This window comes from Phaethon aethereus (assembly GCF_964289735.1).
Source record: "Phaethon aethereus genome assembly, chromosome: W".
Classification (NCBI taxonomy): Eukaryota; Metazoa; Chordata; class Aves; order Phaethontiformes; family Phaethontidae; genus Phaethon; species Phaethon aethereus.
The window spans coordinates 24,469,037-24,541,125 of record NC_138581.1 but is presented as its reverse complement, the minus strand read 5'-3'; the positions used below and the strand labels follow the sequence as shown (position 1 = coordinate 24,541,125).

At 47.8% G+C, this 72,089-nt stretch overlaps 2 pseudogenes across 2 annotated transcripts; one reads left to right on the top strand and one right to left on the bottom strand.

Moving 5' to 3' along the window:
* Window positions 1-21,973: 21,973 nt before the first annotated feature.
* Window positions 21,974-44,022, bottom strand: LOC309415267 (sigma non-opioid intracellular receptor 1-like; annotated as a pseudogene). The gene is made up of 3 exons: window positions 43,824-44,022; window positions 28,500-28,793; window positions 21,974-22,135 (listed from the first exon to the last, which is right to left on the bottom strand). The product of its transcript is annotated as a sigma non-opioid intracellular receptor 1-like (transcript).
* A 90-nt stretch (window positions 44,023-44,112) lies between these two features.
* On the top strand, window positions 44,113-47,750 carry LOC309415145 (galactose-1-phosphate uridylyltransferase-like; annotated as a pseudogene). The gene is made up of 10 exons: window positions 44,113-44,263; window positions 44,458-44,616; window positions 44,693-44,767; window positions 44,900-44,948; window positions 45,185-45,303; window positions 45,492-45,548; window positions 46,537-46,659; window positions 46,805-46,934; window positions 47,412-47,504; window positions 47,587-47,750. The product of its transcript is annotated as a galactose-1-phosphate uridylyltransferase-like (transcript).
* The last annotated feature ends 24,339 nt before the right edge of the window (window positions 47,751-72,089 follow it).

The window sequence follows — 72,089 nt, the reverse complement described above, 5'->3', positions numbered from 1 at the left end:
CTGTAAGTAAAGCTAAACTCAAGATTTCAATTAGTTCTTTCTCATTTACTTTTAATTGTATCCTCTCAGGGGTGAATTTAATTTCCGCTTGTAGTTTTTCTAATAAATCCCTCCCAATGAGAGATTTGGGTGCTTGGGGCATGTACAAAAATTGATGCATCCCTATTGATTTGCCCAATTTAAAGGATAGTGGCTTCATGAATGATACCTTCTGTCGTTGACCTGTTGCCCTGACCACGTTTATAGATCGTCATGGGTCTATTTCTTCCAATTGCATATTTAACACAGAAAAGGTTGCTCCAGTATCCACCAAAAATTCAAGGTCATGTGATCCATTCCCCAGCTTCATTATAACCAGAGGACCCCCTGGGGATTGATTCTCCAGTTTCCCCTAATCTTCTTCTAATTCTGCAACCATTGCCCTTTCTTTTCTCCCTTTCTGTGGGCAATCTTGCTTCCAGTGTCCCTCCTTTTTGCATATTGCACATTGATTAATGCCCAGCCTGATTTGGAAGCATTGATTCTGTGAGTTCTTTCGAAGTGGAAAGGGTTTTGCACCCTCTCTTTCTTCTCTAAGGGCCGCTATAGTAGCGGTAGAAATGAGTTTCCCTAGCTTCCGCCTTTCGATCCCATCCCTATTTCAGAATACACGTCACGCTTCTTCCAGTAACTTTTCTATATCATGCTGTTCCTCTGCTTTCAGCCTCTGGAGCTTTCTTTGGATATCATCCGAAGACTGTCCTAGGAACAGGGAAACTAGCTGCATTTTTCCTTGGTCTCCGGACGGATCCAAGGTGGTATATTTTTGCATTGCTTCCCGAAGTCGATTGAGGAACTCAGTAGGGCTTTCCATAGGGTTTTGTTTAATAGCAAATAGAGCCCCAATTCACTGTTTTCGGTATCCCATTTTGCAACCTGAATGCCACGCATTCCCGGTATTGTCGCAAAAGTTGGTAATGGTCTGCATTGTTATAATCCCACCGAGGTTTTGATTGTGGGAAATAGTTATCTATATTCTCCCCATCCCTTATTTTAGTTCTTCCGTAGTCCCTAGTAGTTTTAAGGACCAATTCCTTTTCTGTATCTGTTAATGCGTCTAACATCAAATCCACATCTTCCCAGTCTATGTCTAATGCTTTCACAAATGCCTTAAATCGTTTTGTTACCCCTGCCCGATCGTCCTGATATCCTTTAGCTACTAATTTCCAGGTATCTAAATCTCCCATAGGGAGGTGTACCTTGAGTTTTATGGGACCCACTGGTCCTGCAGACTCTCTCAAAGGTGCCTGAATTACTGGTTCCCGTAGCGATGCAGTCCTAGATTTGAGGTCTCATGCTCTGGTTTTAGGAGGTGAACTAGAAGGGTGTTTAAATTCATGCCTTCGTTGTTCAGTATCAAGTTCTATTTTCCTCCCTCTTCCTCTTAGTGAAGGGAGGGACTTAAAGGGGCCGCTTCGGGTTCTTCTAATGGAAGTGGTGACCCTGCCTGTTCTTGATCTTGTTGTCCCCTTCCCCATGTACCTACAGGGGTTACAAAATCCTCCACTCTATCTTCATCCTCTTTATATTTTAGGCACCTTTGTCCTATTGAACAAGATGAACAACACCTCTTCATTTTACCCATTCCCGCTTTACAGTTATCTTTTTCCAGGGTCAACACGAAAAGGGTCGTGGGGAGTTAAGTTAATACCACACTCTTTTTGTATCTCAGGGTGGTCGTGGAGAACCAAAAACATGTCTGCGTAGATCACTTCGTCCCATTTACCCTCTCTTCTTAGAAATAACAGGAGTTGTAAAAGGGTATTATAATTTAGGGTCCCATTCGGTGGCCATTTCTCTCTATAGTCTAATTTGTACAGCGGCCACCATTGTGTGCAGTATTTAATGAGGGTCTTTTTGTCCACATTCCCTCCTGGGGGTCCCCCAATGTCTCTCCAGTGTGCTAGAATGCATCCTAAGGGGCTATGTTTTATTTGCTCTTTCCCCAGCTTATTTCCCATTGTTATTGTCACACGCTTTGCTCGGCTCTGGCCACTCTCATCGCCGAGAAATGGAACCACAGATTAGAGCTCCACACTCACTTTGTACTGCTGTATGGCTCAGGCATGTCTGTATTTCTCAGGCCTTTCACACCATTCGCTTCGTCTGTTGCTGACCATGTACCTCACGGGATAGTGGAACTGCAGCTCGAGACTCCGCACTCACTTTGTGTTAATAACACGTCTCGTTTATTTACACATTCACACACTTTTCACACAATACCAAGATAGTGTCTAAACGATATGAACTTTATCCCTGGGGTGATACCAACTGATTTCGGGGTATAATTCCCAGGACGGTTCCCACTCCTGAATTTGAATGGGAATCCGGTATCAAGCTTTACACCACTTTTTCCGGTTACCAATGTGAGATATAAACCATAACAGGCACATATTATAATTATTCCGAAAAATAGACCAAAGGAAGCACTTATATTCTAACTACTCCCACAATGGTCATCCAAAAATATTCAAAAGACATACCCCAATATTTACTCATCTAGGAAATACAAGGGACAGATGGAATAGGTTTAAAGCACTGCCAAAAATAGTAAATAACAAGACTTATCCCAATCGCAATTATAGCTCCTAATCCAAATTCAAGCCACATAAGTCAATATATCAGTGTCGTGGTTTAGCCCCAGCCGGCAACTAAGCACCATGGGGCTGTTAAAGGGTGAGCGAGTCTTGCTGATCACTCCTTGGCTCTCCAGCCCACGAATCAGCTCACGGATGGGGATCAGGGAGTCTCTGTTGGTGTGATATTGCCGCCGGTGCACTGTTGTGGTAGCGATCGGCACCTGTTGTTCTTTGACCCTCAGCAACCCCACAACAAAAGGGTCCTCTGAGAGACCAGGCAAGGTGGACAGCTGTTTAATTTCTTCCGTCTCCAAGGCAGCTATAGCAAAAGCCCACCGGTACCCTTTTGGGCCCTTGAAATACCCTCTCCTGAGGTAGTCTATGCCCAGGATGCACGGAGCCTCTGGGCCAGTCACAATGGGGTGCTTCTGCCACTCCTTCCCAGTTAGGCTCACTTTGGCCTCCAGTACAGTCAGCTGTTGGGATCTCCCTGTCACTCCAGAAATACAGATGGGTTCTGCCCCTATATGGCTTGATGGCATTAAGGTACATTGTGCACCGGTGTCCACTAAAGCCTTATATTCCTGTGGGTCTGATGTGCCAGGCCATCTAATCCACACAGTCCAATAAACTCGGTTGTCCCTCTCCTCCGCCTGGCTGGAGGCAGGGCCCCTCTAGTCCTGCTCATAGTACTCGTTACCCACTTCTTGTAAATAGGAATCAGAAGTCCCTTCAAGAGGATCAGAGGTGAGATTCTTTCTGGGAAACTGCCCACTGGAAAGTGGAGCGACGATTTTTCTGGAGGAACCTGAACCCCCCTTTGTAATTGTTTTCCCTTGCAGCTCGCGTACTCGTGCCTCTAGGGTCGAGGTAGGTTTTCCATCCCACCTCCTCATGTCCTCTCCGTAGTCACGCAATTGAAACCACAGGGTGGCTCGCGGTGTGTATCCTCTATATCTTCTCTCTTGAACAGAAGAGCGCTTACTCCTAATGGCTGAGACACTGGTCCTTACGGGTGGAGGGTAGGGCATATCCTCTTTGAATTGCCGGAACTCCCAGGACAGTTTCTCTACAGCAGAGACACAGGCCCGTAGGGAGGAAGAGAGACTTTCTTCGTATCGCTGGAGTTGGCCAGCCAATTCGTCCACCGTTGGTCTCTCTCCGTCTTTCCAGGCCATTACTGCTAATGAGTTGGCATATGATGATGGTGCACTCCGTACAAACTTCCGCCACATAGGTTGCGTGCAATTGACTTCATCTGGATCTTTGGATGATTGTCCATTGTCCAAGTCACCATAAATCACCTCCAGCACAGCTAGCTCCCTCAGGTACTGGATACCTTTCTCCATGGTGGTCCACTTGCCTGGGTGACATAGAACATTTTCCTTGAAGGGATACCTTTCCTTCACACCTGACAGGAGTCGTCTCCAGAGGCTGAGGACTCGTGCACCTTTTCCAATTGCTTTGTCAATGCCCCCTTCCCTAGAAAGGGATCCCAGCTGCTTGGCTTCCCTACCCTCCAATTCCAGGCTACTGGCCCCATTATCCCAGCATCAGAGCAGCCAGGTGACAATGTGCTCACCTGGACGATGGCTGAAATCCTTTCGCATATCTTGCAATTCACTCAGGGATAGAGATCGAGTAGTTACCGTCTCTTTTATGAGTTCTTCCTCTTCCTCCTCTTCAAGCGATGACCCGCTCTCTTCCCTCTTCAGTCCTTGTGATGGCCCTGCTTCAGAGCACTCTGCCTCCTCACTCTCTTCCTCTGCCTCCTTCTTAGCAGAATCTTCCTCCTCCCTTACTAAACGAGCTGACTTCCGCTTCCAAGATTTCTTCTTTTGTATAGGGGCAACTGATAACGGGATGGGCTGGTTCTCTGGTTCAGCTGCAACAGTCTGAGTAGCTACAGTGCCCGCCGTGGGGGTTGGAGTATTCACAGTGCCTGCCACAGGGGTTGGAGTAGTCACAGTGCCTGCCACATTGCCATCAGATCCAGAGAGCCTCTCTCCCCTTTGCATAGTGTTAAATAGAGCTCGGTAGGCATGGGCCAGGCCCCAGCACATTGCAATGATTTGTGTCTCCTTGGAGCTGCCAGGCCGACAGCATACTTCTTCCAAATATTCTGCTAGTTTATCAGGATTCTGCACTTGTTTGGGAGTGAAGTTCCAGAACACCGGAGGTGCCCACCGCCCTAGGCATTTGCCCATGCTGTTCCACAAACCCTGCCATTCATAACTATCCAGCCTTGGGGTAGGTCTCTGGGCGATATTCTTAAATTGCTTGCCAACCTTAGACAAAACCGAAACAATGTTCCCCAGAAGTAGCAATAGAGGTATTTTAACTACCCAAGGGTGTTCAAAATACTGAAAAATTATTGTGATGAAGGAGGAAACGTTATGATAGAAGGTAGCAAAGGTACCATTCTGCATTTCCTCCATAAAAAGCCTTTCAGAGGCAGAAGTATAATTGCTAATCGTCTCCACAAGATAGTAGCCAAAATACAGTAACGGCTTTAGTACAGAGCTCAGATGATACCACATTAAGCTCAAGGTCAGTGTTCTAAAAACAAATCTCGCAGGCGAGACATTACTAATCATCGCAGAGTACAGCAGCCCGCAGAAACCAACACCAATCCTTAACATGTACAACAAAGACGAGAGCATCATGCAAATCAAATAAACTGATATTGTGACCTGCAACCGTTATTATCTCAAGCCTCGTGCCCCACGTTGGGCGCCAAAAAGGACTGTCGTGGTTTAGCCCCAGCCGGCAACTAAGCACCACGCAGCCGCTCACTCACTCCCCCTCCCCCCGTGGGGCGGGGGAGAGAATTAGGAAAAAAAACCCTCGTGGGTTGAGATAAACAGTTTAATAGGACAGAAAGAGAGAAGGAAACAACAATGATAATACCAACAAAGGAATGTACAAGAACAAGTGATGCCCAATACAGCAATTGCTCACCACCTGGCGATTGACAGCCCGTCCCCGAGCAGTGATTTTCGCCCCCCGGCCAGCCCCAGTTTATGTACTGGGCATGACGTCGTATGGTAGGGAATATCTCTTTGGCCAGTCTGGGTCAGCTGTCCTGGCTGTGTCCCCTCCCAGCTCCCCGTGCACCCCCAGCCTTCTTGCTAGCAGGCCAGCACAAGAAGCAGGAATGTCCTTGACTGCTCAGCAACAACCCAAAACATCAGCACATTATCAACAGTTTCTCATCCCAAATCCAAAACATAGCCTCACACTAGCTTCTGTGAAGAAAACCAGCTCTATCCTGGCTGAAACCGCATCAACCCATGGTGGGACTCGAACCCACAATCTTTAGGGTACCTTTAATACTCGACCCAAGATGGGACTCGAACCCACAATCCTAGTCCTGTACCTCCTGCATATATGACTTACGGATTTTATACAATGTTAGGTACCTTACAAACCTTAAAGAATAATATTACCAGGGAAAGGCGCTTTTATTTGGCTTACCTTCTTCCAGGGACTTGTCTGCTCCTGCAATGATCCAGGGGCCCGTGGAGCCTCCGCGGAGTAAGGACTCCGGGGTGCCTTTGGAGAGTCCCTGGTCCCGAGGGTCTCGCAGCCCAACAGAGGGTCTCCCGACTGGCTCGCCAGAATGATTCAAAGGAACCGAGTCACAGATGGACTGTAAGCCAAAGCACCTTTATTTTCACTAGCAGGGAGAGCATAGGGTCCGCACCCTACAAAACACACCTCCGCCGAGGTAGAATTTCAGTCAGCTTATATAGCAATCTTATCAAACATTCCATATGTGAAATATGTTTATCTGATTCGTGTGATGAAGTATAATCTTCTGTACTTTCATGGATTTCTCCTGCACCATAAAAAGGGGTATTTTACAGGAGAAAGTTAAACTACTTTGCTGGTATATCAGCTCAAACCAGTTTGACCACTGACCGCATAGTATTGTGTAAAGAAAGTGCATGCATAAGGTTTGGGGTCATCCTGGGGGCACGCCGAGGAAGATTCGAGAAGACTCTAGCAGGAGAAGAGGGCATGCGCTGAAGAAGACACGCCTGTTCATTAATATGTATTAGAAGACACGCCTATTCATGAATATGTATTAGCGAACAGGATCACGCTGAGGAAGATTCGAGAAGATTCTAGAAGGAGAAGAGGGCATGTGCCGAAGAAGACACGCCTATTCATGAATATGTATTAACGGACAGGATATAAACCAGGAACAGGAACTGAACCGCGTGCGTCTTGGTGGAGCAGAGACTCCCGGCGCACCCAGCGCTGTTTGCTTGCCTCTATTCGCTTAATAAATTGTAAATTTGAATTGGAATCCTGTTTGGGACTAAATCATTTATAACAATTGGGGGCTCGTCCGGGATGGTCTTGGTTCCTGAATTCTGACTTGATCTAGGAGGGGCGCCCCACCTTTTGGTGGCTCCTGATCGGGTCGGGTCGGGACTAACGCCATCCTGAACCTGAATAGGGGCAAGCAAAGAATTTGATTTTTTATGAGCTCCCTTGCCGGCTGCAGCGGTTTATTTTGCCCGTAATTCTGCGCGCGAAGATCCGAACGAAGACGACGGAGTCGTAAGTATTTAAGGTGTATACCGTTCGGTTGGGTAGGATTCGGTTGCCTGTGTGTGTAAGAGTGTGACTGAGACGGAACCTAGTTCCGAAGCGATTGTGGAGGTCTTCTAACCGCGGTTCCAATCTCCCGCGAGGGACTTGGCCGGTGAAGGACCGAAGCGATTCTTAGAGGATTCGTGGGTGGGTGATAGGTCCTAAACCCCCTGCAAGACACTCTTACTGGTAGCCAAGGGCTGTAGGAATTGCCACAGTAAAAATTCCTAGATGGGTCAGACGAAATCGAGAACCCAGGACCAGAAGAAAGGGAGTGAATTACTAGAAATACCTCCGGAGAGTCCATTAGGAATAATGATTGAAAATTGGAATGATAGGGGCCCCAGAAAAGGAAAAAGTAAATTAAAACTAGTTCAATATTGTATGGTAGAATGGCCAAAAGAACCTTTGAGACCACATGTCTTTTGGCCTGTGTTTGGATCTTTTGAAGACTGGGTCTGCCAGGCCTTAAATATATATGTTAATTCAAAGGAACCTTTTTGTCAGGAGGAAAGTGATTATGCAGGATTATGGGACAGAACTTTACGTTCTTTTCCAGCCTCAATACTTACATTAAAAACAGATGAAAAGTTTGAGGAAGAAGAAGAGGGGAAAAGTGAAAAGGAAAAAGATGATAAATGGGAGCCACTGGATAACCTACCGCCTCCATATTCTAATAATCCATCTCCGGCGGCGGCTCCCCCTCCGGTGGCCGTAGTACCTCTACCTGTACCACCGTTGCCCCTATCTCCACCACCAACAGCACCGGAATTAGATCGACCTCCGGCTGCATGTACGAGAAGTAGGACTGCTGTATCTGAGGGAGCTTCTCTATATCCCTTACGAGAAGTACCCCTCGGAGGCAATCAGGGAGGCATCGGGTTTGTGGCAGTCCCATTAAATACCACAGACCTAAGAAATTTCAAGAAAGAAATGGGGACCCTATTAGATGATCCCCTCGGAGTAGCTGAAAAATTGGACCAATTCCTAGGCCCCAATACTTATACCTGGGAAGAAATACAGTCCATTTCAGGGATCCTATTCACTGTTGAGGAAAGGGGAATGATTAGACAAGCTGGAATGAGAATTTGGGAAAGACAGAATCAGGCAGGACCCCCGGGAGATCAGAAATGGCCAAATGTGGATCCCCACTGGGATCATCAACAACCCCAAGGAAGACAAAATATGAGGCATTTGAGAACGTTAATCATACAGGGAATAAGGGAAGCGGTTCCCCGAGGGCAAAACATTACTAAAGCATTTAATGAACAACAAGGGAAAGACGAATCTCCAACAGAATGGTTGGAGAGGTTGAGGAAAAACCTGCAAATGTATTCTGGACTTGATCCGAATACAGTGGCTGGGACCGCACTCCTTGAAACACAATTTGTAGCTAAATCCTGGGGGGATATAAGAAGGAAATTAGAAAAATTGGAAGACTGGCAAGAAAGAGGAGTAGAGGAGTTACTTAGAGAAGCCCAGAAAGTCCATGTTAGGAGGGACGAAGAAAAACAAAAAGCAAAAGCAAAAATTTTTGTAGCAGCAGTAAGGGAAAGTCAGAAAAATAAGACGACTCCTGGAGAGAAAAGGGAAAAAAGAATAGAGCAGACACCCCGGGGACAGCCTTATCGAGAAAGATTTACAATTCCCGTCTGTTACTACTGTAACAAGAGGGGACATGTTCAGAAGAACTGCCGTAAGCGGGAACAAGATGAGAAGATGTTCAAAGAAGACTAGGGGTGTCAGGGGCTCTATCTTCTGGGGACTTCAACATCAACAGAGCCCTTGATAAAATTATTAATTGGTCCCCATAAAGAGGAAGTTTTATTTTTAGTGGATACAGGGGCCGAAAAGTCAACCATTCAAAAACTTCCAAAAGGAATAGAAAAAGGGAAGAGTTACGTGTCAGTAGTAGGAGCAAAAGGAGAGCCTTTTAAAGTAAATATATTGAAAGATGTAGAAGTAGAAAAGGAAAAGAAAATTTGTCTTAATGATTTACTTTTGCTCCCTGAAGCGGAATACAATTTATTAGGAAGGGATTTGATTTTGAAGTTAAACTTGAGCATTCAGAGTCAAGGGGACAAATTGCAGATTAAATTATACCCTTTAACACAAGAGGATGAAGAAGCTATTAACCCCTCAGTGTGGTATAAGGAAGGGGAAACTGGAAAGATAAAAATGGACCCCATAAGCGTTCAAATAATAGATCCGCACCGCCCAATTAGAATCAAGCAATACCCTATACCTATGGAGGGTCGAAAAGGATTAAAACCTGTAGTTGACAGACTTTTGGAAAAAGGAACCCTAGAACCATGTATGTCACCTCATAACACGCCCATTCTTCCTGTAAAGAAACCGGATGGGTCATACAGGATGGTGCAGGACTTAAGAGCTGTAAATCAGCGAACAATCACTAAATTCCCTGTGGTGGCAAATCCTTACACTTTATTGAGTCATATATCTCCCAAACATACTTGGTATAGTGTAATAGATTTGAAAGATGCTTTTTGGGCCTGTCCTCTGGATGAGGGATCCAGAGATTATTTTGCTTTTGAGTGGGAGGACCCCGAAACAGGGCGAAAACAACAATTAAGATGGACTGTGTTACCACAAGGGTTTACAGAGTCACCAAATCTATTTGGACAAACTTTAGAAAAAATTCTACAAGATTTCACAATACCTAAGGAGGTAAAATTATTGCAATATGTGGACGATTTATTAGTAGCAGGAGAAACTGAAGAGGGGATCCGAAAAGCCACCATTAAATTGTTAAATTTTCTAGGGGAAAAGGGATTAAAGGTGTCCTGATCAAAGCTACAGTTTGCAGAACAAGAAGTAAAATACTTAGGACATTGGCTGAGTAAGGGAAGGAAGAAGTTAGATCCTGATAGGGTATCTGGGATTCTATCCTTAAGACCCCCACAAACTAAAACGGAAATTAGGCAAATACTGGGATTATTAGGATATTGCAGACCATGGCTTGAAAATTATAGTGATAAAGTAAAATTAAAAACCTTTCTATCTCTTTGTGAATACATCAAGCCAGACAGCATATGGAGTTCTTACTCAAGACTGGGCAGGAATCAAAAAACCCGTGGGTTATTGTTCTAAGTTACTTGATCCAGTAAGCAGAGGATGGCCTGCTTGTCTCCAAGCTTTGGTTGCTACAGCATTATTAATAGAAGAAGTTAGGAAGATTACCTTTAGTTCTCCTTTAAAAGTGTATACCCCACACAATGTCAGAACTGTTTTACAACAAAAAGCGGAAAAATGGTTAACGGACAGCCGAATCCTAAAGTATGAAGCAATACTAATAGACTCCCCTGACTTAGAACTGAGGGTGACTTCTGCTCAGAGTCCAGCACAATTTTTGTTTGGAGAACCATCAGAGGAATTACAACATAACTGTTTAGAGGTAATTGAGACCCAGACAAAGGTGAGACCAGATTTAAGAGATGCTGAGTTGGAAAATGGAGAAGCGCTGTTTATAGATGGCTCCTCCAGAGTGGTAGAAGGGAAGAGAAAATCAGGTTATGCAGTAATTAATAAGGACTTGGAACTTGTGGAATCAGGACCTCTGAGTCCATCATGGTCAGCTCAGGCTTGTGAGCTGTATGCCCTATGTAGGGCCCTGGAATTATTAAAAGGAAGAAGTGGGACTATATTTACAGATTCTAAATACGCATATGGGGTGGTCCACACTTTTGGAAAAATTTGGGAAGAAAGAGGTTTGATTAATACTCAAGGGAGGAATTTAATACATCAAGAATTAATAGTAAAGATTTTGAAGGCGTTAAGAGAACCAAAGGAGATAGCAGTGGTACATGTGAGGGGATACCAAAAGGGATTAGATTACCGAACTAGAGGAAATAACTTAGCAGATAAAGAGGCCCAGGAAGCAGCCTTGAGGGCTAAAGTTGCCAAAATTAATGTAATACAAACAAAGGAGGACACCAGCAAAGAAGAACGAGAGGAAAGAGAGAAGAAGTCTACGCCAGAAGAACAAACAAAATTGGAGAAAATAGGAGCTAAATTAGAACAAGGAAAATGGACACTGCCCGATGGGCGAGAAATGTTGCCAAAAGCCTACACCAGGCGAATATTAGAACGTTTGCATGCGCAAACACATTGGGGTACAAAAGCGTTAAGTGATCATTTTCTTAAACAATTTGGTGGTATTGGAATTTTTGAAATAGCAAAGCAAATTACACAAGGTTGCTTAACCTGTCAAAAGGTAAATAAGACAGTGTTTCGACAAACAGCCACGGGAGGGAGAAAAACAGCTTACAGACCTTTTGAGAAAGTACAAGTCGATTTCACTGAATTGCCTAAGGTAGGGAGGATAAAATATTTCTTGGTAATAGTAGATCATTTAACACAGTGGGTAGAAGCGTACCCTGTAGCACGAGCTACGGCACAGATGGTGGTAAAAATCTTATTGGAACATTTGATACCTAGATATGGGATAATCCAGTACATTGATTCTGACCAGGGCACACATTTTACTTCTAAAATAATAAAACTATTATGTCAATCATTAGGTATACAGTGGGAATACCACACTCCGTGGCACCCACAAAGCTCGGGGAAGGTAGAAAGAATGAATCAAACAATAAAACAACAATTGGCTAAATTATTGATTGAGACGCAAATGCCCTGGACGAAATGTTTACCATTGGCACTTCTAAACATAAGAACGAAACCATACAGTGAGACTGGATTATCGCCATATGAAATGTTATATGGCATGCCTTATTTTCAAGGAATGCCTCTGGGGAACAATGTAATTGAGGATCATAGTATCCAACAATATATAATTACCATTGGAAAAAGATTAAAAGAATTAAGAGAAATTGGGATGGTGGCCCAAACACCACCTTTAGGATTTGCAATTCATCAGCTAGAACCAGGAGATAAAATTCTGATAAAAACATGGAAAGAAAGAAACCTATCTCCCCTCTGGGAAGGACCATTCCTTGTTTTATTAACTACAGAAACAGCTGTGAGAACTGCTGAAAAAGGATGGACACATGTGTCACGAGTGAAAGGTCCAGTGAAGGAGTGGAAAGTCACATCTGACTGAATTGCTGTGGGAATTTTATTGCGGCTACTCCTGTAATAGAAACAGGAGTGAAACGTGAAATTCCCACAGTTGCTAAAAATCTATTTGTAAATCTTGCTGAAAACATTGCTAAGTCATTGAATATAACTGTTACATTTGTGGTGGAACAAATCAAGGTGAACGATGGCCATGGGAAGCTATGGAGAGAAATATAAGTAATCCCCCAAGTTTGGAAAACAATGGGAAAGGGTAATAGGAAACAACAATGGGTACTCCAAACGAGTATAATCGGAAGGAGTTGTTGGCAAAAGAAGAACAGGAAAAAGGAGCTGGAACTAGAATTTGTCCTTTGTGTAGAAGGTGGTGTGTATTTGTAAGATTAGTGTTGCAGGCTAACTGGCAGTTTTCTGCAGCCATAAAGCCTTGCAAATAAAGAGGATTGCCAGGCTCGGGCAAGTGCTCAGGTCTGGACAAACCACTGATCTATCAAAGCTCTGGCCTTCACAAGCAGTGCTCAATTAATTTGGGTACTAAGAAAGCACCCCCTTAAAGGAAAGAAGAGGGCAAGACCGGAGGGGAACTGGTGTTGCGGCTTAAAAAGGGTCTGCCAAGGGCTGCAACCCCTTTGGGCTGTGACTGCCGATCACTATGGCCCTGACCGGACCTCTTCTAGTTCTACTTGGGGTGAGTTCCTTGACTCTGACTACGGCAAATAACTGTAGTCAATATTGGAACAAGTCCAGCTGGGGTTTACCCCAGAAAAATGGAAAAAGTGAGGACCTTTTCTAATTGTACAGCCCGTACCTGTAATCAACAATAAAACCTAGTTTTTTCCTGTTACCCATAAATTAGGGAGAACGAATGGCCTCCTGAGAGACAAACTTGGAATGGAATAGGATTTTGGGGAGATTTTATGGGTGGTGATCGGCTTACTAAAATGGGGATAGTTGTATTGAGGATATGTGGGGGATTGTTACTAGATTAATCTACTCGGTTATACTCAATTGGAAATGAAAACACGAATCAATACTATAAAGAAGAAGATGGGCGATTGTGAAATATGTTTATCTGAATCGTGTGATGAAGTATAATCTTCTGTACTTTCATGGATTTCTCCTGCACCATAAAAAGGGGTATTTTACAGGAGAAAGTTAAACTACTTTGCTGGTATATCAGCTCAAACCAGTTTGACCACTGACCGCATAGTATTGTGTAAAGAAAGTGCATGCATAAGGTTTGGGGTCATCCTGGGGGCACGCCAAGGAAGATTCGAGAAGACTCTAGCAGGAGAAGAGGGCATGCGCCGAAGAAGACACGCCTGTTCATTAATATGTATTAGAAGACACGCCTATTCATGAATATGTATTAACGGACAGGATATAAACCAGGAACAGGAACTGAACCGCGTGCGTCTTGGTGGAGCAGAGACTCCCGGCACACCCAGCGCTGTTTGCTTGCCTCTATTCGCTTAATAAATTGTAAATTTGAATTGGAATCCTGTTTGGGACTAAATCATTTATAACACATACATCCTGAGGTTAATCTCTGTTAAGCAAGCGGTCTGGTTACAAAACTTTAGTGCTCTATTCTGTCTATTGTAACTAGTTTTGTGGTTTCCTAGATAGTAAGGCGTACGTGCCTAAAGGCAGCTGTCTCGGTATATATCATACCCCTGCAGAGGGGTAGGCCCCTGTCAAGTTAGAACATCTGGTTAAAACAAGAACTCACAGTATTTGCTAACTCATACTTATGCTAAGAGCGACCTGGTTGTGTCAAATAAACCTTTAAGCCATATTTGATTTCATTCCTTAATTCAACACCAGCCCCACCTGCTCCCCCATCCCAATAGCAGTGGCTTTGCTGAACCCCCTCACCTATCCTGGTTGGAATCCCCCCCAACAGTGGCTTGGCCTTCCTAACCTGTACAGCAGAGAGCTCGATCTTCCCCACCATCCTTGTGGCATCTCGGATCCCCATCCCCCGTAGCAGTGGTGTCCCCAGTGCCTATCGCAGGGCCTGGCCCTGCTGTTCCGCAGAGTGAGGTGTGTGCCAGGCCCCCTAGCACCGATGGTGGTCTGCTAGCATGCAGGGGGTGAGGGCCTCGTGGGAGGGCACATGCTTCCTAGGTACAGAGAGGGGTCATTGACCTGCCCTCTCTCCGTAGGGGATGGGGTACAAGATGTTGGCTCTGGGTAAAACAGGGCTCATGAGCCTACTGATACATTTATGTACTTTCTGGAAGGTTATTGATTACATGATTAGTTTAACTTTTAAAGATTTCTTTAGCCTAATAACTGTGTGATTATGTTTAACAACATACTCTCATAGTCCTTAGGCTATACTTGCCTCAAGGCTAACATTTCAGCTGTGTGTAAATAGTTAATCACAAGAAATGCATGCATGTAGAACTAAGAGGCCTCATGAAATTAAAACAAAGAAGAGTTAAGAGCAAGGACTGAGAAATTAATGAGTACAGAGAAGATATCTTAACCTTGAGAATAGAAACATCCTAGCAGGAGTGCTCAAACAAGGATGATAAGAAAGAATCGCTTGGCTGAACAACAGAAGGGGCAAACATCCAAGGAGAAGAAACTATCCTCAGGAGACCCGTGACCATAAAAGGGAAAAAGGAGTAGGGGGCTAACTCCCCAAATGACCACCCAAGACCCCCGCGCATGCATAGTGTAGTTTTACAATGCCAGCATTATGTAAATGTAGTAGATAGGCAGGGAGGCGGAGACTTCTCGGAAAATGTAATGAATATGTATAGTTTCTTACAATAAAAGAAGTGCTTATGAAACTCAAGACAGACACATTAGGCGGAATTATTCCCTGTGTCTCCAGTACTGCAATAAAGAATGCCTGCCTTCTAAAAATTCAAATTAAGTGTTAGAGGTTTTTCTTGCCGACTTTTTTGGTATCACTACAGTTAACAAAGCCTTAGTGCTGCATGCTTGGGCACCTTGGCCTTTCCATGGTGGGGAGGGGGGTGCCCTACACAGATTAGGCAGGCATTGTCAGGAAAGTGTAGTAGTGTAGACTGAATACAACCGTATGTTTGGGTTAATGTCTAGATAGTGGTGACACTGCTCGATTTAGGTCTGATTGATTACTTTGTATGCCTTACTAATCAACAACCTCCACAAGAGGGATTGATAAGAAGGACTTCAAGGAGACATTTTGTTACAAGGAAGATAACAAGGACAGAAGAATGCCACTGACAAGAAGTCAGCAAAATCCACAGTAAATGGGGTAAAGGTAAAGGCGGCAGGGGGAGATCACGACCACTGACTCGACTGAGGGTCTATGCAAATTGCCCCCCACACCTGCCAAAAGCATGCATGCTGATTTCACACTGAATCATTAAGGTTGGAAAAGACCTTTAAGATCATCAAGTCCAACCGTCAACCCAACACCACCATGCCCACCAAACCATGTCCCGAAGTGCCATGTCTACACGTTTTTTGCACACCTACAGTGATGGTGACTCAACCACCTCCCTGGGCAGCCTGTTCCAATGTTTGACCACTCTCTCAGTAAAGACATTTTTCCTAATATCCAGTCTAAACCTTCCCTGGCGCAACTTGAGGCCATTTCCTCTCGTTCTATTGCTGGTCACTTGGGAGAAGAGACGAACACCCACCTCACCACAACCCCCTTTCAGGTAGTTGTAGAGAGCAATAAGGTCTCCCTTATGGGGCAGGATCCTAGCAGGGAAGTTCAGAAGGACTTGGCTATCTGTGGGAACACCGCTTGTGACCGGACACCAACTGGATTTAACTCCGTTCACCACAACTCTCTGGGCTCAGCCATCCAGCCAGTTCTTTACCCAGCAAAGAGTACACCTGTCTAAGCCATGAGCCGCCAGTTTCTCCAGGAGAATGCTGTGGGAGACGCTGTCAAAGGCTTTACTAAAGTCCAGGTAGACAACATCCACAGCCTTTCCCTCATCCACTAGGCGGGTCACCTGGTCATAGAAGGAAATCAGGTTGGTCAAGCAGGACCTGCCTTTCAGGAACCCATGCTGGCTGGGCCTGATCCCTTGGTTGTCCTGCAGGTGCCCCGTGAGCGCCCTCAAGATGAACCGCTCCATAATCTTCCCCAGTACCGGGGTCAGGCTGACAGGCCTGTAGTTCCCTGGGTCCTCCTTCCGGCCCTTCTTGTAGATGGGCGTCACATTGGCAAGCCTCCAGTCTTCTGGGACCTCCCCTGTTAACCAGGACTGCTGATAAATGATGGAGAGTGGCTTGGCAAGCTCCTCTGCCAGCTCCCTCAGTACTCTTGGGTGGATCCCACCAGGCCCCATAGACTTGTGAGTGTCCAGGTGGCATAGCAGGTCCTTAACTGCTTCCTCCTGGATTATGAGGAGTACATTGTGCTCTCCATCCCCGTCTTCCAGCTCAGGGGGCTGAATACCCTGCGGATACCTGGACTGGCTATTAAAGACTGAGGCAAAGAAGGCATTAAGCACCTCATTCTTTTCTTCATCCTTGGTGACAATGTTCCCCCCCACATCCAATAAAGGATGGAGATTCTCCTTGGCTCTCTTTTTGTTGTTAATATATTTGTAAAAACATTTTTTGTTATCCTTTACGACCGTGGCCAGATTGAGCTCTAGCTGGGCTTTTGCCTTTCTAATTTTGTCGCTGCTTGACCTAATGAGATCCCTGTACTCTTTGTGAGTTGCCTGCCCCTTCTTCCAGAGGTGATAAACTCTCCTCTTTTCCCTGAGTCCCAGCAAAAGTTCCCTGTTCAGCCAGGCCGGTCGTCTTCCCCGTCAGCTCATCTTACGGCACATGGGGACCGCCTGCTCCTACGCCTTTAAGATTTCCTTCTTGAAGAACGTTCAGCCTTCCTGGACCCTTTTGCCCTTCAGGACTGTCTCTCAAGGGACTCTCTCAACCAGTGACCTGAACAGGCCAAAGTCTGCCCTCCGGAAGTCCATGGTAGCGGTTTTGCTGACCCCCCTCCTTACTTCACCAAGAACTGAGAATTCTATCATGTCGTGGTCGCTAAGCCCAAGACGGCCTCCGACCACCACATCTCCCACCCATCCTTCTCTGTTTGCAAACAGCAGGTCAAGCGAGGCACCTCCCCTGGTAGGCTCACTTACCAGCTGTGTCAGGAAGTTATCCTCCACACACTCCAGGAACCTCCTAGACTGTTTCCTCTCTGCTGTGTTGTACTTCCAGCAGATGTCTGGTAAATTTAAGTCCCCTACAAGAATAAGGGCTAGCAATTGTGAGACTTCTGCCAGTCGCTTGTAGAATGCTTCATCTGCCTCTTCATCCTGGCTGGGTGGTCTATAACAGACTCCCAGCAGGATATCTGCCTTGTTGGCCTTCCCCCTCATCCTTACCCATAAGCACTCGACCTTGTCATCACAACCGTTGATTTCTATACAGTCAAAACACTCCCTAACATTCAGAGCCACCCCACCGCCTCTTCTTCCTTGCCTATCCCTTCTGAAGAGCTTATAGCCATCCATTGCAGCACTCCAGTCATGAGAGTCATCCCGCCATGTTTCTGTGATGGCAACTACATCATAGTTATCCCACTGCACAATGGCTTCCAGCTCCTCCTGTTTGCTGCCCATGCTGCATGCATTGGTGTAGATGCACTTGAGCTGGGCTATCGATTTCACCCCCAACTCCAGCATGCCACCCCTAGGCTCATCTCTAGTGAGCCTGGTTTTATCCCCTTCCCCCTTCGAATCTAGTTTAAAGCCCTCTCAATGAGGCCTGCCAGCTCCTAAGCAAGAATCCTTTTCCCCCTTGGAGATAGTTGAACTCCATCTGCTGCTAGTAGGCCTGGTGCTGTGTAAACTTCCCCGTGGTCAAAAAAACCCAAAATTCTACTGATGGCACCAGCCTCTCAGCCACATGTTAACCAGGTGTTTTCCTATTCCTTTCTGTGTTCCTCCCTGCCACTGAAGGGATTGATGAAAACACTACCTGTGCTCCCGCTCCATCAACCAATCGCACCAGCACTCTGAAGTCACTTTTAATTGCTTTTAGACTTCTTTGTGCAGCCTCATCGTTGCCAACCTGCATGACCACACTGCTGAGATTGTTCACACTAATGTTATTTAGCAGTAATATTTCTGTAATAAAAGAAATCAATGGGCAAGAGAAAAGACCTGTCCAGAGCTTTGATTTTCTCATTTTAATGGCATATTTACTCCCACCAGCACGCCCATCAGATTTTCATTACATGGCCCCTGCTGTAAGTGGAGTGGTATTTATATGAGCTGCTGAGTTCCCGTGCGGGCCAGCGTGGGATTTCTCATCTTCCTTGACAGGGCCCCACTAAACCCCAGGGAATGGGCATGGCGTGCCCACACACATGCACATGACTCTCCTCCCTACACACATGCACATACAGAAATGTCCTACCCATATGTGCTCAAGCACTCACACGTATGCAATTGTTCTGACCATATGGACAGATGCCCAATTGTTCTACCTATATACACGTGTGTGCACACACATGTGCACACCCACCCACCTGTCCTGCCTACACCCACCTGCAAACTGTTCTACCTATATGCAAGCACACACCTATGCATGCCTAACTGCCCTGCCAAGACACACACAAAACCATCCTGTTTGCACCTGTACACACATGTGCATGCAATCTGCCTGCCTGTCACAGATGGAGTGCCCTTCACTCATGAGAGAGAAGCAGCAATATGTCTATTGATATATAACAGTGATTTAACAAAGTTTGATAGCAAATGTGACGGTGTTTTAACAAGATTTGATGGCAAGGTACACTGGATTATTTACTGCATAGAGGACAGGGTAAGTCAGACAAAACTGTCAGGGAGACCCTCCTGTTGAGTCATGAGGTTCAGAGAGGACCCCCTTGCTTTCTAAACTCCTACTCAGAGGAGCCTAGGTGCAGCTGGATCCAATCCTAGTCCCAGACTTGGTCAATGGTTTATGTCTAAAGGATTATATGTGCACAATCAACCTAAGATATAATCTTAGCAAAGCTTACAAAGTTTAGCAAGCTATCAGTCACTTACCGAGGATCTGTTGCGGCAAGGAATCTCTCAATATTGAGGAGGGATCACTTCAGCAGGTGTAACCTTGAGAGGCATCCCTACTCAAGGGGAGATCCTGTCTTGCAGCCCACTGCCATGCAGGAAAGCTCAAAGGGCTCTTGGGCTGCTCACTATTTATGGGGGTAAGATGATTGACTCATAGTCATATTTGCATAACGACCACAGGTTTTAGTTTCATTGACCAGCACTGTGGTTAGGTGGGTGCGTTGCTCAAATTAGCCCTTGGCTATTGTGGTGTTATCTATCTCCCGAATCCATTTTGAGCTGGATGCAGCCATCACAACCAGACGAATCCATTACGACTGCCACCGGTGGTCATCGCTTGAGCAGGGTTAAGGGAAATAAAAGTCGGATTGGGGGTAGGGGGGAGCACACCGTCACACTGCCAGCATGCACACACACACACACTATGGTGGGTTGACCCTGGCTGGATGCCAGGTGCCCACCAAAGCTGCTCTATCACTCCCCTTCTCAGCTGGACAGGGGAGAGAAATTATAACAAAAAGCTTGTGGGTCAAGATAAGGACAGGGAGAGATCATTCAGCAATTACCGTCACAGGCAAAACAGACTCGATGTGGGGAAATTAGTTTAATTTATTACCAATCAAATGAGAACTAAAACCAAATCTTAAAACACCTTCCCCCCCACCCTTCCCTTCTTCCTGGGCTCAACTTTACTCCCGATTTCATATTCTCACTCCTCTCTCTGGCTGCAATTGCTGTGCCCTTCCCCCCCCCCCCCCCTTAAATCTGTTATCCCAGAGGCGCTACCACCATTGCTGATTGGCTCAGCCTTGGCCAGCGGTAGGTCCGTCTTGAAGCCCGGCTGGCATTAGGCTCTATCAGACATAGGGGAAGTTTCTAGCAACTTGTCACAGAAGCCACCCCTGCAGCCCCACCCCCAACCTTGCCACACAAATGCAATACACATACAGACACAGAGCCTATAGATCCTGTGATTCCCTCCTGTGCCCTTCTCACACCAGGGGGTGTGTGTCTGTGTGTATGTGCACGTGCATCTGTGTAAACCTCTCAAGGACCACCAACCCACTAGGCATGGATCCATCCACCCCCAGGGCCAGACACCCAGCATCGGCACTGCCTCCGAAAAGGATGGAGCCCCCCCTGGACTCCCAGGTTCCCTGTGGAGGCAGGGCCCTGGCACCAGCCCAGGCTTTCAGCCCCCAGCAACTGCAGCAGAGAGAGGAGTAACAGCACCATCTCCCACCGGTCCCCGGGAGCTGAGATGGGCCTGATCCTGCCCAGCACCACACCCCCTGGCTCCCAGGACCCTGGGCAGGATGATGGTAGCTGCCAGCAGGACCCCTGCTGAGCCCAGAGCTGGCCACATCCAGCACTGTTCCCCATGGCAGGGACTTAGCGCGCTCCACAGACTCTCCTGGGGATCCAAGCAGGTGATATGAACAATTTTATTACTGACATCTCTTTTCAGGTGGCAAATTAAGAAGTAGCCTGTGTGTGGGGCTGCCAGTTGGCAGGACAGGGACAGTCCGGGTTGCGGGAGGAGGGACATGCTACAGGCCTGGTGGCCGGGGAGATATACATTAGTTTGGCAGCAGCACGGAGGCGAAAGCTCTCCACCAAGCAGTGAGCCCGCCTGGGTCTGGCCACAGGGCTGCGAGCAGGGTCCACAGCCAGGCTCAGCCAGGGAACTGCAGCACTCCCTTGGTGGCCAGGACCCCACACCGGGAGCTGAGCAGGGTGGCCATCCCTAGGGGGTCTCACAGCCAGGGGAAGTGTTTCGAGGGGTGAGATCCCGTCCTGAGCTAGTACAGAGGTTCGAGCACCCGCAGACACTAGGTATGTGCATAGACCAGAGGCCACACAGAATAGGCTCTCGATTAAGGCGACAGATGGTGGCTCTCCCCCTTGGGGGGGACTGCAGGGAAAGGGACCCTCTTCCAGCCCCAGCCATCCCCTGGGGCAGATGACACACAGGGGACCAGTGTCAGGGGACTCACTGCTGGGGGGTCCCAGTGCAGATCCCTCCCTGTGCCGGGGGATGCTGTGTGCTGCCAACTCATGTCAGCAGGGATGGAGCCACTGGAGATGCTGCCAGCTGGACACAGTGCCCTGCACTGCCCGCAGACCTAGCAGCCCGCCAGGGAGATAGGGAACCTCTCAGCCAATCTTTACAGTGGCCCAGCTCACCTTGTGCACCCTGCCCCGAGGGGCACAGTGCAGCCTGGCTCATGCCAGCATCCTCCTCCTGATGTCTCAGGAGCTGCAGAAATTTTGCAGAGCCCGGGGACAGCCAACCCCTCTCCCGCTGCACGCCGGGGGCACACAGCGGTGTTCGTACCCCACAAGGTGAATCCAGTCCCAGGGGACGGAAAAGTAGGACATAGCTCCGCTCAAAAGGGGGGACAGGCAGGTAGTAAAGAGAACCGGTGGTTTGCATTGCAGTGACCGCCACGGTCCCTCTGTCTTGGCACCCAGCTGGCCCATGGGGAAGGACAGAGCAATTGGGGGGAGGCACAGGGGGTATCCTGCTGCCTTTGCTAGAGCCTGGGCCTGGGGAGGAGGAGGAGGAAAGGGGAGAAAGGCTGGGAGGAGAGGAGACAGCTGTGCCCAGCAGGGCACCCCAGTGAGCCAGGCTCAGCAGACCAAGGTGCTGAAGAAGGCATTGGCTTCCAGGAGCAGGCCCTTGGCATAGACGTGCAGGGTGTAAAAGAGGGTGACAAAGTCCTTAGTGCTGAAGAGGGTGTCAGCCAGGGCGAAGGTGAGCATGGAGGGGATGAAGCCCCGGCCGTACTCTGCGGGAGAAGGATGGACTTCACAACTCTATGAGAGTTATATTCCGAAGCCGTTTATTGTCTTGTCTGACTCCAATATATATCATAATCTTTGTTTAGTCACTGCGCACACACTCATGATTGGTTACAACTTGTTACACACACTATTGCAATTGGCTATATACAAAATATCACGTGCTGTCCACGCGCCTCTCACACAGTCAGGATTCGCTGCTTGCAGTTGTTCCTGTTTTCCTCGCTTCTTCTTAGTTGTTTACCACAGCTCCTTCTCCTCAAGGCCGAGCCGTGCAGATATCCAGCTGTTTACCAGCTTCTCAGTGCCACAGCACCTTCTCCTTAAGGTCGAGCCGTGCAGGGTGATCCCAACATCTCCCCCTTTTAGTTTATCTATAAACAAAACCTGATGGATCATTTGCAACCCAAGGACTGTGAGGAAGATGGACCATCTGCACATTCTTGTATCGTCCTGTGCCGCGAACTCAGCCTAGCAGTCGGTAGGTGCCAGCTTTACGTGGGCGTCCCCACGGAGGCAACGGTGGCCTTGCCGTACACCGATCCCCCTGCTCTTCGGGAAATCCCGGTATTTCACATTCTTAGAGGAACGAGTTTCGACACACGTGGCCAGCGAGTGTCGGAACACGCCTCGGTTGCCACCTTTCAACACAGGGAGCCTATGGCGCATGTGCCCGCTGGCCAGACGTGCTGCACGCGCCACAGCCATCCCGTCTATTGGTTCGTAGGCTTTGTTCACACGGCATCTTACCATAATCCAGCAGTCACATATCAACTATGCTTAAATTAATAGCAGAATGTTACAAGGCAAACAATTCTAGCTGTACTACTCCTAGCGATAGAAGCTACTTCTAGTGATGGAAAAAGTGCTTGTATAAAGCTATGAAAACCAATATTATATCTTACCAAAGGATTTGTAGTTATAGAGCACTTTGCCTTAAAAGCTTTCCATGTTTGTCTAATGATACTGCTAATTTCAGTGTGATTAATTATTTGCAAATTAGGAACTAGGACGCCCATGGTACAGTCCCCTTACCAGTTCCCGGGCAGCTGTTTCCCAGCCCATTGATCTCCACACAGCCACCATAACCCTTCTGGCAGATTGAAAAGGGATTGCCCGGGGAGGAAAGAGACAGACAGAAGGTGTCCTGTCCTGTTTGGTTTGCTAATGTTACCCATACATTTTCTTTTGGCTGAGGTGGCATCCAGATTGCGATGACACCTGATAGTGTCAAGATGTGTCCGACAATGACGATGGTGACTGTTTCACCCATGGTTTTACCCATTTTGCGGGTACCCAACGAGTTCCAGAATCTGTAATGACACAAGCATAACCTTGTCCCCAGGTTAGCAGTTGAAAAGGTCCTTCCCACATATTCTTTTCCAGATTTTTAACTTTTACTTGCACATTTTGTGTTAACTCAAACAGACTTCCTGTCATTCCTTTTACATGTTTCTCCTTCTGCTAGATGCAAATAATTTAACACATATAAGGCTTTATTCAAACGTTCTTGGGGTGGTGTGGTAGCCTCTCCCCCTTTTTGTTTTTGCAATAAACACTTCAGGGAATGATTCATTCGTTCAACAATAGCTTGTCCAGTTGGGGAACGCGGTATTCCAGTAACATGCGTCACTCCCCATTGAGCAAAAAATCATTGGGTTGACTGGGCTACATAACAAGGACCATTATCGGTTTTAATTTGTAGGGGTATACCATGGGCTGCGAATGCAGCTCGCAAATGCTTTTGTACATGCCTACTAGTTTCTCCCGTTTGTGCAGTGGCCCAAACTACTGCAGAATAGCAATCAATTGAAACATGAACATATTTAAATCTTCCAAAGTCAGCAACATGTGTCACATCCATCTGCCATAGTTGTAGCGAATGCAATCCTCGGGGACTTACTGTAATCGCGATTCCTGGGCCTATTTGTTGACAATCAGCACAAGTCTGTATGATAGCTCTAGCGTCACCTGCACTTAGATTAAATTGTCTCGCTAAAACTTTGGCAGATTGATGGCAAAAGGCATGAGAGGCTTGTGCTTGACCTAAACGGTCCGGGGCAGGTCCAGCCCATACTGCGGCAGTCAGCCGATCAGCTCTTGCATTTCCTTCCACCAATTCCCCTGGAAGGTTGGTATGGCTGCGTATATGCATAATGTAATAAGAATGTCGTCTTTTCTGCAATAAAAACCAAAGCGTTCTAAATTGTTGATATAGCTGTTACTGCTGTACCTGTCTAAGGATTGAACCTTCCAATCTTTGGAGTACTCTAGCTACATATAAAGAATCAGTAATTATATTCACAGGTTCTTCAGACCATAATTTAAAGGCTTCAATTACTGCCTGTAGTTCTACCTTTTGAACTGATCCTGGCACGACAAGTACCCGTTCTTTCCATTCTCCGTGCTCTCGCCATACTATTGCTGCCTTGCCTGTCTTCCCACCACCATCCGTAAATACTGTAGCACCTTGAACTGGATATTGACTACACTTTGATTTTTCTTCTACTTCATGGGTGTTTGGTTTTTTTGTTTGTTTGTTTGTTTGTTTTGTGTGTGGGTTTTTTTTTTAAGGTAAACATTTTGTGTGATGGATAATGAATCTGAATGCCACCTTCAAATCCTGCTAATGCAGTTTGCAAGGGAACAGAGTGCTGCAAAGCCCAAGTCAAATATTCTTGTTGTAATGGTATTAAAATCGTTTTCGGGTCCTTTGCTGATATATCAATAATTCTGTTGTGCCCTTTCATAATCAAATTTGCAGAACACTCTGCTTTCCTGGTGATGGTTTTTCTCTGCTGCTGAGGCAAAAAGACCCACTCTAAAATTCTCAATGGGTCCGCTTTTGATTCTAGCTTTGTTATCCACTGTATTATAAGCACATAGGGATGTCGCTCATGATTGACTACTGCCAAAGTGATCCCTATCGAGGGGTCTATCCTAGAACTAAATGCTTGAGTTACCTTTTCAGAAATGTTTGCTACTGCTTCCCGGGCTTCCTTGGTCAATTGCCGAGGAGAGTTTAACCTGCTATCCCCTTGCAAGAGCTGAACCAAGGGCTCCATATCTTGGTTTGTGATCCCACAAATAGGTCGAATCCAGTTAACGTCTCCTACCAATTTTTGTACATCATTTAATGTTTTAATCTGAATTCTTAATTCAACCTTCTGGGGGGTCACCGACGTTTCAGTGACCATCCACCCCAAGTACCTCCAAGGCGCTTCAGCTTGTATCTTTTCCGGTGCCACTTGCAGCCCACTTTGCCTCAAAAGCTCAACGAGCTCCCTGATCATTTCTTCTGGATTTAATTGATCACCAGCCAACAATATGTCATCCATATAATGATAGATGAGATATTGAGGCCACCTTTTTCTGATTGGCTGTAAAGCCCAATTTACATAAATTTGACACATCGTGGGTGAATTTTTCATGCCTTGTGGCAATACTGTCCAATGATATCTTTGCATGGGTTGCGCCTTGTTTGTACTTGGGACTGAGAATGTAAAATGTTTGGCATCGTCTTTATGCAGAGGGATTGTAAAAAAGCAATCTTTGAGATCTATAATCAAAAGCTTCCAATACTTCAGTATCATACAGGGAGATGGTAGCCCTGGTTGCAAGGCTCCCATGTCCACTATAACCTTATTGACTTCTCGCGAGTCATGTAATAGTCTCCATTTTCCACTTTTCTTTGGAATCACAAAAACAGGTGTGTTCCAAGGACTAATGGTTGGTACAATATGGCCTTTTTCGTCAATGACTCCAGGGAGAACAAAAAGTCCCTGCTTTGTTGCTGAAGATCATCCTAATAACAAAGCACTCAACCCATATCCTAATGGTCCATTCGCGTTAGTCGGGACATCGTAAACCGACGTGTCCCATAAGGTAAATTCTACTGTTGTTTCCACATCCACTCCGGCGCTCCCTCTGGTTTGGGCGCTGAGGCTTGACAAGCAGCCTGGTGGTGCTTCCCCATTTGTGTCGTCGTGTGGGGTGCCTTCGTGCTCAGTCACCCGTTTCCCAATTTCATACCATCCCGATGATACTTTGAACAACATTCTGAGGCTTGATGACCAAATTTTTGACATCGACCACATGGTGCTCCTGCTGGGCCTATTCCTTGCTGAAAGGGTCCTTGTTGGAAGGATTTATGACCTGTCTCAATCTGCCTAGGTTTTTTCCTTGTGGCCTTGCGCTGAGCTCTAAAATGGCCTGTTTTTCCACAATTAAAACATTTTTTCTCCCCTTTTCCATTTATAAATGGCTTAATTGCTGCTGCGAAGGCACTTGCGAGTGTCTCTGCCTGATGTGTGGCAGAGCCTACTGTTGCAGGCTTCTACCATTTGTACTAACGTTGCTTCTTTTGGCAAAGCTAACAAAATTCTTTTACAATCTACATTGGCATTTTCTACCGCTAAATTCAACAACACTGCTAATTTTGTGTCTTCATTGGTATACACCTTATTCAAAGCGTCTCTCAGACGATCAACAAAAGACATATATGGTTCATCTCTCCCTTGTCTAATTTGAGTGTAAGATGGTTGCCTCTTTCCCTCCTCAGGGACTGTTCGCAACGCATTCAACGCTAGTCGCCCAACTAATTGCAAGGCTTCTAAGGGCAGCCGAGCTTGCAATCTAACATCCACAAACAGTCCCTGGCCTGTCATTTGTTCCATAGTAATGTTCTGAAGTGGATCGCCGTCTTGACGTTCCAGGTTTCTCAGGGCTTCTTGCATACAGAGTTTATACCATCTGTCTGCCCGCAATAACCTTTGGGTTGGTGTCAACAACATATCTATCATCTGCCGACAATCCCATGGTGTAAGAACCATTCCCGTGAATATGTTATCTAATAGAGCTTGCGTGAAAGGTGATTGCAAGCCATAATTTTGCACTGCCTTCCGCACTTTCTTAATCAAGTCCCAGTGAAATGGGTCCCAGCGATTGGGCCCGTGAGGCTGTACACTAACAGGAAATGCCATCGGTAACTCTGTTTCCTCGTCTTTCATCGCTCCTAAAAAAACGTCTTTCCACCGCTCTCTAGGGTTGCCTTTCATTCTAGGCTCTTGCCTCCCTATAGTCTCTACAGCAGGTTCTTCTTCGCCGCTGCTATCAGGCAATGGGGGCCGTAAAGGTGGCAGGGGCTCGGCTGAGGGCTTCAAAACTACGGCTTTCGATCGGTTAAGTCTGGGTGGTTTCGGGGGTGGTGAAGCCCGCCCCATCAATCTTTCACACGGGCACACAGGGGAACATTGAGTAGATTGTTCTGGGCAGCTTTGTCCCGTCTTGCCCTCACATATATCATTGTAGATCTGTTTCTCTGACTTATCTAATGCGGCCAGTTCACCCGGTGCATCTGGCACCTCAGGCGGTGCAGTCGGAGTCGCCGAAGGTCCTGGACCCTCTGGCTCGGTTAAGAAGGGATTGGTTGAAGGCAGTTTAACAGCCTCCTCCATATCAGCTGCAGCTTTTCTCTCTGCCTTCAAGGCTTTTAATGTGGTTAATATCAACTTCCACGCCGTCACTAACTCTGCAGCGGTTTTCTCAATATGCTCCCATAACATTTTTCCTATCTCCTCCCACGTCTCTGCCTTAAACGCCACAGACGGATCGGGGGGGTACCCTTTCTTTCGGCTCCAAATTAGAAGCCTTCTAAGTGTATATTCATCATATTTCAGTCCTCTCTTAGAGAGCATATGCAGCAGGAGTCTGACTATCGCCCCTTCTTCATGCGATGTGTTCTGCCCCATGCCGCCCCGGTTGCTCACCTCACCTCGCTGGGTGCTTCTGCGTTGCAACGTATTCCTTTTTCTTTTTCCTTGTGTCAGTCCCGCTGACTGCAATTCTTCCAACCGGGCTTCTCCCGTGGCGTCCTCTGCGCTCGACCGGTGTTCAACGATGAGATCCCAGAGATCGTATCACGTCGGGGTCACCAGTTGCGGGAGAAGGATGGACTTCACAACTCTATGAGAGTTATATTCCGAAGCCGTTTATTGTCTTGTCTGACTCCAATATTTATCATAATCTTTGTTTAGTCACTGCGCACACACTCATGATTGGTTACAACTTGTTACACACACTATTGCAATTGGCTATATACAAAATATCACGTGCTGTCCACGCGCCTCTCACACAGTCAGGATTCGCTGCTTGCAGTTGTTCCTGTTTTCCTCGCTTCTTCTTAGTTGTTTACCACAGCTCCTTCTCCTCAAGGCCGAGCCGTGCAGATATCCAGCTGTTTACCAGCTTCTCAGTGCCACAGCACCTTCTCCTTAAGGTCGAGCCGTGCAGATCAACACCACAGCTCCTTCTCCTTAAGGTCGAGCTGTGCAGGGTGATCCCAACAGTACTCCACCATCCAGGTGCCTGCGCTCCACTGCACCTGAACAAGCAGGGTAGAAAGAGCTCAGAGAAACTCCCCACCTGCTAGCCCTGTCCCCCTCTTAACCTGAGTGGCCCCCGGTGTCGACGGCTGTCCCGAAGAGCAGCACATACTCGGTGAGCGAGGCGTGCAGGAGGCACATGGAGCCCATCCACCTGCCTGCATTCACAAACACCCACTGCAGGTCCTCATCCGGCAGGATGTGGCCCGGGTGCTTCTTCCGCAGCTCCACAATGATCTTGGAGAAAGCCAGCTCATGGTCCAGCCCTGCAGCACCCAGGGTCGCCGTGAGTCCCTGGCATGGAGCAAGCCCTGCTGGCCCCCCCTTGAATCCCCTCCCCAACCACAAGGTCCTGGCACATCCTTTGAGGGGTCTCCCTAGGAGAGATGTCTCCTTTCTCCAGCCTTCCGGCCCCATGGCTGCAGACCCAGCCCCACTGCCTCTCCGGATGGGGATGGAGGATGTGCAGCACCGAGCGCTCCAGCCCTACAGCCCACCCCAGATGCTGGGCTATATGGTGGACCCAAACAAGGTGACAGTGGCCCTGCCTCGGTGACATGCACACCCTGCACCCTACGGAGCCAGCCCTCCCCTCCAGCCCTATTATTTGGGGGGTCGGTTCTGCCCTGACCCACCTGGGGCATGGTTCTTTGACCTGGCCCAGCCCCAGCACAGAGGGAGCCGCCTTAACCCCGGGTTCAGCCCCAACGGGGCTGGGTGATGCTGCTGCCCTAGTCCCCATTCTCCTTCATTCCAGTCCCATTACTGCCCCAGTCCCCATCCCAGTTCCCCAGTACCGATCCCTTCCCGATACCGGTCCTGCTGCCCCAGTCCCAGCCCCCCAGCCCCTCCCTGACCCCAGTCCCATTCCCCTCCGTGATCCCGGCCACCCTGTGATAAACTGTAAACTGTTTTGTTCATCAAACTTTGTGTCAGATGCCTGTGATAGGTGTTATACAATTAAGTACTGTGATCGCTAAAGTTTTCTTAAAGCATTAAAGTTTAGATGGTACAGAACATGCCCGGCAACAAGACAAAACAAGCCCGGCAACAAGACAAAACATGCCCTGAGGTAGAAGGGGAGGGGGGAGCGGAGTAGATTGCAATTGGAAGATTCGAAAGAAGGCGCGAGTGAAAACGGATTGTGATTGGAGAAACTGACAACCGACGAAAAGTATAAAGAGAGGACTGAAAGACTGTTAAGCGGTTGGCCGTTGGTGGAGCAGGAGACTCCCCGGCCGCCCCAGCGCTGTTTTGCTTACTTGTCGCTTGCTTTAATAAATCAAAAAATTTCTAATTGACTAGCCTCTGTCACTCAATTGGACAGGTAAATTTATAACAATTTGGTGCCATGACTCGGATAAAGGCAATCTGGCCTGAGGTCCTTGGCAGGGGGGGCGCCCCGCTGAATAAGCGGCCCTTGTCAGGGTGCTTCTACGCCAAATCCTTTACCGACGAACCCAAATTTGACAGTAAGCAAATAAAACCGGTAACCCCATAATATTTGTGCACGAAGACTGAACGAAGACGCAGGACGCGTGAGTATAGGCCGGTTAGCCGTTCGGTTGGAGTTGGGTATCCTGAAGCGTGCTTGTGTGAGACGTCCACGGGACTCAGTAGTCCACCGGGTGAAGTGAGTGCGGACCCTCAGTAGTGCGGTTCCCAAACCCCACGAGGGGCTGGGCCACGAACCAGGGGAAGCGAGTGTGTGAGTGAAAGAAGGCGCTTCGGAAGATGGGACAGAGGAAAAGCAAGCCCTCTGGTCCCATGGGTGGTTCTGAGGTTATACCACTGGATAGTCTGTTAGGCTTAATGATTAAAAATTGGGATGATTACCCCTCTAGGCGGGGTAAGAATAAAGTAATAATGATTCACTATTGCATGGAAGTTTGGGGTGGTAAACAAATTAGAGGAGACCACCTATATTGGCCTGTATTTGGGTCCTTTGAAGATTGGACACTCAAAGGAACCTTTTAGTTTGGAAGAAAGTGAATCTATATCCTTTAAATGAAAAGAAAGAAGAGGCTAGGAGAAAGAAACCGAGGGACGAGGAAGGGGTTCCTACCTCGCCCTCCCCCTTATATTCCACCACCCTCTCCTCCGCAGCCTTCGGCACCCCCCCTATCGGTGGCGCCAGGGTATGAGAATGACTCAGCTCCAAGTTCCCCTGAGGAAAATAGGGTAGTAACCCGTAGCCGAACTAGATGGAGAAAGGAGCAGGCAGAGGTATACCCCCTTAGAGAAATTGCGATGGGGGGACCTCAACCTGGCGTGGGATATGTATCCGTCCCACTTAACTCAGGGGATGTGAGAGAATTTAAAAAAGAAATGGGGGGTTTGTTGGAAGACCCCTTAGGGGTCTCGGAAAAATTAGACGGATAATAATTATACAGGGAATTAAAGAAGCCGTTCCTCGAGGCAACATCAAGGAGGTCCGGCAGCAGATATAAAGTGGCCAACCCAAAAACCTAATTGGAATAATCAGAACGAAGTTGATAGAGGCCACATGTCCGATTTACGAACAGCAAAAGAAAGATGAAACCCATACAGAATGGTTAGAAAGATTAAGGAAGAGTTTAAAAGATGGAGGACTGGCAGCAAAGGGGATTAGATGAGTTACTCCGGGAGGCGCAGAAGGTTTATGTCCGGAGAGAGGAAGAACAGCAGTACAGAGAGGTACTCCGCCCAGACGGAATAACCCATCGGGACCCTCTGGAAAGGAAAGTAGGGACCAGGGAAGGAAAAAGGAAACAAGAACCTGTTTTTATTGTGGGAAGATTGTAGAAAAAGGATGATGGATGAGAGAATGTTTAAAGAAGATTAGGGGGGTCAGGGGCTTTATTTGCTGGGGACCCGTGAGAAAACTGAGCCCTTGATAAAATTAAAAGTGGGTCCCCAGCAACAAGAGACAGAGTTCCTAGTGGACTCTGGAGCAGAAAGATCTACTGTTATAGTGTAATAGATTTAAAGGATGCCTTCTGGGCATGCCCCTTAAAGGAAGATTGCAGGGATTATTTTGCCTTTGAATGGGAAGACCCGGACACTCACAGAGAACAACAACTACGGTGGACAGTCTTACCTCAGGGGTTCATCGAGTCTCCAAATTTGTTTGGACAGGCATTAGAACAAATATTGCGGGGGTACGAACTAGAAGGGGGGGTTGACCCTTGTCCAGTATGTGGATGATTTACTGTTGGCCGGTGGCGACGAGGAGGCAGTTAGGAAGGAGAGTATCAGGTTACTAAATTTTTTTAAGCTTACAGGGATTAAAGGTGTCGAAATCAAAACTGCAATTTGTCGAAGAGGAAGTGAAATATTTAGGCTGAGTAAAGGAACTAAGAAATTAGACCCAGAAAGGGTACAGGGCATATTATCATTGCCGGCTCCAAAAACTAAGAGACAGATCAGACAATTGTTGGGCCTTTTGGGATATTGCAGACAATGGATTGAAGGCTACAGTAAGAACAAACTAAAATTAGACCAGATTTAGAGGAAGAAGAACTGGAAGATGGGGAAAAACTTTTTGTAGATGGATCTTCCCAGGTGGTGGAAGGGAAAAGAAAATCAGGATATGCGATAATTAATGGAAAAACATTCAAGGTAATGGAATCAGGGCCCCTAAGTCCCAGCTGGTCGGCCCAAGCATGTGAGTTCCAGATATGCCTTTGGAATAGTGCATACATTTGGAAAAATTTGGGAAGAAAGAGGCTTAATAAATTCCCAGGGAAAGGGGTTGATTCATCAGGAATTAATAGTTGAAATTTTGCAGGCTTTACAGGGACCAGTAGGAATAGCAGTGGTTCATTTAAAAGGACATCAATGGGGATTGACTCCGCTGACAAGGGGAAACAACTTAGCAGATCAAGAAGCAAAAAGAGCTGCTCTGATGATTTTTAAGGAGAAGAAAGTTCAGTTGCGGGGATGATTTGCTTGAGCCTCCCTGTTATGATTGTTGGAAGGATTTTGGGAGCGATGCGCTCCATTGTAGTTGTGATAATCCCAAGTATAAATTTTGTAGTGTGCATGGGAAAAAGTTTTACCTGTACAGCTTTACTGTACAGGAAAAAGACAAGTTAACTCGGATGGGAGCAAAGGAGATCGAATCAGGAAAGTGGGAACTTCCTGATGGGCGAGAAGTCATCTCAAAGACTATGGCTATAAGAATCATGCGCAAGTACCATGAAAACACCCATTGGGGGGTTCAAGCATTAGTAGACCAATTTGCTATAAAATATGCCTGTATTGGGGTATATAATATAGCAAAAAGAATAATTGGAAACTGCTTAACTTGTCAAAGGGTGAACAAGCACCAACTAAGAGAAAGGCCATTAGGAGGAAGAGAGTTAACCCATCGACCTTTTGCCAAAATTCAGTTAGACTTTATATAGATATTTGTTGGTACCATTTAACACACTTTGTACCAAACTACTGCTCGAAAATGTGATAGGACTCAACCCCGTACTGATGTGGGAATCTCCCCTTTTGACGTTTGTGGTGGAACAAATCAAGGTGAACGATGGCCATGGGAAGCTATGGAGAGAAATATAAGTAATCCCCAAGTTTGGAAAACAATGGGAAAGGGTAATAGGAAACAACAATGGGTACTCCAAACAAGTATAATCGGAAGGAGTTGTTGGCAAAAGAAGAACAGGAAAAAGGAGCTGGAACTAGAATTTGTCCTTTGTGTAGAAGGTGGTGTGTATTTGTAAGATTAGTGTTGCAGGCTAACTGGCAGTTTTCTGTAGCCATAAAGCCTTGCAAATAAAGAGGATCACCAGGCTCGGGCAAGTGCTCAGGTCTGGACAAACCACTGATCTATCAAAGCTCTGGCCTTCACAAGCAGTGCTCAATTAATTTGGGTACTAAGAAAACACCCCCTTAAAGGAAAGAAGAGGGCAAGACTGGAGGGGAACTGGTGTTGCGGCTTAAAACCGCCGATCACTATGGCCTTGACCGGACCTCTTCTAGTTCTACTTGGGGTGAGTTCCTTGACTCCAACTACGGCAAATAACTGTAGTCAATATTGGAACAAGTCCAGCTGGCGTTTACCCCAGAAAAATGGAAAAAGTGAGGACCTTTTCTAATTGTACAGCCCATACCTGTAATCAACAATAAAACCTAGTTTTTTCCTGTTACCCATAAATTAGGGAGAGCGACTAGGAGTCCAGGTGTATAACGAATGGCCTCCTGAGAGACAAACTTGGAATGGAATCAATCTAGGAGGATTTTGGGGAGATTTTATGGGTGGTGATTGGCTTACTAAAATCGGGATAGTTGTATTGGGGATATGATTTGGAGGTTCCACCGAGATCATCCCCAGGTTGAAAGTTTATTGATATACAACCTGGAGATAAAGTTCTTATCAGGTCATGGAAGGAGTCCTCATTAACTCCCCGCTGGGAAGGGCCTTATCTTGTTTTACTTACTACAGAAACCGCCATTCGGACTGCTGAAAGAGGGTGGACTCATGCCAGCCGAGTGAAAGGACCCATCTCTGAGGAGCAGTGGGAGAGTTCTGGAGATCCAGAAACTCTAAAACTAAAACTGCGGAAAAAAAGGGTTAATGAACTGGATTGATATTCTGCCCTAAAAAGGATTGTATTTGTTATTCTTTTGTTTGTATAAAATGCAATTTATGTAAAGAGAATTGGTGGGATCACTGCGAACAGTGTTATAAAAAGGAAAGAAAAGTAACTCAACAAGCTTTAAGGCTGTTGGTGGCCACTGGACGAATAATTAAGGGGACCCAAGCCTGGTGGGAAATTTTGGAATTTGTAGAACTACAGTGCCTAACATTCCTTGTATACAACCTCAAGTTAAAGCAAAAATTGGGAGGCCTATAAAAAGCGAAAAGAGAAACAAGAGCATTCTCCTGAAGAATACGTTTGCTGCCGAGAAGATGGTACACCTCGCTGCACTAGGCAAAAGTGTAGGCGAAGGAGGCAGAGACGTAAAGAAGTGGAGGCTGGAAAAGGGACGCTCAAGGGGGATGTATAACAACAATCAACATCACTCACCCCCGAGGCCCCAGGCTTTATTGCTTGAGGAAAAAGGAAAAAGGCACAAGGGACACAACCAAATTCTGCAGGCTAAAAAGGGAAGTTTCAATTAGAAATAAGAACCCACCAGTCCTCTTTAACATTGGGTACTTGTATTGATAAAAGCCAAGCATGAACCTTTGAGAGGAATATCGGAGGTGGAGGAGACCTTCATTTTAAGCCAGCAGGAGCTTAAGCGATTTGATGAACAAAATGGTGAAAAGAAAAAGGGGGGATTGTGATAAACTGTAAACTGTTTTGTTCATCAAACTTTGTGTCAGATGCCTGTGATAGGTGTTATACAATTAAGTCCTGTGATCGCTAAAGTTTTCTTAAAGCATTAAAGTTTAGATGTGTGATAAATGATTTAGTCCCAAACAGGATTCCAATTTAAGTTTACAATTTATTAAACGAATAGAGGCAAGCAAACAGCGCTGGGTGCGCCGGGAGTCTCCGCTCCACCAAGACGCACACCTTCACTTCTTACAATTCCTTCCTTTATACTTCTCTAGGCTTCGTTTCTCGCCTTTCTCCGCCTTTTTCTTGGAAGATGACTCTTTCTTTAAGTACGTCACCACTTCCCCGGTCTGCGCATGCTTCATCTTTTTCTAGGTGGTCGTCCGGTGGTCGTTGGGAGGAAGATGCTCCTCTTCGTCAGTGCACTCTACATGACCTCTCTGTTTGTGCAGGCGCTCCGTTATTCTACTTATATTATGCTACCTTATTTGGCTATACATTTTCTCGACATTTCTGCGGTTATTTACAACACTGGTTTGCACTAGTATATCAGGAACTAACTTACATATCAGGAGGCTACATAAGCTACACATATCAAGGGAGTTACCCAAACTATACTTATCAGGAAGTTACATAAAGACTACCACTCCCCTGTTTATGGTCATGCCCTACATATATTCCTTTATTTCAGTATAAATGACATTTGCTTCAAGCTTATATTCACTAGATTTTCTTTACACGAATCACTCATTCCTCACAATCCCCCGTTTTCTTTTTCACCACTGTGATTCGTGTAAAATTTATTTAAAGTTTGTTTGATGGGTATTAACTCGGGTTCCTCTATATGTTTTACCAACATTAAAACATGTTTTCTCTCACTCTGTGTTGGTTCTATTGGAGTGGCTGTAAATTTCATTCCATTAATCGCAGAAGCTACAGCTTGTGAAAGACAAGGAATTAGACATGGTATTATTAACATACCTCCAAACAATCCTAACAAAACGATAATGATTTTTGTTACCCAGTTTCCTGAGAATAAATTTTCCCACGTTGTCCATAGTCCTTGGACATTTATTCCATTCCACGTTTGGACTGGCACATGGGCTACTTTTTTCATTTCTCTTACTAATTCATTGATGGCTTTTCCTTCATCATCTATCTCCAAACAACAATTTGTGAGATTAAATTTTCCACAGACTCGTCCTTCCTGTGCTAGTAAATAGTCTAGCGCGAGTCTATTTTGATATAGGGCTGTACGCATTTTAGTATTTTGTTTAGCCACCAATCCTAGAGCATTACCCGTTTTATTTACAATTATTTCTACTACAGCTTGCAACCTGATTATTCTATTCAACATATAAATGGGGGTCCTATATCCCCAGCACCCATCTTCTGCCCATGTCGCTGGGTCATAATATGCTATTATTCTTTCAGGTGGCCACTCATTATCTTTCCACTTTCCTATTTGTAGCTCTCTTTTTTCCCTTCGGTTGTGAGTTTCTAATGCGTCTGTATATACCGGTACCCCTAGGTGTTCTCCTCGGTTTATAGGTAATAAGAAAAAGCTTGGCCGTATAGTTCCTAACACGCACGCTCCGGTCCAATTTTTTTGGTAATCGGGTATATGCAAATTTTCCACAGATCCAATATTGCCCTTCTGGACTTGACCACCCTTTATCAATAGTGGTTCCGTTGGTCCAATTCGCATGATTTTTACTTATTTCTTGGGCAGTGCCCCATTTATCCCACTTTTGGTAAGTACTATTCCAGTTATATCCCCCTTCACATACTAAATATCTGACTGGTTTACTCCCGCCGTCATTTTGCCAACAGCTTCTTCCTATTATGCTGGTTTGTAATATCCATTGTTGTTTCCTGACCTGAGCTGATATATTCCAAACATTAGGGTCTGATATGTTGCTCTCTTGGGCCTCCCAGGGCCAATTCTCTCCTGATTAGTTCCACCACATACATAACAATTAGTTACATTTAGTGACTTAGCAATGTTCTCAGCACGATTTACAAATAGATTTTTAGCCACTGTGGGAATTTCATATTTCATTCCTGTTTCCATTTCATGATAAAATGACTTAAATAACAGTCTATGCTGCACTGATTCTCTTTTCTTTCATTTCAATATTAATAACTACACCTGGGTCTTCTCCAGGTCCATATATCTTAAGTCCAATTTTGGTTATTTTTTTTTTTTCTGTTTCCAAATTTCTAAATTTATAAGGGTTAAATTTACTAAATTACAGGTACAGGTTGTACAATTATTGTCTGTTTGTACCCTTGTGATTGAAGCTTGTAAATCCCCACATTGGCTGTCATATCCCCAGCTTGCAGTATCCTAACATACACAAGACCATCCCCTTCTTCCACATAGGTGTGCTGACTGATATCTCACCGTTTGACTAGGTACATAAACAGGATTTATCTGACATTGACGTCCACCTCCACCTGGGCAAATATATTTTGGTTGATTACTATAGTACCATCTCCACTCTACACTCCCACAATTAATATCCAGATCATCATCTATAATATCGCATGCATCAATAATTACCGATACTGATGTGCTCAAATTGGCCATATCCTTACTTATTCCAATTAATCTTCCTACTTCCGAATTTGTTTTCATTTCTATCCACTATTGATAAGGAAGTTCCTTTGGATCGTAACAAACAGTATCATTTTCCACCGAGCATTTCTTATATTGTGTTCCATTGTATATACAACTCCCGTTCTGTTTCCCTTTGCACTCGTAATAGGTGTGGTATATTAATGTTTTATTACTTACTCGTCCGTGCCGGGTGGTTCTTATGCACTCGGTGCAATTTTGATTACCTGTCACCAGGCTGGTGAGTCCGAGTAAAATCAGGAGAGGTCCGGTAAGGGATCTCATGGTCGGAGGCATCAGCTACAAGGGGTGCTCGTCCTTGACTGGCCTTACTTGGTCGCGACTGAGAATCCCTACCCGGTCTTGCCCTCTCCCCCTTCTCAAGCGGACTTCTTTATTTCGATGACAGTAATAAATCTTACCCACCAGAAATCTCCTATAGGAGTAGTCTGTCCACACCGAATGCAGAGGAAACTTCAGCTTTGAATTTGAAAACGTCCCTGTTAGCCTCTGTGGGAAATGATATATTTGTTACACAGGTTACACCTAACCCTCAATAATCATACAACATGGTTTACATAGTGGACATAAACTTAGTCCTGCCCGATAATTGCTTAATGCTATAGTCTTTAATTCGTGATCATTTCTCATACGTTCATTCCCTTTTTAATGTTATTTTTGTGGTTCCAGGTTGTAAAATAACTTTCCAGTCTTTCATGGGTCCTTTTACTCGAGTCGCGTGTGTCCACCCCTTTTCCGCGGTCCGGATGGCAGTATCTGTAGTTAACAATACAACAAAGGGTCCTTCCCATGAAGGAACTAAAGTTTCTTCCTTCCAAGTTTTGATCAGTACCAGATCCCCTGGTTTGAATTGATGGATTGCAAACCCCAAAGGTAGGGTTTGTGCCATTATTCCTATATCTCTTAGTTCTTTCAACCTTTCTCCTAAAACGATAACATATTTCCGAATATTATAATCTTCCACTACATTGTTTCCCTTGGAGATAGGGCATGCCGTATAAAACCTAATATGGCGATAATCCAGTCTCACTGTGCGGTTTGGTCCTTATGTTAAGAAGGGCTAGCGGTAAACATTTAGTCCATGGCATCTGTGTTTCAACCATTAGCTTCGCTAGCTCTTGCTTTATTGTTTGGTTTATTCTTTCTACTACTCCCGAACTTTGAGGATGCCATGGGGTATGATATTCCCATTTAATACCTAATGATTGGCACAAGGATTTTATAATTTTAGAAGTAAAGCGAGTGCCTTGATCAGAATCAATATATTGTATTATCCCATACCTGGGGATTAGGTGTTCTAATAAAATTTTATCACCGTCTGAGCTGTCGCTCTTGCTACAGGATAGGCTTCGACCCATCGTGTTAAATGGTCTACTATAACTAACAAATATTTCAATCTTCCTATTCTTGGTAATTCGGTAAAGTCGACTTGAATCCTTTCAAACGGTCTATAAGCTAGTTTTCTTCCTCCCATGGCCATTTGTCGAAACACGGCCTTATTTACCCTTTGACAAGTTAAACACCCTTGTGTAATTTGCCTTGCTATTTCAAAAAATTCCAATACAGCCAAACTGTTTAAGGAAATGATCACTTAACACTTTTGTACCCCAATGTGTTTGCGCGTGTAAGCGTTCTAATACCTGCCTAGTGTAAGCTTTTGGCAACATCTCTCGCTCATCAGGTAATGTCCATTTCCCTTGTTCCACTCTAGCTCCTATTTTCTCTAATTTTGCTTGTTCCTCCAGCGTAAACTTTTTCTCCTTTTCCTCTTATCCTCTTCCACTAGTGTCCTCCCTTGTTTGTGTATGATTAATTTTAACAGTTTCAATCCTCAAGGCTGCTTCCTGAGCCTCCTTATCTGCTAAATTATTTCCTCTAATTCGATAATCTAATCCCTTTTGGTGTCCCCTCACATGCACCACGGCTATTTCCTTTGGTTCTCTTAACACTTTTAAAATTTTACTATCAACTCCTGATGTATTAAGTTCTTCCCTTGAGTGTTAATCAAGCCTCTTTCCTCCCAAATTTTTCCAAAAGTATGGACTACTCCATATGCATATTTGGAATCTGTGAATATGGCCCCTCTTCTTTCTTTTAATAATTCCAGGGCCCTACATAGGGCATAAAGCTCACAAGCCTGAGCTGACCATGATGGACTCAGAGGTCCTGATTCCACAAGTTCTAAGTCCTTGTCAATTTTTGCATATCCTGATTTTCTCTTCCCTTCTATTACTCGGGAGGATCCATCTACAAACAATTTTTCTCCTCCCTCTAATTCAATATGTCTAAGATTGAGCCTTACTTTTGTCTGGGATTCTATAACTTCTAAACAATTGTGTTATAGCGCTACTGCTTCTGAGGGTTCCCCAAACTGGAACTGAGCGGGGCTCTGGGCAGAGGTGACTCCTAATTCCAAATTAGGTGAATCTATCAAGATGGTTTCATATTTCAAAAGTCGACTATCTGTCAACCATTTCTCTGTCCTCTGTTGGAGGACATTCCTAACATTATGTGGCGTATATACCTTTAGAGGTGCACTAAAGGTAATTTTCCTAGCTTCCTCTATCAATAATGCCATAGCAACTAGGGCTTGGAGACATGCTGGCCACCCCCTGCTCACCGAATCTAACAATTTGGATAAATATCCCACCAGGTTTTTGTTTTTGTTTTTTTTATTTTTTTCATTCCCTTTTTAGTCTGTGGAGGTTTTAGGATTAAAATACCAGAAACCCGGTCAGGATCTGATTTCTTTTTTTTTCCTTTGCTTAACCAATGTCCCAAATATTTTACTTCTTGCTCTATAAATTGTAATTTCGAGCAGGACACTTTTAATCCCTTTTTCTCTAAAAAATTTAACAATCTAATGGTGGCTTTTCGGGTCTCCTCTTCAGTTTCTCCTGCTACCAGTAAATCATTCACATATTGTAATAATTTTCCCTCCTCGTGTACTGTAAAACCTTGTAAGATTTTCTTTAAGGTCTGTCCAAACAAATTTGGTGACTCTGTAAACCCTTGTGGTAGCACAGTCCACCTTAATTGTTGTTTTTCGTCCTGTTTCGGGGTCTTCCCATTCAAAGGTAAAATAATCTCTGGACCCCTTATCCAAAGGACAGGCCCAAAAGGCATCTTTCAAATCTATTACACTATACCAAATATGTTTAGGAGACAGGTGACTCAATAAAGTATAAGGATTTGCCACGACAGGGAATTTGGTGATTGTTCGCCGATTCACGGCTCTCAAATCCTGTACCATCCTATATGTACCATCTGATTTCTTTACAGGGAGTATCGGGGTATTATGGGGTGACATACACGGTTCCAAAGTCCCATTTTTTTAGTAATTTATCCACAATAGGTTTTAGACCTCTCCGGCCTTCTATAGATATAGGATATTGTTTAATTCTAATTGGCTTATGAGGGTCTGTTATTTGTACCTTGATGGGTTCCGTATCTAATCTCCCAACATCTCCTTCCTTATACCATACTTGGGGGTCAATTTTTTCCTCATCAAGTTGGGTTAAGGTACATAAGTTAATATATAACCGATCTCCTTGGTTCTGAATAGTTAGGTTTAGTTTTAAAATCAAGTCCCTCCCTAATAGGTTATATTCTGCTTCTGGTAATAAAAGTAAATCATTTAAACAAATTTTTGTCTCTGTCTCAATCTCTACTTCTTCTAAGATGGGGACTTTGAAGGGTTCTCCTTTTGCACTTATTACTGACATCTGGGCTTTTCCTTTTCCTACTCCTTTTGGGAGTTTCTGAATCATTGACCTTTCAGCTCCAGTATCGACTAAAAATAAAACTTCTTCTTTTTGGGGACCTACTAATAGTTTTATCAAGGGCTCTGTTGATGTTGAGGTCCCCAGAAGATATAGCCCCTGACACCCCTAATCCTCTTTGAACATTTTCTCATCCCGTTCCCGTTTACGGCAGTTTTTCTGAACATGTCCCTTTTTGTTACAATAGTAACAGATGGGAATTGTGGGTCTGTCTTGATGAGATTGTCCCTGGGGTGGCTGTTCTGGTCTCTTATCTTTTTTCTCTCCCAGCTGAGTCTTACTCCTCTGACTTTCCCTCACTGCTGCTACAAAAATTCTTGCCTCTGCTTTTTGTTTTTCTTCGTCCCTCCTGACATAAATCTTTTGAGCTTCTCTTAGTAATTCTTCCAACCCTCTCTCTTGCCAATCCTCTATCTCCACCCAGAGGTACTTCCCGTAAAGGATACAAAGACGCTCTGGGTGCTCAGTTTGGGATCCTTCCCTTAGAGTTGAATTCGACCCCAGGGCCGTAGGGGAAGTCGTCAAATTTGGTGACGGTATTTGACGGGTAGCTGGATTATACGAGGGAGGTAAGTGATCTAGGGGGTCCCAATCCTTCTTTTCCTTTTCCATGTGTTGCTCCCCTACGGTCTTATTTTTCCCTACTCCTGTTTTAAGATTAAAAATGCCCACACAGGCCTTTATCCATAAACTAGCATACTCGCTCTTCTCTTGGCAAAACGGTTCCTTAGAATTTACATACAGGTTTAGCGCCTGACAAACCCAATCCTCAAATGACCCAAATACAGGCAAAAAAACGTGGGGTCTCAAGGGGTTCTTTGGCCATTTTACCATACAATATTTAACTAATTTCTCTTTTGTCTTCCCTTTTCCAGGGCCCTTATTATTCCAATGTTTTAACATTATTCCTAATGGACTCTCCAGAGGTATTTTTAGTAATTCGCTCCCTTTCTTCTGGTCCTGGGTTCTCGATTTCGTCTGACCCATCTAGGAATTTTTACTGTGGCAATTCCTACAGCCCTTGGTTACCAATAAGAGCGTCTTGCAGGGGGTTTCAAACTTGTCACTCACCTACGGATCCTATAAAAATCGCTTCGGTCCTTCACCGGCCAAGTCCCTCGCGGGAGATTGGAACCGCGGTTAGAAGACCTCCACAATCGCTTCGGAACGAGGTTCCGTCTCAGTCACACTCTTACGCACACAGGCAACCGAATCCCACCCAACCGAACGGTATACACCTTAAATACTTACAACCCCGTCGTCTTCGTTCGGATCTTCGCACGCAGAATTACGGGCAAAATAAACTACTGCAGCCGGCAAGGGAGCTCATAAAAATTAAATTCTTTGCTTGCCCCTATTTGGGTTCAGGATGGTGTTAGTCCCGACCCGATCAGGAGCCACCAAATGGTGGGGCGCCCCTCCTAGATCAAGTCAGAATTCAGGAACCAAGACCATCCCGGACGAGCCCCCAATTGTGATAAATGATTTAGTCCCAAACAGGATTCCAATTTAAGTTTACAATTTATTAAACGAATAGAGGCAAGCAAACAGCGCTGGGTGCGCCGGGAGTCTCCGCTCCACCAAGACGCACACCTTCACTTCTTACAATTCCTTCCTTTATACTTCTCTAGGCTTCGTTTCTCGCCTTTCTCCGCCTTTTTCTTGGAAGATGACTCTTTAAGTACGTCACCACTTCCCCGGTCTGCGCATGCTTCATCTTTTTCTAGGTGGTCGTCCGGTGGTCGTTGGGAGGAAGATGCTCCTCTTCGTCAGTGCACTCTACATGACCTCTCTGTTTGTGCAGGCGCTCCGTTATTCTACTTATATTATGCTACCTTATTTGGCTATACATTTTCTCGACATTTCTGCGGTTATTTACAACACTGGTTTGCACTAGTATATCAGGAACTAACTTACATATCAGGAGGCTACATAAGCTACACATATCAAGGGAGTTACCCAAACTATACTTATCAGGAAGTTACATAAAGACTACCACTCCCCTGTTTATGGTCATGCCCTACATATATTCCTTTATTTCAATATAAATGACATTTGCTTCAAGCTTATATTCACTAGATTTTCTTTACACGAATCACTCATTCCTCACAGATGGTACAGAACATGCCCGGCAACAAGACAAAACATGCCCTGAGGTAGAAGGGGAGGGGGGAGCGGAGTAGATTGCAATTGGAAGATTCGAAAGAAGGCGCGAGTGAAAACGGATTGTGATTGGAGAAACTGACAACCGACGAAAAGTATAAAGAGAGGACTGAAAGACTGTTAAGCGGTCGGCCGTTGGTGGAGCAGGAGACTCCCCAGCCGCCCCAGCGCTGTTTTGCTTACTTGTCGCTTGCTTTAATAAATCAAAAAATTTCTAATTGACCAGCCTCTGTCACTCAATTGGACAGGTAAATTTATAACAACCCTGTACCAGAACCTCCTCGATTCTGCATCCACGGTATGGGTCCCTTCCCCAGGCCGCTGCCCGCCCCCCCCCCCCCCATCCCCGGTTCTGCTTCCCGCTCCCCGTCTCCATCCCCATCCCTCCTCGGTCCCGGTCCCCCTGCAGGCCCCGTCCCCACGGGCGGCGCGTACCCGCGTGGTGCCGGGCGAGCTGGGAGATCTCGGCGGGCGTGTAGGGTACCGCTTGGAGGCCAGCAGTCCCTGCAGCGCCAGCGCGACCAACGCCAGCCCGGCCCGCAGCGCCCGCCGCCCCCATGCCGCCCGCCACCGTCGCTCCGCCCCGCCAGCACCGGGACGGGGAACGGGACCGCTCCCGCCGCGGCCACGCCATACCCGGCCGCGGGCGGCCCTGCGCCGGCGGGGCGGAGCGGTGGCAGAGCGATGCTGGTGCTGTCGCCAGGGCTTTCGGGACGGCCGTAGCATGGAGCCGCCGGCGGGGAAGGAGGAAGTGGGTGGTGGTTGCTTCCGCGGACACGGCCGGGGCTGCCTCCCTCCGGACCCCCGGGAGAGCTCAGCCCAGCTGCGCCTCGAGAAGTCGAGGGCTGTGGGGACTCTTCCTGTCCGGGGGGGCGGTTGCAGCGGGGAACCCCCCCCCGGACTGGGACAGGGAGGAAAGGGTGAAGCTGGGCGGAGGCATAAAATGGGGTGTAGACCCTCTTGTAGGGTTACCCGAGGAGGGGGCATGGTGGGTTGGGGGTGCCTGGCCCGCGGGGGTTTGCCTCCTGCGTCCCTCCCTCCCTGACTCCCCGCTTCTCTCTCCCCACAGAGCACCAGCACGCTCGTTACAACCCGCTGCGGGATGACTGTGTGCTGGTGTTGGCCTACTGGGTGAAGTGCCCCTGGCAGGGGCAGCTGGAGAAGCCGCCCCGAGGACGTGTCCCACTGGGACCCCAAGAACCCCCTCTGCCCTGGGGCCAACGGCAAGGTACTGCCAGGGACCCAGGCATCCAGGCTCCCCCTGCTGCCCCATTCCCCCCCAACCCCATCTCTCATCCCAGCAGGTGAACCCTCTTTACGAGGGCACATTTGTCTTCCCAAATTACTTACCCGCGCTGCAGCTGATGCTCCCGAGCCTGGTAACTTCTGGGGGAAGAGTAGGCTGCTGGGAACCTCCAGGCTCAGGTACTGGGGTGGGGGGGGGCTGGAGCTGGAGGGGCATGGGTGCTGCCCTGGTCCTCTCTCCCTCCCTGCTCTCTGTCCTTCCCCAGGTGACAGCGATCACTCCTTGTTTCAAGTGACAGCAGCCTGGGGTGTGTGGTGAGTACCCCCATGGCTCCAGAAGGTCCAGGCTGTGATGTCAGCCGAGACCCGTTGGATGAAGCAGGACTGAGCCTGCACCCCTCCTTGCGGTGCCTGTTCTGTGCATGCCCCCTGTTTTGGGGGATTTTAGGGGTCTCATCCTTGTTCAGCTTTCCCTGTCCCTCTGTGACCCAGCAGGGCCACAGGGTTCCCTGAGGATGCCCCGCAGCCCCAGTCACGTGTCTCATCTGCAGCAAGGTGATATGCTTCCACCCCTAGTCGGACCTGACACTGCCCCTCATGTCCCTGGCGGAGATCTGGGCCGTGGGCGGATCTGTTGGCCGAGCTGGGTGCCTCCTACCCCTGGGTGCAGGTCTGGGGCTGGTGGGGTCTGCCCTTCTCTCCCTGCCACAGGGGACTTGGGTGGAGGTGGAAGGCTGGGGCTGGGTGTTCTGGCAGCACCCACAGTTGGGACCCTCCCAGCTGCGTGTGGGCCCCCCATCCCCACCTGTACCACCCCTGCCTGGGCGGGTCCTGCTGGCTGCACCTCTTCCTTTGCAGATCTTTGAGAACAAGGGAGCCATGATGGGTTGCTCCAACCCACACCCCTACTGCCAAGTGAGGCTGTCCCACCCGTGACCTGGCTTAACTGCGAGTCCCTGTGGGCGACCCTACAACAACAAACCCAGGCAGAAGATATGAACAGGAATCACCCCCCTGGTCCCAAAGCATTCTGCAGCAAGGATCCACCCCATACTTGTCCTGTCACCTCCCCTCCTGGGGACCATCCTTTGCGGCTGCCACATGTTGGACTCTCTGCCTGGTGGCAGCATGGCTGGGGCACCCCTGCAAATGGGGGGTACTGACACCCCATGTGGGGGTGGCATGACTGGATCCTCCCAGCTTGGCAGTGTTTGTGGGAGTGGCTGTGGTGTGAGCCCAGAGCACCCAGGGGATGGTGAGGCACTGCAGAGGGGATGTGTTCGTGTCTCTGGGCTGGGTGATGGGGCAGGGTGGCATGGCAGGGGGGTTGGGTAGGTAACCTGGCCCTGTGCCCTGATTTAAAGAAATCCAAACTTAAGAAATTCAAACTTAATAACATCAAAGAGTTATTAAGTTGACATCTTTATTACAGCACCAGACGCATGGGGGATATCTCCACCTAACATGTGTGCCTCATGTTACCAGCATCCAAATTAAATAGAGTACATACATTCATATTCATAATGATTATTTGCATAGTCATAATAATTCTGGGAAATGATTAACATATTCAAATGTCCTTAACGCATGCGCTGTTAAATGAGTCTGTGGTCTCTGGTGGTCGTTTACAGCACTTAGCCACCTTAACTTGTCTGTCCTTTAGATGAACTCTTTTCTCATTGGTCCCTTCCACCTGTCTTTTGCTTATCTCAACCTTGTGCTGGTTCTTGTCAGCTGTGTGGTGAAGATTAACCACAGGATAAAAGAATTCTTCCACGGTACAGTTATCTTACACAATCCTTATAGAAGAAAATTCAATGGAAACTCATATTTGATTGATTATGCATGTTAAAAACCTTTTCCTTGTCTCATACCTTTGTTTCAGCCCCAGTGTCCCTCCCAGATGTGCGCCAGCAGCTTCCTCCTGAATGAGGCGTGCCTGGAGGACCACACTCAGGGGCAACACCTGAGACAGCACAGAATGCCCATACTGCTGGAGTATGCTGAGCAGGAGATTTGCTGGAAGGTGAGGATGTGGCTGTCATCTCTTCCCCGGGTGCTGGATGTGTGCTGGGGTGGGCCGACCAGCTCCCAAAAGCAGGGCTCCTGGGAGCACTCATCCCCGGGGCATCCGGGCTGCATGTGTCCCCATTGAGCACAGTGTCCTGCAGGAGCTGCAGGTGGAGAATATGGACTGGCTGGTCATGGTGCTATACTGGGTCACCTGGCCCTTCCAGATCCTGCTGCTGCCTCGCTGCCATGTCCACCACCTCCAGGACCTCTGTGAGGGCGAGAGGGACACTGAGTGGCTCCACACTCTGACAGCCCCTGTCCCATGTCCGTTGGGCTTGGCCTTCATTAGGAGGCAGCTCTGCAGCAGCCTTGCTGGTGCCAGAGGGTCTGCGTTCCCCTGGGGTGCAGGGCTGCCAGGTTTGTCTTGGGCGGGACAGGCACCTCTGTTATGCTAGGGCAGGAGCTGTGCGTCCAGGCGCAGGCTGTACCAGTGGGGGGACTGTCATCCTTTCTGGGGTGATGAATCATGTGGTGCCCCATATTTTTGGGGTGCTGGCTGATTATGAATGGGGGTTCCTCCTGCCATGTTGCTCAGGCTGTCTGCATGGATTGGGGGGGGGGGGCTAGCCAGTGTATCACTCCTGCCTGTCACCGATGTCCACCCAGGAAGGGGTGCCAAGGGTAACCCTCCCCAGCTGGGTGTGCTGCCCGCCCTCAGTGGCGGCTGACCAGCTTGGGGTGCAACTCCCCAGCACTCCCCTGCAGGCCTGGCCTCCATCATGCAGAGGCTGCTCATCAAGTACGACAACCTCTTCGAAGTCTCCTTCCCCTATTCCATGCACTGGCATGGCGAGTGGGGTGACCAGGTGACCCTCAAGACCCTCTCATCTGCATCCTCATCCCCTCCTTGGGGCTCATGCAGTGGCTGCACCCCTGGCAGGAGCCCCCATGGGCCCCTATCTGGAGAAGGACTGTGGGCACTGGCAGCTCCATGCCCACTACTACCCCCCACTGCTCTGCTCCGCCATTATCTGCAAATTCATGGTGGGCTATGAAATGTTGGTGCAGGTGCAGTGGGGACCTCATAGAATCAGAATAGTTTGAGTTGGAAGGGACCTTTAAAGGTCATCTAGTCCAACCCCCCCGCAATGAGCAGGGACATCTTCAACTAGATCAGGTTGCTCAGAGCCTCATCCAACCTGAACTTGAATGTTTCCAGGGATGGGGCATCTACCATCTCTCTGGGCAACCTGTGCCAGGGTTTCACCACCCTCATTGTGAAAAATTTCTTCCTTGTATCTAGTCTAAACCTATCCTCTTTTAGGTTAAAAACATTACCCCTTGTACTATCACAACAGGCCCTGCTAAAAAAGTCTGTCCCCATCTTTCTTATAAGCCCCCTTTAAGTACTGGAAGGCTGCAATAAGGTCTCCCCGGAGCCTTCTCTTCTCCAGGCTGAACAACCCCAACTCTCAGCCTGTCCTCATAGGAGAGGTGTTCCATCCCTCTGATCATTTTTGTGGCCCTCCTCTGGACCCTCTCCAACAGGTCCATGTCTTTCCTGTGCTGAGGGCTCCAGAGCTGGATGCAGTACTCCAGGTGGGGTCTCACCAGAGCGGAGTGGAGGGGCAGAATCACCTCCCTCAACCTGCTGGCCACGCGTCTTTGGATGCAGCCCAGGGTACGGTTGGCCTTCTGGGCTGCGAGCGCACATTGCCGGCTCATGTCCAGCTTTTCATCCACCAGTACCCCCAAGTCCTTCTCGGCAGGGCTGCTCTCGATCTCTTCATCCCCCAGCCTGTACTGATACCGGGGGTTGCCCTGTCCCAGGTGCAGGACCCTGCACTTGGCCTTGTTGAACCTCATGAGGTTCACACAGGCCCATGCCTCGAGCTTGTCCAGGTCCCTCTGGATGGCATCCTGTCCTTTAGGCGTGTCAACCACACCACTCAGCTTGGTGTCGCCTGCAAACTTGCTGAGGGTGCACTCAATCCCACTGTCTATGTCACTGATGAAGATATTAAACAGTACTGGTACCAATACAGACCCCTGAGGGACACCACTCATCACAGATCTCCATCTGGACATTGAGCCCTTGACCGCTACCGTCTGGATGCGACTGTCTAACCGATTCCTCATCCACCCAACAATCCACCCATCAAATCCATATCTCCCCAATTTAGAGAGAAGGATGTTGTGGGGTACCGTGTCAAAGGCCTTACAGAAGTCCAGAGAGACAACATCGGTAGCTCTTGCCTTGTCCACTGATGTGGTCACTCCATCAGAGAAGGCCACTAGGTTGATCAGGCAGGACTTGCCCTTGGTGAAGCCATGCTGGCTGTCTTGGATCACCTCCCTGACCTCCATGTGCCTTAGCATAGCTTCTAGGAGGATCTGCTCCATGATCTTCCCAGGCACAGAGCTGAGGCTGACAGGTCGATAGTTCCCAGGGTCATCCTTGCTACCCTTTTAAAAAATGGGTGCAATGTTTCCCTTTTTCCAGCCTCCAGGGACTTCAGCTGACTGCCATGACTTTTCAAATATCACGGAGAGTGGCTTGGCAACTACATCAGCCAATTCCCTCAGAACTCTGGGATGCATCTCATCAGGTCCCATAGACTTGTGTATGTTCCGGTTCCTCAGGTGGTCTCGAACCTGATCTTCTCTTACAGTGGGAGGCACTTTGCTCCTCCAGTCCCCGTCTTGCAGTCCATCCACTCGAGAGGTGTGGGAAGAGAGACTGCCAGTGAAGACCAAGGCAAAGAAGTCATTCAGTATCTCAGCCTTCTCCGCATCTGTTGTTACCAGTCTGGCAGCCTTGCTCATCAAGGGGGGTATGTTGGGATCACTCTGCACGGCTCGACCTTAAGGAGAAGGAGCTGTGGGATTGAGAAGGTGGTAAACAGCTGGATATCTGCACGGCTCGGCCTTGAGGAGAAGGAGCTGTGGTAGACAGCTAAGAAGAAGCAAGGAAAACAGGGACACCTGCAAGCAGCAATCCTGACTCTGTGAGGGGCGCGTGGACAGCGCGTGATATCTTGTATATAGCCAATTACAATAATGTGTGTAACAAGCTGTAACCAATCATGAGTGTGTGCGCAGTGACTAAGCGAAAATTATGATATATATTGGAGTCAGACAAGACAATAAACGGCATTGACCTGATCATATTGGTCGTATGCGTCATGTCCGAGACTTCCGCATCAGGTGGCGCCCGAACAGGGACCCTCTCGTTGATGCTTCCCGGAGCAGCAGAGACAGCAAAGGGGGTGCGGAAGCCAGCCATAGCAGGCACTGCCCCGGTGCCTGGAAGTCGCTAGCGCAACTGAGGAAACTGTTGGAATCTCGCCCTGATCAGGTGAGCGGCTGGGGAGGAGATGGGGTCCACGCTAACAAAAGAGGAAGAAGCAGTGGTTAAGCTCCTCCAACTAATCCTCTCTAAGAGTGGTGTACAGTATGAGGAAGCCGGCCTAAAAAGATTATTGGTATGGGTGTGGCAAAAAGGACTAATCCCCTCAGTAAATGAGGCTTTTGAGATCCCGATTTGGGAAGGAATTGGTGCAGCACTGAGGAATGAAGTCAGCACAGGCAACAAAGACAGTATAAAGTTTCCGACGCTCTGGAGGTTGATCCTAGAGACATTAAAAGAACTAAAGGCAGAACGCATCGCATGAAGAAGGGGCGATAGTCAGACTCCTGCCGCATATGCTCTCTAAGAGAGGACTGAAATATGATGAATATACACTTAGAAGGCTTCTAATTTGGTGCCGAAAAGGGTACCCCCCCGATCCGTCTGTGGCGTTTAAGGCAGAGACGTGGGAGGAGATAGGAAAAATGTTATAGGAACATATTGGGAACGGAGATAAAACCGCCACAGAGTTAGTGACGGCGTGGAAGTTGATATTAACCACATTAAAAGCCTTGAAGGCAGAGAGAAAAGCTGCAGCTGATATGGAGGAGGCTGTTAAACCGTCTTCAACCAATCCCTTTTTAACTGAGTCAGAGGGTCCAGGACCTTCAGCGACTCCGACTGCACCTCCTGAGGTGCCAGATGCACCGGGTGAACCGGCTACATTAGATAAGTCAGAGAAACAGATCTACGATGATATATGTGAGGGCAAGACGGGACAACGTTGCCCAGAACAATGTACTCAATGTTCCCCTGTGTGCCCATGTGAAAGATCAATGGGGCGAGTCTCGAAAGGAGATGGCCAAGCAGCGGAGCTAGCAACAACGTGGTGATTGCTATTCGAGACTGTTTTGAAGAGCCAGGGGCTAGCAGCAGACTCTGCAACAGCTTTTGAGTTACCTACCTGGGAGAAAGCAGGGAAATTGGTGTTTGAGGCAGCCTCCAAAGGGGATCATACGGCTGCGAAAGTGTTAACAACCTGGCGATTAGTCAGAGACTCTATAAAGGCGATAAAATCAGAGCGGACGGCGGTGGCAGCAGCTGCCGCTGCCACAGCCTCGGGAGAGAAGGGAGGCCGAGCTGGGGATGATGAGAACGAGCGATCCCCCGCCCGCCCCGCCCCCCCCCACACACCCCCGCCCCCCCGCTAACGCAACCAACGGAGGTGGCGAGTCCTCCTTGGTCCCTGCCTCCTGACCTAGAACATGAGCGCTGGTCGCCCGTGCCGCAACAGGAGGGGGCTGCCTGGGACGATCCTTCCCCCAAGTCGAGATACGACCCTGCCCAACATTGGTGAGGCATGAGACAAGAGGCCTTGGCAGAGGGGGAGGGGACAGAGTGAAGTGGGTACCGGCCAGGTCGGTACGTCCGGCAGTGTCGTGGTTTAGCCCCAGCCGCCAACTAAGCACCACACAGCCGCTCGCTCACTCTCCCTCCCACAGTGGGATGGGGGAGAGAATTAGGAAAAAACCTCGTGGGTTGAGATAAACACGGTTTAATAGGACAGAAAGAAAGAAGGGAACAATAATGATAATACCAACAAAGGAATGTACAAGAACAAGTGAGACCCAATACAGAAATTGCTCACCACCCCGTGATCGACAGCCCGTCCCCGAGCAGCGATTTCCGCCCCCCGGCCAACTCCAGTTTATGTACTGGGCATGACGTCGGATGGTAGGGAACATCTCTTTGGCCAGTCTGGGTCAGCTGTCCCGGCTGTGTCCCCTCCCAGCTCCCCGTGCACCCCCAGCCTGCTTGCTGGCAGGCCAGCACAAGAAGCTGGACTGTCCTTGACGGCTCAGCAACAACCCAAAACATCAGCACATTATCAACAGTTCCTCATCCCAAATCCAAAACACAGTCTCACACTAGCTTCTGTGAAGAAAACCAGCTCTATCCTGGCTGAAACCAGGACAGGCAGTAAGACCAGAAGATGCTGTCACACATCCCACGGACGCAGTCAACTCCGACGTACCGCCAGCTGATGCTTTCGCTCTTTTTTATGTGGAATGACGGCTCGTTGACCGTCTCAGCGGCTCTCCCTGGACATTCAAGAGCAGGAACTTCAATATGCCATATTTGTAAAACGGTGTTGTGGGTTTGTTCTATGTCGTTGTAATTATTGTCACAAATGTATCATTTCTTTTACAGGGAATCAAAGAGTATATTTCAATTGCTTTTTTACCATTCCCTTAGCAGCTGAGGATGCAGAGAAGTTTGCCTTTATGGTACCATCGGTAAATAAAGGAGAGCCAGCGAAGAGGTATCATTGCGTAGTATTACCGCAAGGAATGAAAAATTCACCTACGATGTGTCAGACATTTGTGGCATGGGCTCTAGAACCGGTGTGGAAAAAGTATCCAGATTTAATAATGTATCATTATATGGATGATATATTAATAGCAGGGACACAATTGAATGCAGACCACATTTTACAGTACTTGGAGCACGATTTAGGAAAACGGGGTTTAAAAATAGTGCCGGAAAAAATTCAAAAGAAGGGACCACGGCAATATTTGGGCTGGATTATTACCAGTGGAGCGGTCTGCCCACAAAAAATAAAGGTTAATTTGAAAATAGAAAATCTTTCTGATGTCCAAAAATTAATGGGGGATATACAGTGGGTTCGAAATATTTGCGGAATTACTAATGATGATCTGAGGCCTTTGATGCCGCTCCTGGGGTCTTCGGTGGAGACTCCAGAGCGCCGTCAACTGGACGAGGATCAACAGCAAGCATTGCAGAAAATTACTGAGAAGATAGCAACAGCCTATGCTCACAGATGTTCACCTACTGACAGTATCTCGCTTATGATAGTTAATTCAGGAGGGGAACAGAAACATCCACTAGGACTGATTGTGCAGTTAGGAAATACGGCAGACAGTTTGAAAGTGTTGGAATGGGTTTTCCTCTTGTTTTATTATTTGTTACCTTAATAATAATGCTTATTGTACCGTGTTTATTACACTGTCTACAAGGAATGGTTCAAAAGGTACTAAGGAATGCCTGGCTAGCTAATAATTCAAATGAGTGTCTTACACACCCAATGAATGAGCTTTGTTAGATAAACACGCTCAAAACAAAAAGGGGGAGAGGCTACCACATTACCCTAAGAACGTTTGAATAAAGCCTTATATGTGTTAAATTATTTGCGGAAGGAGAAAGGACCTTTTCAACTGCTAACCTGGGGACGAGGTTATGCTTGTGTCATTACAGATTCTGGAACTCATTGGGTACCCGCAAAATGGGTAAAACCATGGGTGGAACAGTCACCATCATCATCGTCAGACACATCTTGACACTATCAGGTGTCATCGCAATCTGGATGCCACCTCAGCCAAAAGAAAATGTATGGGTAACATTAGCAAATCAAACAGGACAGGACACCTTCTGTCTGTCTCTTTCCTCCCCGGGCAATCCCTTTTCAATCTGCCAGAAGGGTTATGGTGGCTGTGTGGAGATCAATGGGCTGGGAAACAGCTGCCCGGGAACTGGTCAGGGGACTGTACCATGGGCGTCCTAGTTCCTAATTTGCAAATAATTAATCACACTGAAATTAGCAGTATCATTAGACAAACATGGAAAGCTTTTAAGGCAAAGTGCTCTATAACTACAAATCCTTTGGTAAGATATAATATTGGTTTTCATAGCTTTATACAAGCACTTTTTCCATCACTAGAAGTAGCTTCTATCGCTAGGAGTAGTACAGCTAGAATTGTTTGCCTTGTAACATTCTGCTATTAATTTAAGCATAGTTGATATGTGACTGCTGGATTATGGTAAGATGCCGTGTGAACAAAGCCTACGAACCAATAGACGGGGTGGCTGTGGCGCGTGCAGCACGTCTGGCCAGCGGGCACATGCGCCATAGGTTCCCTGTGTTGAAAGGTGGCAACCGAGGCGTGTTCCGACACTCGCTGGCCACGTGTGTCGAAACTCGTTCCTCTAAGAATGTGAAATACCGGGATTTCCCGAAGAGCAGGGGGATCGGTGTACGGCAAGGCCACCGTTGCCTCCGTGGGGACGCCCACGTAAAGCTGGCACCTACCGACTGCTAGGCTGAGTTCGCGGCACAGGACGATACAAGAATGTGCAGATGGTCCATCTTCCTCACAGTCCTTGGGTTGCAAATGATCCATCAGGTTTTGTTTATAGATAAACTAAAAGGGGGAGATGTTGGGATCACCCTGCAAGGGCTCGACCTTAAGGAGAAGGAGCTGTGGCATTGAGAAGCTGGTAAACAGCTGGATATCTGCACGGCTCGGCCTTGAGGAGAAGGAGCTGTGGTAAACAGCTAAGAAGCAGCAAGAAAAACAGGAACACCTGCAAGCAGCAATCCTGTCTGTGTGAGGGGCGCGTGGACAGCGCGTGATATCTTGTATATAGCCAATTGCAATAATGTGTGTAACAAGCTGTAACCAATCATGAGTGTGTGCGCAGTGACTAAGCGAAAATTATGACATATATTGGAGTCAGACAAGACAATAAATGGCATTGACCTGATCATATTGGTCGTATGCGTCGTGTCCGAGACTTCCGCGTCAGGGGTACGCTTTCTTTGACCTTCCTTTTCTGGCTGACATACCTGTAGAAGCCCTTCTTATTACTCTTTGCATGCCTTGCCAAGTTCAGCTCCAGTCATGCCTTGGCCTTCCTGACCCCATCCATACACAACTGGGCAGCATCCCTTTACTCTTCCCAGGATACATGTCCCTGCTTCCACTGCCTGTGCATTTCCTTCTTGCCCTTTCGTTTGACCAGCAGGTTTCCACTCAGCCATGCTGGCCTCTTGCCTTCCTTTCCTGATTTCTTACACCTGGGGATCGAGAGCTCTTGTGCTCTGTGGAAAGTGTCTTTAAATATCTGCCAGCTCTGTTCTGCTCCCTTGTCCCTGAGGGCAGTTTCCCAGGGGGAAAAATAGTCCTATTGACTAACTCCCTGAAGAGCTGGAGGTTTGCTTTCCTAAAATTCAGGGTCCTGACTTTACTCTTCACCTGCCCCATATCCCTCAGGACTGCGAACTCCACTGCAGCCCAGGCTGCCTCCAGTCTTGATGTCACCAATTAGCTCACTTGCATGGGTGACCAGCAGGTCCAGTATGGCATCCCTTCTGGTAGGGCTGTCTATTACCTGGCACCGGAAGTTATCCTCAATGCACTCCAGGAGTCTCCTGGATTGCCTACAGCTACTTTTCCAGCAGATGTCGGGGTGGTTGAAGTCCCCCAGCAGGACGAGAGCCTGCGAGCATGATGCCTCCTGTAGCTGGAGTAAGAAGGCTTCATCAATACACTCCCCTTGATTGGGCAGCCTGTAGTAGACACTAACCACAAGGTTCCCTTTGTTGCCTCGGTCTCTGATTCTTACCCATAATCTTTCAACCTGCTCATGGCTATTCTTCAGAGGAAGCTCTTCACACTCTATCTATTTTTTGATGTAGAGGGCAACGCCTCCGCCCTTCCTTCCTTGCCCGTCCCTTCTGAACAGCCTGTAGCCATCGATAGCTGCACTCCAGTCATGGGATTCATCCCACCAAGTTTCAGTAATGGAAACAAGGTTGTAGCTTTCTAGCAGCATGGTGGCTTCCAACTCCTGTTTGTTGCCCATGCTGCATGCATTGGTGTAGAGGCATTTTAGCTGGTCTGTTGGCCGTGTCACCCTCTTAGAGGAACACCCCTTAGTTCCTTTGAGGTCTTTCTCTGGTGCAACAGGTGGAGGGGCCTCGCTAGCACCCTGTTCCTCTAACCTTGGCGTGTCATCCCACAGCTTGTCATGGGTAAGCCTGATATTATCCCCCTCCCCTTTCGTGTCTAGTTTCAAGCCCTGTCAATAAGTCGTGGTAGCTTGCGAGCAAAGACCCTCTTCCCCCTTTGAGAAAGGTTAAGCCCATCTGATGCCAGCAAGCCAGGTGCCGTCTAGGCCCTCCCATTATCAGAAAACCCAAAATTGTGGTGGTGGCACCAGTCATGGAGCCATGTATTAACAGACTGGGCCCATGTGTTTCTTCCTGTCGCTGCCCACAACTGGCAGGAGAGAGGAAAAAATAACCTATGCTCCAGATTCTCTTACCAACTGTCCCAAGGCCCTGAAGTCTCTTTTGATCACCCTTGGACTATGAGTTGCAGCTTCATCTCCACCCACATGGAAGCCATCCCATCCCCTGGCTTCAGGGCTCCTTAGGTGCCCAAAGGCTTTGGAGAGGAGGTGGTAGGTTTTGGGGTGACCCTTGATCTTGGAGCCATTGTTGCATGCAGCATCCCCCCCGCACGGCATGGCGGGTGCCCAGCTCAGAGTCTGGCCTCTTGCAAACCAATTTCTCCCTTCCTGGGACAGCCAGCACCTGGCCGGGCTTTGCGACCATCCCAATCACAGCCCCCATCCCTTCTCATCGCAACAAGTGCCTTTGTGCCAACCTCCCGTCTGCCTGGCTCTTCCCCAGGGCTCTGGAAAAGCAGCAATGAATTGGCTTAAATGTGAGAATCCAGATTGGGGTAATTAGCCACTGAACCAGTTGTAACAATGCTAGTCATCTCTCTGCACACACAGTTAGCTCTGATTTAATAGCCCACTGGCTCCCAGCCTGGGCTGCAGTGCCTCGGCCCAGGGCCGTAAATGAAACTTGCAGTAAGTCAGTCAAGCTGTATTAAACTTCACAGTTGCTGTCTTTAAAAATGAGACTCTTGCTCTAATAAATCAGAGCAAGTGGTATTGTAAATATTGAGGCAGGATCCATATTGCTTAATTAAATAGCGTCTAATGAACAGCCTGTTTGTTGTATTGTGATTTAGGATGGAGGCTGGGGAGGCAGTGTGTGCTGAGGAGTGCGAGTGCATGCGCCGGGATGCCCTCCCTGGCAGGTAGCAGCTGCTGGAGTTTAGCTGCTGCTAAAATAGCTCAGAGACGGCCTGAGAATTAATTTTTAAAAATTTGTAATAAAAAAATTTTCCCCAAAAAAAGCATCTCCTGAAAAACTTGGGGGGAAGGCAGTAGCAGGTGGAGGAGGAGTGGGGGATGCAGCCAGGTGTGAGCGCTGAAACCTGGGTGTGCTGAATCCCCCCCCTTCCCCATGACAAATCCACCTCTGCTCCCTCCCGATATTTTTAGCTTGTGTGAGGGGGTGGGAAGGGCCATGAGGGAGAGACGAGCCTTTCCTGCAGTGTGGGGAGGTGTTGGACTGGCGAGGACAGGGTTGCCAGGGATGCAAAGGCGTTGCAATTCGTAGAAACCATCACTGCTGTGCTGTAAAGTCCTGAAGCCTTTTATATTTTGGTAGTTACAGTCCAGTTGTAATCAAAAAGTGATTTATGGGAAGGAGATTAAAAACATCTAGCTGGGTGTGGGGCAGCAGAGTGGAGGGGCTGTGGGGCACCCGGCCGTTGCTCCTGACCTGGAAGCATCAAAGGGAAACTGAGGCCCGTTGGGATGCCCTGTAGGGATGTGCCTTGATGCCGTTTCACTTCTGTGGGGGAGCTGTTGGAGATCATCCTGAGAAAAATGTCCTTGGGATAGGGTGACCCTTATCCTGAGCCCCCGTCCCTCAGCATCAGGGCAAATACATCCTCCACAATCCCCATGTTGAGCTGCTCTGGGAAGGCGAGTGGGGCAGATGATGGGGGGAACGAGGGGAGCTGAGTTGAAGCTCAAGCATGGAGTTATGCATTAAAAATGCATCAAGGTCCCACGGAGGCATGTACTCCCTCTGTGGTGCGTTAATAGAGCCATGAGAGATTAGGAAATGGTTGCGGTGCTTCTGTGCCCAGGTTGGCACATCCTGTGCTCTGCAAGAAGCAAGGGATTAGCCCAGCGGGGTATGCGGAGATGTAGAGACACTCAAGGGGGGATGGCCAGGAATTTAGTCTCATTTCCATCCTGTTTTCTGATGCTGCTGAAACAAATAGGTCGGGCTATCAAGGGACATGGTTTCCCTAGAGCTGCTGGGGCTTTGGCTCGACGAAGACAAATCAATCTGGTCACCCAGGCTGTAGCAGTGCCTGTCTCTGTTGTTGTCCCTGTCCCGTGTGTTTGGGAGACCCAGAGCATTGCCCAGGATGTAAGTCCTGGGATGTTGCCCTGGTGCACAGAGACCCTTTGGCACAAGCACTCAATGATGGAGGGTAACTGTTGGAGGCACATTCATCACCTTTGATTATGTGTCCATGTCCTAAGCAGCTGCCAAAGGCTGCAGAGCTGCAAATCTGATGCAGATCCTGAGTCCCAAACCCTGCCCACCCCTCTTCCTCTCCTCCCTGCCTTCCAGTGCAGGTAAGACAATAAATACTGAGCAAAGGAAGTTAATCTGTGAGCGTTTTAATCAGAAAAAAGGTATTAGTGCAGGCCTGCTGGATCCTGCCAAACTGCAGTTTTATTGTCCCTCCAGGGTACTGGGTTTATGGCTGTCATTTCATTCCAGTTTTACTGTTGGTTTTGCCCTTATCATTGAGTTTCTCCTTGCCTGCTGCTGCCTATGACTGAATGGGGCTTTTAGGGACATAATAAGGAAGAAATTATTAAATTTTTTAGGGAGGAAGAAGGGGAGGGAGGGAGGGAGGGAGGAAGGAAGGATTTCGATTATTTTTTTCCCTTTCTCAAAAAATTCTTCTGCAGTGTTGCCCCATATGATGATGTCATCAATGTATTGCAGGTGTTCTGGAGCGTCACCCTGTTCCAGTGCAGTCTGGATCAGTTCAGGGCAAATGGTAGGGCTGTGTTTCCACCCCTGGGGCAGTCGGTTCCGGGTAGGTGTACTGGACACCCCTCCAAGTGAAAGCAAACTGTGGCCTGCTCTCTTCTGCCAAAGGGGTCGAGAAAAAAGCGTTAGTGATATCAGTTGTGGCATACCACTTGGCTGCCTTTGGCTCCAGTTCGTATTGAAGTTCTAGCATGTCGGCACAGCAGCACTCAGCGGTGGCATGACTTCATTCAGGCCATGATAGTCTACTGTCAGTCTCTACTCTCCATTAGACTTTTGCACTGGCCATATGGGGCTGTTAAAGGGTGAGCGAGTCTTGCTGATCCCTCCTTGGCTTTCCAGCCAACGAATCAGCTCATGGATGGGAATCAGGGAGTCTCAGTTGGTGCGATATTGCCGCCGGTGCACTGTTGTGGTAGCGATCGGCACCTGATGTTCTTTGACCCTCAGCAACCCCACCACAGAAGGGTCCTCCTCTCGGAGGAGCAAGGTGGACAGCTGTTTAATTTCTACCGTCTCCAAGGCAGCTATAGCAAAAGCCCACCGGTACCCTTTTGGGCCCTTGAAATACCCTCTCCCGAGGTAGTCTATGCCCAGGATGCACGGAGCCTCTGGGCCAGTCACAATGGGGTGCTTCTGCCACTCATTCCCAGTTAGGCTCACTTTGGCCTCCAGTACAGTCAGCTGTTGGGATCCCCCTGTCACTCCAGAAATACAGATGGGTTCTGCCCCTATATGGCTTGATGGCATTAGGGTACACTGTGCACCGGTGTCCACTAGAGCCTTATACTCCTGTGGGGCTGATGTGCCAGGCCATCTAATCCACACAGTCCAATAAACTCGGTTGTCCCCTTCCTTCGCCTGGCTGGAGGCAGGGCCCCTCTAGTCCTGGTCACAGTATTTGTTACCCACTTCTTGTAAATATGAATCAGAAGTCCCTTCAAGAGGATCAGAGGTAAGATCAGCCCTTCTACTCTGTCTGGGGAACGGCTGGGTGACCAGATTGATTTGTCTTCCCTCAGTAAGTTTGCAGATGACACCAAATTGCGTGGGAGTGTTGATCTGCTGGAGGGTAGGAGGGCTCTGCAGAGGGATCTGGACAGGCTGGATCGATGGGCAGAGGCCAACTGTATGAGGTTTAATAAGGCCAAGTGCAGGGTCCTGCACTTCGGCCACAACAACCCCATGCAACGCTACAGGCTTGGGGAGGAGTGGCTAGAGAGCAGCCCGGCTGAACATGAGCCGGCAGTGTGCCCAGGTGGCCAAGAAGGCCAACAGCATCCTGGCCTGTATCAGGAATAGTGTGGCCAGCAGGAGTAGGGAAGTGATCGTGCCCCTGTACTCGGCACTGGTGAGGCCGCACCTTGAATACTGTGTTCAGTTTTGAGCCCCTCACTACAAGAAGGATGTTGAGGTGCTGGAGCGTGTCCAGAGAAGGGCAACGAAGCTGGTGAGGGGTCTGGAGCACAAGTCTTATGAGGAGCGGCTGAGGGAACTGGGGTTGTTTAGTCTGGAGAAGAGGAGGCTGAGAGGAGACCTTATCACTCTCTACAACTACCTGAAAGGGGGTTGTGGCGACGAGGGTGTTGGCCTCTTCTCCCAAGTAACTAGCGACAGGACAAGAGGAAATGGCCTCAAGTTGCGCCAGGGGAGGTTTAGATTGGATATTAGGAAAAATTTCTTCACTGAGAGGGTGGTCAGGCATTGGAACAGGCTGCCCAGGGAGGTGGTGGAGTTGCCATCTCTGGAAGTGTTCAAAAAACATGTGGATGTGGTGCTTCAGGACATGGTTTAGGGGACATGGTGGTGCTGGATTAATGGTTGGACTTGATGATCTTGAAGGTCCTTTCCAACCTAGTGATTCTGTGATTCTGTGATTCTGTGATTCTGTGAACTGCCCGCTGGAAAGTCGATCATCGGTTTTCCTGGAAGAACCCCCTGTTGTGACTGTTATTCCTTGCAACTCACGTACCTGTGCCTCTAGGGCCGAGGTAGATTTTCCATCCCACTTCCTCATGTCCTCTCCGTGGTCACACAGATAAAACCACAGGGTGGCCCGTGGTGTGTACACTCTATATCCTCTCTCTTGAGCAGAAGAACACTTACTCCTAACAGCTGAGATACTGGTCTGTACAGGTGGGGAGTAGGACGTATCCCCTTTGAATTGCTGAACTCCCAGGACAGTTTCTTGGATAGTTTGTCAGCTAGCATGTCTGGCAGTTTCTCTACAGCCGAGATGCAGGCCCATAGGGAGGAGGAGAGACTCTCTTCGTATTGGCAAAGCTGGCCAGCCAATTCATCCACCATTTGTTCCTCTCCATCTTTCCGGGTCATTACTGCCAATGAGTTGGCATACGATGATGGTGTGCTCCATACAAACTTCTGCCACATGGGTCACGTGCACTTGACTTCATCTGGATCTTTGGATAACTGCTCGTTGTTCAGGTGTGGTGGGTTAACCCTGGCTGGATGCCAGGTGCCCACCAAAGCCGCTCTATCACTCCCCTTCTCAGCTGGACAGGGGAGAGAAAGTATAATGAAAAACTTGTGGGTCGAGATAAGGACAGGGAGAGATCATTCAGCAATTACCATCACAGGCAAAACAAACTCAACTTGGGGAAATTAGCGTAATTTATTACCAATCAAATCAGAGTATGGTAATGAGAACTTAAAACACCTTCCCCCCACCCCTCCCTTCTTCCTGGGCTTATCTTTACTCCCGATTTTCTCTACCTCCTCCCCCCAAGTGGCACAGGGGGACAGGGAATGGGGGTTGTGGTCAGTTCATCACACGTTGTTTATGACACTCCTTCCTCAGGGGGAGGACTCCTCACACTCTTCCCCTGCTCCAGCATGGGGTCCCTCCCATGGGAGACAGTCCTCCACGAACTTCTCCAATGTGAGTCCTTCCCACAGGCTGCAGTTCTTCATAAACTGATCCAGCCTGGGTCCCCCATAGCGTCACAAGTCCCGCTAGCAAACCTGCTCCAGTGTGGGCTCCTGTGTCCTCCACAGGTCCTGCCAGGAGCCTGCTCCAGCGTGGGCTTCCTACAGGGTCACAGCCTCCTTTGGGCATCCACCTGCTCCAGCATGGGGTCCTCCACAGGCTGCAGGTGGATATCTGCTCCACCGTGGACCTCCATGTGCTGCAGGGGGACAGCCTGCCTCACCATGGTCTTCACCCCAGGTTGCAGGGGAATCTCTGCTCTGGTGCCTGGGACACCTCCTCCCCCTCCTTCTTCACTGACCTTGGTGTCTGCAGAGTTGTTCTTCTCACATATTCTCACTCCCCTCTCTGGCTGCAATTGCTGTTGCCATTTTTTTCTCCTTCTTAAATATGTTATCCCAGAGGTGCTACCACCATTGCTGATGGGCTTGGCCTTGGCCAGCAGCAGGTCCATCTTGGAGCCAGCTGGCATTGCCTCTGTTGGACATAGGGGAAGCTTCTGGCAGCTTCTCACAGAAGCCACCCCTGCAGCCCCCCTGCTACCAAAACCTTGCCACACAAACCCAATACATCAGGTCATCATAAATCACCTCCAGTACGGCTAATTCCCTCAGTTACTGGATACTTCTGTCCACGGTGCTCACGCCACACCGCCCAAGTCGCAGAAGGCAAAGGCAGGGACGGGGAGAATGAAGAACTGCCCACTGTAGGAGAAGATCAGGTTCAAGACCATCTAAGGAACCTGAATGTGCCCAAATCCCTGGGACCTGATGAGATGCATCCGCTGGTCCTGAGGGAACTGGTGGATGAAGTTGCTAAGCCACCATCCATCATGTTTGAGAAGTTGTGGCAGTCCGGTGAAGTTCCCACTGACTGGAATAGGGGAAACATAATGCCCATTTTTAAAAAGGGGAAAAAAGGAAGACCCAGGGAACTACAGGCCAGTCAGTCTCACCTCTGTGCCTGGCAAGATCACGGAGCAGATCCTCATGGAAACTATGCTAAGGCACATGGAAAATAAGGAGGTGATTGGTGACAGCCGACATGGCTTCACTAAGGGCAAGCTGTGCCTGATAAATTTGGTGTCCTTCTACGACAGGGTTACAGCATTGGTGGATAAGGGAAGAGCGACTGACATCATCTACCTGGACTTGTGCAAAGCATTTGACACTGTCCCACATGACATCCTCATATCTTAATTGGAGAGACATGGATTTGATGGATGGACCACTCAGTGGATGAGGAATTGGCTGGATGGTTGCACTCAAAGAGTTGCAGTCAATGGCTTCATGTCCAAGTGGAGACCAGTGACGAGTAGCGTTCCTCAGGGGATGGGATTGGGACTGGTGCTGTTTAACATCATTGTCGGTGACATGGACAGTGGGATTGAGTGCACCCTTGGCAAGTTTGCAGACGACTCCAAGCTGAGTGGTGTGGTTGACATGCCTAAGGGACAGGATGCCATCCAGAGGGATGAAAAGCTGGACATGAGCCGGCAATGTGCACTCGCAGCCCAGAAGGCCAACCGTATCCTGGGCTGCATCCAAAGACATGTGGCCAGCAGTCCCTCTGCTCTGGTGAGACCCCACCTGGAGCCCTCAGCACAGGAAAGACATGGACCTGTTGGAGACTTTTCAGCTGCAGTGCCCACCATGGGGGTTGGAATACCCGCAGTGCCTGTCACAGGGGTTGAGATAACTGCAGTGCTTGTCGTGTTGTCATCAGATCCAGAGACCTTCTCTTCCCTTTGAGGGTACTGAATAGTGTTGAACAGGGCTTGGTAGGCATGGGCAATGATTTGTGTCTCCTTGGAACTGCCAGGGCGACAGCATACTTCTTCCAAATATTCCGCTAGTTTTTCAGGATTCTGCACTTGTTCAGGGGTAAAGTTCCAAAACACTGGAGGTGCCCACCACCCTAGGCATTTGCCCATGCTGTTCCACACACCTTGCCATTCATAACTATCCAGTCTCAGGGCAGATCTCTGGGTGATATTCTTAAATTGCTTGCCAACCTTAGACAAAACCAAAACAATATTCCCAAGAAGTTACAACAGAAGTATTTTAACTACCCAAGGCTGTTCAAAATACTGAAAAATTATTGTAATGAAGGAGAAAACATCAAGGTAGAAGGCAGCAAAGGTGCCATTCTGTATTTCCTCCATAAAAAACCTCTCAGAGGAAGAAATATAATTGCTAATTGTCTCCATGAGATGGTACCCAAAATACAGTAATGGCTTTAATACAAAGCTCAGATACCAGCTCGAGGTCAGTGTCCTAAAAACAAATCTCCCAGGCGAAACATTACTAATCATTGCAGAGTACAGCAGCCTGCAAAAGCCAACACCAATCTTTAACATTTACAGCAAAGAGGAGAGCATGATGCAAATCAAATAAACTAATACTATGACCCATAACTGTTAACAGATATAAATCCCGTAGTACACTCCGATTGATCTGTTATTATCTCCAACACTTCAAGCCCTACGTTGGGCACCAAAAAGGACTGTTGTGGTTTAGCCCCAGCCGGCAACTAAGCAACACGCAGCCGCTCGCTTGCCTCCCCCCCAGGTGGGATGGGAGAGAGAATCAAAAAAAAATTGTGGGTTGAGATAAAACCAGTTTAATAGGACAGCAAAGGAAGAGAAGATAATAATAATATTACTGATTGTGTTGGGTTTGTGTGGCAAGGTTTTGGTAGTGGGGGGGCTGTGGAATAATTGCTAGGGGCAACTTAGAAATTAAACTTATATTCACGCTCTAAGAACAGCATTGAAGCAGGGTGGAACGCAGCTAATGTACAACGAGTCTGTACCATGGCAATTCCCCAGGCAACCCTAGATGTTGGCAACATCAGGGGAACTTGGTGTGCTGACTCTGGGAGAAACTGCATGGAGGGTGGAGCGGAGTGGAGACATCGCGGCCACACTCTGTGATTACGAGGGAACCTAAAGGTACACGGTATAATTAATTAGCTGCACATTCGATGCCCTGGGTCAGCAGTCTGTCAACTTTTGATGAAGTGCTGGACTCAGAGTGAACTTTGCTCATTATAATATCATTATAATACCAAAATGCACACCCATCTCAAAAGTTACCCACTCCTCAATGAGCTTGCGCACTGAATTTTTCCTAGCCTGTGGCTTTAAATGCAAAGCAAGAGAATTTTGGACCAATCTTGATAAAGGTATGTATGACTAGAGTCACTCAAGCTCCACCTGCAAAGTAAAACACTATAAAATAGTTTGAGAAGGGCTGGATGTCAGAGAAGATACCATTGCTCCTGACCTTTAGGATCCGCCAACGGGCTGACCCTCTCTTCTCCCCCATTGGGATGCCTTTGGGTAAGATTCGAACACTTGGCTATCCCGAGTGAATCCCCGGGAATTTTAGGAATCTCCATAGAGCTGCTTTATTACTCCGCACGTGTGTAACCCGGCCATATTTAATTTATTGCACGTGCTTTGCAGACAGTGAATTTATCACCGGCAATCTAAAAGAATTTGTGCATCACACTATTGATTGACTCAGCCGAGTGTGTTGTCCCTGAATGTGACCGTACCTTTGAGTGTGGCCCTGCTAATTCATGAAGTGTCTGGCTGAGCAGGTAGTGTGATGTTAGTAGTGCATCCAGACCCATGATAGTCCAACGGAGGTGTTGGGCATGACCAGACTACTAACGCTGACTTTGGGCATCACTCAGAACCTAAGCTCAGCCACCCCCAGTCCCTCTGATATCTGAGGATCGACTGGAACGCAAGGGGGTTTAGTTTCTGCCAAATTGCTCTGCCTCTTAACGCAACAGGGGCTGCAGGGGTGGCTTCTGTGAGAAGCTGCTAGAAGCTTCCCCTATATCCGATGGACCCACTGCTGGCCAAGGCTGAGCCCATCAGTGATGGTGGTAGTGCCTCTGGGATAACATATTTAAGAAGGGGGAAAAAAACCAGCAACAGAAATTGCAGCCGGAGGACTCCAAGGTCCTTCTCCATGGAGCTGCTTTCCAGCAGGTCAGCCCCCAAAGGTTGACCTGCTGGAAAGGAAGGTGTTTTAAGATTTGGTTTTAGTTCTCATTATCCTACTCTGATTTGATTGGCAATAAATTATGCTAATTTCCCCAAGCTGAGTTTGTTTTGCTTGTGATGGTAATTGCTGAATGATCTCTCTGTCCTTATCTTGACCCACAAGCTTTTCATTACATTTTCTCTCCCCTGTTCAGCTGAGGAGGGGAGTGATAGAGTGGCTTTAGTAGGCACCTGGCCTCCAGGCAGGGTCAACCCACCACACTGATAAAGGAATATACAAAAACAAGTGTTGCACAATGCAACAATTGCTCACCAGCCAGTGATTGATAGCCCATCCCTGAGCAGTGATTCCTGCCCCCCAGGCAACTCCAGTTTATATACTGAGCATGATGTTATATGGTAGGGAATATCTCTTTGGCCACTTTGGGTCAGCTGTCCTGGCTGTGCCCCTTCGCAGCTTCTTGTGCACCTCCCCGCTGGCAGAGCATGGGAAGCTGATAATTCCTTGACTTAGCATAAGCACTACAACTACTAAGCAACAACTAAAACCATCAGTGTGTTATCAACATTCTCATACTAAATCCAAAACACAGCACTATACCAACTATTAGGAAGAAAATTGACTCTATCCCAGCCAAAACCAGGACAGAATCAAGGAAGGGAGGAAGGAAGGAAGGATGGATGAAAAGAAGGAAGAAAGGGAAGGAGGAAGGAAGGAGGGGAAGGAAGGCCAAATCCCTTCTGTTTCTGTCTAAAATAGACCATCAGGTGCTTAACACAAAAACAATTAAACATTTTAGGCAGATGCTAAATACCCTCATGCCCTGCAGCAGGCAGCTCCATGCTGCAGGGAAATCTGCTATGCCAGGAGTATGAAAAACAAAACCCAAACCCCTTTTACATCTTGGCTTAGGCAGACACACAGGAGCATGTGAGCAACCTCTGGGGCAGCAAATAGTACCCAGCTTGTCCTGGGCTGCCTGGAGCATTGCCTTCGGGCTCAGAAGCTGCCTTGGCAGGGACTTTCCAAAGGGCTGAGACCAGTGGGGAGCAATTTCAGAGGTGACTTGCCCATGCCTCAGCCAGCTGGTGTTTTTTCCTCTGCTGATGGTCACTGGGACTTCCCTGCAAGGGATTTTTCAGAGCTTTTGAGGACCATGTGTTGTGGGAGGGCTGCTGGTCCCAGATGGACTCAATGGGGTGTCTGGATGCTGCCCACCAGCAGCAGAGAGCTGTGGGCTCTGCATGGGCTCTAGGAGGCAGCCCCAGGGCTGGAATTTAAATTATTAATAATCTGAGACATGCAAGTAATTAAATACCATCACACTGCAGCATCCATGTAGTCGCTAAGCAGTAGAGTCCCCCATCTCCCCCCAGATTTCCTGCATGCCCAGAGTTGGGGGAGGCACCTTGGCTCTCGGCTCTCAGCAATGGGGACCTGCCATCGCATGTGGTTTTGAGCCTCTCTCCCATCCTGGGGTCAGGGGCCTATCCAGCTGGCTCCTGGCACAGCAGAGATTGGGCACCTCAGCTGTGCCTGGCACCCCCTGCTGCTGGAGCCAGCTGTGAGAGCTCACAAACTGTGAGCCTGCCCATGGCCACTGGGATGGAGGGATCCCCCTTTGTCCTGATGTTCCAGAGAAGGAAGCCATAAATTATTAATTACATTCAGCAATGCTGAGGAGTCAGTAAGGGGGCCCTGGGAGACATCACCCTGCTGGAATGGAGCCAAGGTGGAAAGTCACCCCCCAGGGTTTGCCTAGGCACAAGGTGACTCCTGGCAGAAGCAGAGCTCTTGAGAGTGGAGGAGGTGGTGAAATGCTAATTAGATGCTAATGAGGAACTAATTAGCAGGTCTCCAGCCTGCTCGATGCCCTCAGGCTCCCTTGTTCATCTTCAAGCCAAACCACCTGCTTCAGTGCAGGTGGTTTAAGCCCTGCAGGGTACAGCCAGAGCTGGGACAAGCCAGCTGCTGATCCACATGCATGCTGCCACGCTCACTTGCAATAAAATGTCTTCATAAATAACCCCCGTGAAACAAAACTTGACAAATAAAAGCTGGAAGTGCATTTGCAGCCTGTTTGCTTCTGGCATTTGATCCCTTGCTTATTTTGCTTGCAATTGTCTATAACTCATGGCAGCTCATCTGCTCCCTCCTGGTTACGTGCTTGGGTAGGGAGGCAGGACTCCTGGGCTGCTTATGTTGTCCCTGTGGGCAAGTTGCTGCCCTTCCTTGGGCCTCAATTTCCCCATGGCTCAAACAGGATTAATACCACAGAGGCCAGACCCCATCCACCTCGTCTGAACAGGCAGTGGGAGTCCCCTGTGCCAGCCCTGCAGATGCTCCCGGGCTGCATGAAGACTGGTGTGAAACCCCCATGGTGCCTCCGGCTTAGACCTGGCTCCATCCCACCCCACGTGGGTCTTGTGGACGAAAGGAAAACCCTTTCCAGCCCTGGGGCTGGCTCCTGCCCTGAAACGGTACTGCCCAGCAAACTGTTGGGTTTGTGCACCCAAACTGACAGTGCAATATTTAATTCACACAATAAAAACATAAATTAAATTTATTTTTAATTTTAAAAATAAAAAAATTAATTCTCACATGGGTGAGAAACAGGGTGCGAGCAAAGCCAGGATGGGTGCCCAGGATGCCAGCTTGCTTTTTAACCCTTTCCACACGGCTTTCAAATCCCCCCAGGGACCAGAGCTGCTTTAAAAGCAACTGGCCAATTCCAGCTGCTTCTGCTGCATTTTGGTAACAGCAGGACCCCACTCCATCACAGCACAGCAAACCCCCTCAGAAGCAGCCGATACATTGGCACGGGAGAAAAGAAATGACCCCCAGCCTTTGCCGGGGTCTAAGATTTCTCTCCCCGAGGACTAGCCAATGCATCAGGGACTTGGAACAATTATCATAAAATCTGCAAGACACCAAGGGCATCACTATGATTTGTGCTGTCTAAATGTTAATCAGAATAATAATGCCTATTGAGACAGCTGTTTTAAAAGGCTGTGATGTCAGAATAAAACTTCCAATAAAACTCTATTAGTCCTTCCTCATTACACTAATGGTGCCTGCTGCTAAAAGCCCCTGCTATAGACACCTGTATTAATGGGCTTATCACAGGAAATAAAATCCAAGGCTGAACATTACAGTGAAGCCTGATTAATTCAGCAAGGTAATCTCCCCCCCCACCACATTTTTCTTCTTCCCTTTTATTTAATGAATGTGCTCCTTGAAGTGCCAACTTCTGAGCTTTGCTTGGAGTTTGGTGACGATTGTAAATTTATTTTGTTCACAAAGAGATGAATCTTTGTGCCAGCTCCCAGTAACAAATGGGGGGAAAGGCTTTTCAGACGCCTCCATCAAACCTGGGAAGAGAGGAAGAGCAGTCAGGCCAGGAGCGAAGATGCGGTGGTGCTGGGGATGGGGACAACGGATATCCCAGAAGTGGTCCTGACTTGATGGCTCTTGGGCTGGGCCAGCCCTTTGCTTGTCCCCATGCAGGTGCATGGTGACATTGCCCAAAGCGAAGCTGCTGGGGAATTGAGCAGCCACCCGTCGCTGCTCCTTCCCATCCTTTTTTCTTCTGATTTCTCCTCTTTTAACACCACTCCCATACCTGCAGGAAGGGCTGGCCAGGGCCCAGGGCTGTATCCAGGTTTGCTGGTGCCATCCCAAACCCAGCGTGGTGGCACCCCCTGTGGCTGGTACCCCTTGTTCAGCTCAGCCTCAGCACACGCCGAGAGGCAGAAACCCACCGACAGACACACCGCTATTGATCCAGGCTATAACTAACTCCTGTAAAAATCCTCTTCCCAGCCTTTTTGTGCCCAGACAAACCCTGCCAATGGGAAAGGAGATGGCATCTATTTTATGGGCAGCTGGAAGCCGTCTTTGCATTTTTCTGGCTCACGTAATCCCACAGGTACCCTTCTTTTCTCTCTTTTCTCTCTTTTCTCTCTTTTCTCTCTCCTCTCCTCTCCTCTCCTCTCCTCTCCTCTCCTCTCCTCTCCTCTCCTCTTCTCTTCTCAACAGCCTTTTGATTCACATTCCTCCCAGACAAGTTTAATTATGGCTTTGGCTCCCACTGCCCCAGGATGGGAAGGGGAGAGGGCGCACTCATGGCAGGGACATGCAGCACAGGGCAAGAGAGAGGGAGGGAGAGAGGGAAGGGAGGAAAGAGAGGAGGGAAGGGAGGAAAGAGAGAAGGAGGGAAGGCAGGAAGGAGAAGGCAGACAGGCAGTAAAGAAGGAAGGAAGAAGGAATAAAAAGGAAGAAAAGTGCAGCACAGGTCTGTGCCCATCCTGGGAAGCCCAGAGTAATGCTTACGTCCCAACTTGTGCGACTGCATTTACCAGCCTATTTTTTTAGCTAATCACAGTGAGAAGCTGTGGACACTGTGAGCTTTCGGAGTGGTCTGGGGATGCTGGGCAATCAGCTAGCAAAGTCTGATCTTCCTTGGTCTTTGTTCCTCATGGATCTGTTGCAGTCATAGCTTTTGAGTTAAGCATGCAGAGCACAGGGCCAACGTGCTACGGGCTGGTAACAATTTAATAATAATATAGGGAAGTTGAATTATACTGGAAAGAGAAAGATTGTGGGATTGCACAGACCCTGCAAGCAATCCTCAGGGGTCTGCAGGTGGGGCTGGAGCTGGGGTTTCCCTCTGGGGACCTGTGGCCTTATTGCCTTGGGAATTGGGGTGTCCTTGGATGCAGATGGCTGGAGCTGTGCGCCCCACCTGTGCCCGCTGTGCACAGGAACAACCCATATGCATCAGGGATCTCTTCTCTCCCATAAAATAGTCACAGCCAATGCTCACTTACCTGTCCTTCCCGAAAAAAGATGCCTTCAGCATCATTAGTCCCCCAGATCTCCCCAGCTAGGTGCTTGCTATGATTGCTTCCCCATCACACCCTTTCCAGCACCATCGGGCAGTGAAGGTTACAGTCCCCACAGGAAACCCTGCAACGAGGGAGGACAGTCTGGTGAGTGGGAAGGGGAAAAAAAATACAGAAGAAAGAAGGGAGAAAAAAAAAAAGAAGAAATCAATTTAGTTATAATAAAGCCTCTTACTGTATTAACTGCTAATCCACAAATACGCAAACACACAGAGGGAGTCCTTGGAATAAAGGCTTTTAATTAAGCTATTTGCTCGAAGTTGGCTCTGAAGGGTCTGACATTGTTGTCCCAAATATGGGTTCTTCCACCCAGTGTGCAGAGAGACGAAAACCACACAGGGCCGAGATATTTGCTTTTATTCCAAATTTGCGCAGAATTGGGTGCTAGGTGGTAGGCCCACAAAGCTAGCACACCTCGGTTAACACATGGAAAATATTTATACACTTTGAGCAACAGTTATCAGTATTTTTTAAAAGTTGGCTCGGTTCCCCTTGTTCCCATTGGTTCTCACAAGCCTCATCTCCACTTAAAGTCACAGTGTCCTTCTTTTTTCCTAGGCAAGCTCAGTGAGGAAGGGGCTTTTGTGAGGAGGGGGCTTTCCCTGCCCAGGGGCAGGTTTCTATTATGCCAATTATATGTTAATTATATGTTAATTAGTGTAATTCACTCATGGTTCAGTAGTTGTGTTTCTTTTGTGATTCTCTTGTTCCTTCCCTCAAGGTTGCACCTTGTTAACTGCTCACAGAGACTAAACTGACGTGCAGAAACAAACTTCACAACTCAAAAGAGTTATAAAGCAGGCATGTTTATTACGGCACCGGGTGCAAGGGGGCGGTCGCTCCTCCTAACTTGCACATCGTTTCGGCGAGCAGGCAAATATTTATTACACAAAAGCATACATATTCATATGATTACCCAATACAAAACATACATATGAAGTGAAGCAGAGTAGTTCAAAAGGTTTGCGTCAGCAGTTTATGTATCAATGATCGGTCTCCGGTGGTCGTTTCCTTGGGTGGACAGTAGTCCCCTTTCTTTCCATATGGCTCCATGGGCATGGACTACCCCAAAAGTGTATTTGGAGTCCGTCCAGATATTAACCTTCTTGCCCTTGGCTAGCTCCAACGCCCTGGTTAAGGCTATTATTTCTGCCTTTTGTGTCGAGGTATTTGGGGCAAGGGCTTTGGATTCTATTACCTGATTCATAGAGGTTACCGCATACCCTGCTTTGCTGATGCCTTGCCGAACAAAGCTACTTCTGTCTGTGTACCAGGAGTCTTCAGCATCTTCCAGTGGCTCCTCTTTTAGGTCGGGTCGGCTGGAATAGACTGTTTCAATTGTTTCCAAGCAGTCATGGGATATCGGTTCTCCCGTGGTTCCACTGAGGAAAGCTGCTGGATTGACAATGTTAGTAACCATTATTTCCACATCATCCTGTTCCACCAGAACAGCCTGATATTTAAGGAATCTCTGT